Source organism: Benincasa hispida, chromosome 9, assembly GCF_027475165.1.
Source record: "Benincasa hispida cultivar pf3 chromosome 9, pf3_genome.v1.1, whole genome shotgun sequence".
In the NCBI taxonomy this organism is placed as follows: domain Eukaryota; kingdom Viridiplantae; phylum Streptophyta; class Magnoliopsida; order Cucurbitales; family Cucurbitaceae; genus Benincasa; species Benincasa hispida.
This window is the reverse complement of record NC_143486.1, coordinates 10,204,473-10,276,561: the sequence shown is the minus strand read 5'-3', so window position 1 is coordinate 10,276,561 and position 72,089 is coordinate 10,204,473. Positions and strand designations below refer to the sequence as shown.

The 72,089-nt window shown below is 32.8% G+C and overlaps 5 protein-coding genes, 1 long non-coding RNA gene and 1 other non-coding gene across 7 annotated transcripts; 4 read left to right on the top strand and 3 right to left on the bottom strand.

Moving 5' to 3' along the window:
- Positions 1–10,747: 10,747 nt before the first annotated feature.
- On the bottom strand, positions 10,748–12,785 carry LOC150033621 (uncharacterized). The gene is made up of 2 exons (XR_016532317.1): positions 12,289–12,785; positions 10,748–10,975 (listed from the first exon to the last, which is right to left on the bottom strand). It is a non-coding gene; the product is annotated as an uncharacterized LOC150033621 (long non-coding RNA).
- A 9,915-nt stretch (positions 12,786–22,700) lies between these two features.
- Positions 22,701–28,820, top strand: LOC120086425 (PX domain-containing protein EREX-like). The gene is made up of 9 exons (XM_039043068.2): positions 22,701–23,241; positions 24,259–24,369; positions 24,962–25,060; positions 25,230–25,316; positions 25,946–26,054; positions 26,239–26,534; positions 26,917–27,159; positions 27,943–28,164; positions 28,249–28,820. Exons 1-9 carry the CDS (start codon positions 22,978–22,980, stop codon positions 28,480–28,482), a joined length of 1,665 nt encoding a protein of 554 aa, XP_038898996.1. The 5' UTR covers positions 22,701–22,977; the 3' UTR covers positions 28,483–28,820.
- Positions 28,821–30,183: 1,363 nt separating this feature from the next.
- TRNAF-GAA (transfer RNA phenylalanine (anticodon GAA)) lies at positions 30,184–30,256 on the top strand. The gene has a single exon. It is a non-coding gene; the product is annotated as a tRNA-Phe (tRNA).
- Positions 30,257–30,418: 162 nt separating this feature from the next.
- LOC120085181 (pre-mRNA-processing-splicing factor 8A) lies at positions 30,419–42,685 on the top strand. The gene is made up of 26 exons (XM_039041070.2): positions 30,419–30,917; positions 32,022–32,145; positions 32,230–32,322; positions 32,486–32,876; positions 33,529–34,015; positions 34,099–34,889; positions 35,007–35,092; positions 35,181–35,363; positions 35,512–35,826; positions 35,925–36,229; positions 36,332–36,786; positions 36,971–37,097; positions 37,359–37,600; positions 37,725–37,848; positions 37,930–38,119; positions 38,214–38,321; positions 38,499–38,752; positions 39,000–39,616; positions 39,700–39,806; positions 40,007–40,261; positions 40,338–40,811; positions 40,965–41,126; positions 41,236–41,433; positions 41,571–41,849; positions 41,973–42,215; positions 42,312–42,685. The coding sequence occupies exons 1-26, from the start codon at positions 30,676–30,678 to the stop codon at positions 42,501–42,503; spliced, it is 7,044 nt and encodes a 2,347-aa protein (XP_038896998.1). The 5' UTR covers positions 30,419–30,675; the 3' UTR covers positions 42,504–42,685.
- A 271-nt stretch (positions 42,686–42,956) lies between these two features.
- On the bottom strand, positions 42,957–46,823 carry PIFI (post-illumination chlorophyll fluorescence increase). Its single transcript, XM_039041071.2, has 8 exons — positions 46,369–46,823; positions 44,774–44,900; positions 44,559–44,643; positions 44,381–44,459; positions 43,985–44,098; positions 43,786–43,898; positions 43,566–43,676; positions 42,957–43,459 (listed from the first exon to the last, which is right to left on the bottom strand). The coding sequence occupies exons 1-8, from the start codon at positions 46,472–46,474 to the stop codon at positions 43,340–43,342; spliced, it is 855 nt and encodes a 284-aa protein (XP_038896999.1). The 5' UTR covers positions 46,475–46,823; the 3' UTR covers positions 42,957–43,339.
- Positions 46,824–54,624: 7,801 nt separating this feature from the next.
- On the top strand, positions 54,625–56,379 carry LOC120085094 (protein LURP-one-related 12-like). Its single transcript, XM_039040950.2, has 2 exons — positions 54,625–55,177; positions 55,774–56,379. Exons 1-2 carry the CDS (start codon positions 54,950–54,952, stop codon positions 56,164–56,166), a joined length of 621 nt encoding a protein of 206 aa, XP_038896878.1. The 5' UTR covers positions 54,625–54,949; the 3' UTR covers positions 56,167–56,379.
- A 5,412-nt stretch (positions 56,380–61,791) lies between these two features.
- On the bottom strand, positions 61,792–63,691 carry LOC120084649 (cucumber peeling cupredoxin-like). Its single transcript, XM_039040458.2, has 2 exons — positions 63,448–63,691; positions 61,792–62,311 (listed from the first exon to the last, which is right to left on the bottom strand). The coding sequence occupies exons 1-2, from the start codon at positions 63,626–63,628 to the stop codon at positions 61,965–61,967; spliced, it is 528 nt and encodes a 175-aa protein (XP_038896386.1). The 5' UTR covers positions 63,629–63,691; the 3' UTR covers positions 61,792–61,964.
- Between the last annotated feature and the right edge of the window lie 8,398 nt (positions 63,692–72,089).

The window sequence follows — 72,089 nt, the reverse complement described above, 5'->3', positions numbered from 1 at the left end:
GTATGCAATGTTAGGTACTAGGCCTGACATTTTCTATGCAGTAGGGATTGTCGGTCGATACCAGTCCAATCCAGGATTAGATCACTAGACGACGGTCAAAACGATCCTCAAGTATCTTCAGAGAATGAGGGACTATATGCTCATGTATGGAGATAAGGATTTGATCCTTACAGGATACACAGACTCTGACTTTCAGACTGATCGGGATTCTAGGAAATCAATATCAAGGTCAGTGGTTACTCTAAATGGAGGAGCTATAGTATGGCGGAGCATCAAGCAAGGATGCATCACAAACTCTACTATAGAAGCTGGATACGTAGCTGCTAAAGAGGTTGTTTGGCTTAAGAAGTTCTTTACTGATTTGAAAGTTGTTCCAAATATGTCTTTGCCCATCACACTTTATTGTGATAATAGTGGTGCTGTGACAAATTCTAAGCAACCTAGGAGTCACCGAAGTGAAGGAGTTAGATAACATGCAATGGAAGAATTCAGAATCAATAAGCACTCTAACTTCTCTTAATTTGAGTTAAAAACATGTTACTCATAACAAGTTCACAAGAGGGTTTGAGTTACACATTACCTTTGAAGAAAACTCCACAAATTCAGCAAGAAATCCATAAATCTGAGCTTGAATTTTCAAGTAGACCACCACCAAAATCTTCTCTACTAATCTCGAGTGAGGATTGTGTGGTGGAAACACTCAAACTGAGCTAAATTTGGATGAACTTTAGAAAGAGAAGTGGGTCTTCACTGCAGCATAAATTTAATACAAAAACACAGGATGCATCCTCAATTCTCAGCATTGAGCTTCAATTTATAAGCTCGGATCATGCAAGAAGAGACAGTGTGCATGGAGGCCAGCTTCAGCTTCATCAATTTAATGAAACTCAAGTGGAATTTGGTGATTAAACACTTAATCACTATAGTGGATTTTTTCCAAAATTGGAAAAATCCACTAAACTCTTTTAATCATATTTTAATCAATTTGATTAAAATATGATTTTATATTTAAATAAACTATTTTATTTAAATATTTAGTTTTACAAAATTAATTTAGATTCATTAGTTTTAAATAAAACTAATTTTAGTTTTAATTAAAGTTTTTAATTAAATTATTAATTTAATAGCTTAATATTAAATTAATAAAACACCAATTCCACTAATATGATTCAATTTCATATTATTAATATTTAAATAATAATTTAAATATTAATTGATTCTCCAATTTCATTTAATTTCGATAAAATTAAACGTTTCAATTTTATCGTATACAATTAATTGAAACCCTAAATTGAGTTTAAGCGTTTCAAATTCATAACCTTAAATTCAAATTACATCCAATAATACTCAATTTATTAATCAATTTTACGAGCTAGTAGAGGAACATAATGGACCTACAGATCATGAACTCCATTGATTTGTAATTAATTAGTTAAATTCTTTAAACCGAATTAATTACTACTCGTTAACTATCAAGACATACCACTATAGCTCGATAGTTGCACTCTCCTCACTGTAGATGTATTTCTATCCATTTTAATCATAATCGGTAAGCTGATCATTCATAAGCTGTTCGTATTTACAACTGGGTCAAAATTACCATTTTACCCCTATAAACACATCTTGCTCCTTAAGCTCCCACTCACCCTCTATTGAACAAAACTGATTCATAATACCACTTATGAATCATGTCTCTTTCTACCAAGAGAGGGCGGGGCCCCGTTGTTCAAAACCAGGAATCAGCACTTAAGAGAACAACCTATCTGCTAACCCTAAGACGAGTAGGAGTGAACTTCATCTTGCAAGGCTATGTCCCCAGCTATCTATCCGATCTTATCCCCAAAATGGGAGGCTTATTAAGCAGTGTTGTTGGACTACTTTTATCTAAGCAGATCAAAGAATAATCCCAAAATAAATAGAAGTTCATAGTTAGCATAGGATTAAGATCGAGTTACTCTAGGTCATTTTAGTTTGAAATAGTCGGTTTTAACAATCATTATAAAGAAAAGTGACTATTTCGAGGTCATGTCTTATGCAAAATCATTGCATAGAAAGCCCCCACTCACATGTCTCTACATCAATGATCTGTGGATCACATCATTTATATCAGCATACAAAATAGGCCACATCCAATAGTATTACCAGGATGAGATACCCAATTTCATCCATATGCTTATAGACCATTTAGGCTATATACCATAACTTGATCCTATTTATGTCACCACATAAAGTTAAAGCATTCATACTATAGCCATGGATTTGTTTATTGGATTTTCATAATAGACTGCAATATAAAAAATTTTATTGAATAAAATACTCAATAATATTTTATTGATAAATAGAATGTTTAACACGAAATGTACGAACTGCGAGTTTTAGGACAGTCCCAACAATCTCCCACTTGGACTTAAACTCCAGTGAGAATAAATATATAAATATATACAATGTTTATAATGTTGAGAAATATAGGGGGAAAATACAATAAACTAGAGAATCTAAAATATCATAGACATTCTCCCACTTGCCCTAGATTATGCTGCTTGAAGTCCTAGTCCGACCAGGTGGCCCTCGAATACTTTAGCCGAAAGGGCCTTCGTAAATGGATCAGCAAGGTTGTCTTCTAAGTTTGTCTTCGTTACGATCACGTCTTCTCGGTGTACTATCTCCCTGATGAGATGATGCTTTCTTTCGATATGTTTTCCACGTTTGTGACTCCTTGGTTCTTTCAAGTTGGCAACTGCACCACTATTGTCGCAATATAGAGTGATGGGCAGGTGCATATCTGGAACCACTTCCAAATCTACCAAGAATTTGTGTAGCTATACTGCTTCTTTAGTTGCTTCACATGCAGCTACGTATTATGCTTCCATCGTGGAGTCAGCGATACAACTTTGTTTAATGCTTCTCTAAACTATATCTCCTCCATTAAGAGTGAAAATTGATCCTGAAATAGATTTCCTAGAATCTACGTCAATCTAAAAATCAGAATCAGTGTATCCGGTAAGGATCGAATCCTTAGGTCCATACACAAGCATATAGTCCCTCGTTCTCCTTAGATACTTGAGGATTTTTTTTTACAGTAGTCCAATGGCTGTGTCCTGAGTTGGATTGGAACCTGCTGACGATTCCAACTGCAAAGCATATGTCTGGATGTGTACACAACATTGTGTACATCAAATATAACTACAAATGCATATGGAATTCTCTTCATCTCCTCAACTTCTTGAGGCGTCTTAGGACACTGTTTCTTTGATAAATAAATTCCATGTCTAAAAGGCAACATACCCTTTTTGAAATTTTGCATATTATATCTTGACAACATCTTGTCAATATAAGATGCTTGAGATAGTACTAGGGTTCTGTTCTTTCGATTTCGAAAAAATTGAATCCCTAGGACATATTGAGCATCCCCCAAATCTTTCATTTGGAGTTGTGATGTTAACCATCTCTTACGTCAGCAAGGAAACTTGTCTCATTCCCAATGAGTGAGATATCGTCAACATAAAATACCAAGAATGCTATAGTTTTGTTGACTATTTTCATGTATACACAAGGTTCGTCAACATTCTGTTCAAAGCCATAAGATTTGATCGCAGTGTCAAATTGTATATTCCAGGAACTAGAAGCTTGTTTCAATCCATAAATGAATCGTTTAAGTTTACAGACTTTCTGTTTCTGACCCTATTCAATGAACCCTTCTGGTTGAGATATAAAAAAACTTTCATCAAGATGGCCATTCAGAAAAGTTGTCTTGACATCTATTTGCCATATTTCATAGTCATAATATGTGGCAATGGATAGAAGTATTCTTATAGATTTTATCATGGCAACAGGTGAAAAAGTTTCTTCATAATCAACCACTTCTCTTTGGATAAAACCTTTTGACACGAGTCTGGCTTTATAGGTTTGCATCTTGCCAGTTTGGTCTCATTTCCACTTGCAGATCCATTTACAACCTATAGGTTTAACCCTATGTGGTTGATCTATAAGTTCTCAGATAGAATTGAAGTATATTGACTCCATTTCTACATCCATGGCTTTTATTCATTATTCCCTATCAACATCTTCCATTGCCTATTTAAAGGTTAATGGATCCTCTAGTCCATCATCATGTATGATATCTTGAGTTTATGTTAAACCCCATATAGTGTTCAGGTTGATGAACAACCCTCCCATTACGTTAAGACATACTCAACTCTTGAGAAGGACGTGACGGGGACAACAACAATTGTTGATGGACCAGCTTGATCAACAACTTTTGTTGATTTTTCTGTAATATCTTTGGTCATTTCTTGTAATATTAGTTTACTGTGAAGCTGGTGATTTTTAATATGATCTTCTTCCAATAATGCAGCATTTGTCAATACAAGTACTTTATCTTCTTGTGGATCATAAAACAATCATCCTTTTGTTTCTTTACGGTATCTGACAAAGAGGCATAATTTTGAATGTGTTTCCAGTTTCTTAGGATTTTGTACCAACACGTGTGATGGACATTCCAGATCCGGAAATGATGCAAACTACTTTTATGACCTTTCCATAACTCGTGCGGTGTTTCTGAAACACTTTTTGAGGGAACCATGTTCAGAATATATACTGCAGCCTGTACTGCATACCACCAAAAGAATGGAAGTAACTGAGCGTAACTCATCATTGATCGAACCATGTCCAATAAGGTTCGATTTCTCCTTTCTGCAACACCATTTTGTTGTGGTGTTCCAGGTGCTGTGAGTTGGGATTGAATTCCATGAACTACTAAATAGTTTTGAAATTATAATTTTATATACTCACCACCTCGATCGGATCGAAGCGTTTTAATTCTTTTACCTAACAAGCTTTCTGTTTTAGTTTTAAATTCTTTGAACTTTCCAAGAGTTTCATATTTGTGACTCATTAAGTAAATATAGCCATATCTAGAATAGTCATCAATAAAATTGATAAAATACTGATATCCACCTCGAGCTTTTACATTCATCGGACCACAAAGGTCTGAATGTATAAGTTCAAGAGGTTCTTTGGCACAAAGACCTTTTTTAGAAAATGATCTTTTAGTCATTTTTCCCTCAAGACATGACTCACAAGGAGGTAAAAAACTATCTTCTAACTGACTTAGATGACCGTTTTTAACCAATCTCTCAATCCTGTTGAGATTAATGTGACCAAGTCTGAGGTGCCAAAGATAGGCGTTAAGAGAAATTTTTCGTCTTTTATTTTGAGTCTCAATCGTTTTAAACATCTCTATATTTAGAATGACTTTTGCTTCAGTTTGTTTTAATATGTACAAGTTATTTTCGAGTCTTGCAGAACAAATATGAACACCTCTTGAAAAAACAAACACTTCATTAATTTCAAAAGATATTTTGTACATATTTTCTAGCAGACAGGAAATGGAAATCAAGTTTCTTTTCATCTTAGGTACATAATATACATTCTTTAGTAAGATGAAAGATTCTCCAAAAAAAAAAATAGCTCGACATCTCCTACTGCTTCAATCAAAATGACTTCTCCTGTTCCCACCTTGAAAGTCATTTCATACTCAGAAAGTTATTTCCAAGAACTAGTTTCCTGTAGAAAAGTGCAAACATGATTATCGTGCCCCGAATCTAATATCCAGGTTAAGTAAGAATTTTCCACTAGACATTTTTCAACTACTAGTAAATCTAATTTACCTTGCTTTCCCTTTTCTTCTTTCTTCTCAGGTAAATACTTTGGGCAGTTATGCTTTCAGTGTCCATCCTCTCTGCAATGGAGATATTTTCCTTTGGGACATTTATTTTTTTTGCAGTGGGTTTTTATTCCCTTTTCCCTTTTTCTTCATTTGCACGAAGAAGAAGGAATAGACTTCTCTTTGTTAGCGGGTTTTGTTCTTGATAAAGAACCCTTGAGAAACTTTTTCAATCGTGAAATAACATTTACATCACTTTCTTTGAGTTTCATCATTGACTGGTAAGTCTGTAGTTCGTTCAACAATGTTGTCAAATTGTAACTAATCTTATTCATCATAACATTAGTACAGAAGGTCAGATAACTCTTCGGAAGAGATTCTAATATCATACTAACTTGACTGGTTTCCTCTATGGTCGCCCGTGAGCTTTAGCAATATTAAAATGGGCCATCATGTCGAGAACATGTTCTCTGACATTGGTACCATCTTTCATACGTGTATTATAAACATATTTAATGGCTTTGTATGGAACAGAAGATGACAGTTGCCCGAACAATCTTACGGGCAGTGGGCATGGCTTCATGTTTTTTTATTAAGTACATCAGATATACTTGCCAAGATATAAGCCCTGGCTTTTTCGTTAGCCCTAACCCACCGATAATAGGCATCCCAAACATTTCGCTTTGTTGTTGAACTGGGAATGAGAGGACATTCCTCTATTAACACAAACCTCAGATCATCCACAACTAATATTATGTTTATGTTGGACTTCTAATTTGAGTACCCTTCTCCATTAAACTTATCAGAAGCGAGCAGTTGTATAGTCGAATTGGACATTTCTGGAAAAATTAAACAAATTCTATTAAACCTATGCATTTAAATCCAAATTTAGTGAGAAGTAATAAAGTACACATACTTCTTTATTTATTTGCAATGATACTTTAATGATTTAGAACATTTGCTACTGAGAGTAGTAAAAAAATCCTTCACTAAACAAGACAATCCTAACTAAATACTATATCCAGAATAACTCTTATTCCTATAGTTCATTTGGTTACTGTTTTCGGTCAAGTTCTTTACTAACAATTTAGTAATTCTTGTATGTGTGACCCGCCATTTTCAAATCTTATAGAACGGTATGAATATGCCCTCGAGTTAGAAGACAATATCCAAGACGGAAACTATAAGACCCTATTCATTTATGAAGCTTGGATTGTTTCGAATCCTATGTTACAACCCTTCGTAGGGATCACCGTGGTTAACAACTAGCTAGTGCCGCCTAAAAACGATAGCAGGTGCAACATAGGAATCTCACAGTTCAAACTAATGGAGGAAACCGTAGGACAATGTTGACACATTTCCTTCCCTCACTTACTATGAACTACTTCCCTCGTTCACCTTGTTATTGACCCATGCAAACACTTTTCGAATGGAGTAGTTATGGTAAAAGCAACATGAAGCCGAACATGGATCTCACGGTGTAAACTCTTAAGGACATGAGAGCTAATAACTATATATCGAATATATTGTTAATCTCCCACTGAAGTATTCTAAATGCTTGGGTATTCATTTACTTAGGTTTATTACAACTAAATTTAAACAACTTATGTCTATGTGATTTTTATCCAAGTACAACGTTTGTATTTGGATTAACCTATGATGTCTAGGTGTTTAAACCAGTTTTAAACCTCACACCACTCATGCAAGCTCATAAAATCAGTTAACAACGCTCAACATTTCGTTCATAATCCTCAGAGAGGAGGTGTTACATAAACCGTCAACTTAAGTACCCCTAGCCTTATACAGGTTTATGAATCAATTTGAGTTTGTAACCAAATTTTATAAGGTAAGAATCTATTTTAACCGTTAAACAAGTTGTTAACCTAAGTGAGCATGTTGTTTATCTTTGTTATAGATTTTAAAGTCTAATTTCATTTTATAACAAACTTATAAAAAAAACATGCTTTAACAAACCATAATATGCTTCAAAGGCATTCAGAATTAATATAACATTTGCATCAATTTTAACAAACCCTAAAAAACATGTATACTATATATTATAACTAGTTATAACATACAATAATGCATGTAACATGTTTACCTATGGTGGGATTTTAAATCTAAATGACATAATATATGCACAAACATGTTTAACTAAAAAATAATACACATCACATGCATAAAATAATTAAATAATACTAATATGGTTCAACTTTGGCATTATAAACAAGCAAAATAACTAAATTATTACAAAATTGAATAAAAAATAAGCTTCAATTTGGGGAAGAATCGCTCAAACCGAACTGAATCGGACCCAATCCGCCTGAACCGAACCACCAAGGCTCCTTTAGGGGTTGAACCGGGTCGGTTTGAGGAAAAACCGGTCGAACCGGACTCTTCAACCTGCGAATCGGTCTAGCAGCGCACAAATTATTCTGATCTGGGATGAACAACATCGTAATGTTGCATCCCAGCATTACGTGCTATTCATCAGTGAGCCCATGGCGTTGCAACACTCGATGAACAGTGTCGGGACATTGCCTGGACAGAAACCTCAGCTCCGTTTTGCTGCTCGACCTTGCTTGCTTCAATCGCTAAATTACAGCCTAATTTTAACTCTAATGACTGCAAATAAATTACAGACTCTAGAGCACACATATAAGCTCATCAATCAAGAGCTAGTTATAAATTTAACAAAGGAATCAAAGAGAAATATAATGCCAAATTTGAATTTATACCATATCAGTTACAAACTCAAACATGCTTAGAAATTCACTCACCAAACTCAAATTAACGATAGTTGAGTGCTTAAATCATGCTCTCCTACCAATGAAAGAGTTAGATAACATGCAACGAAAGAATTCAGAATCAATAAGAATTCTAACTACTCTTAATTTGAGTTTAAAATATATTACTCATAACAAGTTCACAAGAGGGTTTAAGTTACACATTACCTTTGAAGAAAACTCCATGAATTCAGCAAGAAATCCATAAATTTGAGCTTGAATCTTCAAGTAGACCACCACCAAGATCTTCTCTACTAATCTCGAGTGAGGATTGTGTGGTGGAAACACTCAAACTGAACTAAATTTGGATGAACTTTAGAGAGGGAATTGGGTTTTCATTGCAGCATAAATTTAGAGCAAAAACACAACATGCATCCTCAATTCTCAGCATTGAGCTTCAATTTATAAGCTCAGATCATGCATGGAGAGGCAGTGTGCATGGAGGTCAGCTCCAACTTCAACAATCTATTGAAACTCAAGTGGAATTTGGTGATTAAACACTTAATCACCATAGGGGATTTTTCCAAAATTGGAAAAATCCACTAAACCCTTTTAATTATATTTTAATCAATTTGATTAAAATATGATTTTATATTTAAATAAACTATTTTATTTAAATATTTAGTTTTACAAAATTAATATAAATTAATTAATTTAAATAAACTAATTTTAATTTTAATTAAATTATAAATTTAATATCTTAATATTAAATTAATAAAATATCAATTCCACCAATATGATTCAATTTCATATAACTAAAATTTAAATAATAATTTAAATATTAATTGATTCTCCAATTTCGATAAAATTAAACGTTTCAATTGTATCGTATACAATTAATTGAAGCCCTAAATTAAATTTGAACGTTTCAAATTCATAACCTTAATTTCAAATTTCATCCAATAATACTCAATTTATTGATCAAATTTACGAACTAGTAGAGAGACCTAATGGACCTACAGATCATGAGCTCAAACGATTTGTAATTAATTGATTAAACTCTTTAAATCGAATTAATTACTATTCGTTAATTATCAAGACATACCATTATAACTCAATAGTTGCACTCTCCTCACTGTAGATGTATTTCTGTCCATTTTAACCATTGGTAAGTCGATCATTCACAAACCGTTCGTTTTTACAACTAGGTCAAAATTACCGTTTTACCCCTGTAAATACATCTTGCTCCTTAAGCTCCCACTGACCCTCTATTGAACAACTGATTCATAATACCACTTATGAATCATGTCCCTCTCTACCAAGACCAGGAATCAACACTTAGAGAACAACCTATCTGCTAACCCTAAGATGGGTAGGAGTGAATTTCATCTTGCAAGGCTATGTCCCTAACTATCTATCCGGTCTTATTCGCATAATGTGAGGCTTATTGAGCAAGTTGAACTACTCTCACCTATGCAAATCAAAGGATAATCCCGAAATAAATAGGAGTTCATAGTTAACTCCATATTAAGATCGAGTTACCCTAGGTCATTTTAGTTTGAAATAGTCAGTTTTAACAGTAAAATCGTTATAAAGAAAAGTGGCTATTTTGAGTTCCTGTCTTATGCAAATTCAATGCATAGGATGCCCCCACTCACATGTCTCTACATGAATGATCTGTGGATCACATCATTTGTATCAGCATACAAAATGGACCGCATCCAAAAGTGTTACCAGGACGAGATACCCAATTTCATCCATATACTTATAGACCATTTAGGCTATATACTATATCTTGATCCTATCTATGTCACCACATAAAGTTAAAATATTCATATTATAGCCATGGATTTGTTTATTGGATTTTCATAATAGAATGCAATATCAACAATTTTATTGAATAAAATACTCAATAATATTTTATTGATAAATAGAATATTTAACACGAAATTTATGAACTGCAAGTTTAGGACATTCCCAATAATCTTCCACTTGGACTAAAACTCCAGTGAGAATAAACATACACATATATACAATGTTTACAATGTTGAGTAACATAGGGGAAATACAATAAACTAGGGCTTCTAAAATACCATAGACATTCTCCTACTTGCCCTAGATTATGTTGCTTGTAGTCCTAGTCTGACTAGGTGGCCCTCGAACACTTTAGCTGAGAGGGTCTTCGTAAACGGATCAGTAAGGTTGTCTTCTAAGGCTATCTTCGTGACGATCACATCTCCTCGATGTACTATGTAACGACTCGACCTCCTAGGAGTCAAGCTAGGCCGTTACTAAATACATGCAAGCATGGAACTTAAAACGACATCTTTTTATGGTGAAATAAATGCTAAATAAATAAGGTAAGTTCAAAAGCCCTTCATTAAATTCAAATATTAAAAACAACAATAGGGTACCCATAAATCATAAATGTTAATAAATAAGTCTGAAAACAATTCTTAATAGTAAGTTTCAAACATCAAAACATAAAAAGAAATCCAAATCTCATGAGCGGAAGCATAAAACTGGTCCCAGTTGCTCGATCACGAATTCTGCTTGTCATTCACCAGTGCGTCCCTACTCTTACCTGAAACATAAACATGAGAAAGGATAAGTATAAATTACTCAGTAAGTAACCCCACTACTGGGGTCAGGCTAGACATCTATGTCCTCTAGATGCTTACCTCTAGTAGAACATATAAACTGCTCTAGTCCTCCTGGGATGCATACATACATGAAAAAAAAACTTGTTTCTATCCTACTGTAGTTAAGTATACCCACTACCTCTAGTAATTACCGTAGGACCCACAACCTTTGGTGAATCCCGAAGGAAATATAATCTCTAGTGAGTCCCGAAGAAAACACAATCTCTTACGTACATATGGTTATGCATACACCTCTTTCATATACACATAACCCACTTAATGTGTACCACTTTCGTACACATGGTTATGTATACACCTCTTTCGTATACACATAACCCACTGGATGTGTACTTCTTTCGTACACCTGGTTATGTATACACATCTTTCGTATACACATAATCCACTGAGTGTGTACCTCTTTTGTACACCTGGTTATTTATACACCTCTTTTGTATACACATAACTTACTGAGTGTGTACCTCTTTCGTACACCCCAGATCCTCTCTATGAATATAGGGATGCATACCTTTTTTGCACACATGATTATGTATACACCTCTTTCGTATACACATAACCCACTGAGCGTGCACCTCTTACGTACACCCCAATACCCTCTAGGTATGTATCACTTTGATACACACCAGCCCTAGTACTTCTCTTTCATGTACTAGCGCCCTTGGACATGCATCACTTTCATGCAGTCACATAGTTTGGAAAGGAAAAGAGATTACATCTAACTTCATAATACATATAACATTCACATAATCATGAGTTCTCTAAAATCTCCTCATCAAGATCATTTTAATTAACCTCAACGTACGTGTTTAATCTAGTTTTAATGGATCAACTCTAGTACATCACTTTCATGCACTCACACATGTAAACAATCAAACATCTGAAATTTCATAATACATCATATAGCTTACACACTTTCATAATAAATCACGTAAATACGCACATCAACAAATACTCCAACTTTCACCTAACTTTAAGACATTCTAGTAGTAGTGTCCCTTAACTCATAATTTAGGGTCATGCCTAATCTTACTTTTAATATGCCTCATGAAATTCTAAATCATGCTTATACATTAAAGTACTTCAGATATATTATCACATGCTCATATATCTTTTCTAAACAGTCCATTAAATCTTAAAACAATCAAAATTATCCTTTGTAACGAGTCTTAAAATTCTCAAAATAAATCTTAAATTTATCATCTGGCACACAAGCGATTTCAGCAATAAGATTACTTACTCAAGAAAAACCCCAAGCAAGCTTATATCCTCCTTGTCAAGCAAGACCCAACAAGCGGTTTACCCAAAACCACTTTGAAACTTCAAAATCAAACCAACTCCACTATCAATCCGCCAAAATCACCCTTTTAACTTAGCTAGACAGTAGCTTAGAACTTCCAAACTCGAATTCAAAATACCAATTCCGATGAGAAATCGGTGGTTGCTTGAATAGATCCGGCGAAGACCTCTTACAACGGAGACCAGCAACATGAGATGGTGGCAGAGCACCAGTGCGGACCAACAGCTAGCAGGGGGGCACGTTGCAGATGGCTGGGATGAATGACGCAGATGACTGGGCTCCTCGCCGAACGACCGGAAAGGGAGAGGCACGGAAAAACTTCAGGCGGCTAGTCGGCGATGGTCTCGACGAACGGCTGGGTGATGGGTGACGACGGCGGGAAGGGAAATTTTCGATTGGGGGGGGGGCAGACACGATGAAGAAGGAGAAGGGAAATTAGGTTTTTTTATTAAAAAAATAAAATAATAATAATAATAATAAAACTAAAAAGGAAATAAAATAAACTATATTTTATTATTTTCCTTATTCTACTTTATTTTATTAACTTTCTTTCTTTCCATACACAAATATATATATATATAACCCTTTCCTTTTCCTCTTAAAAATCCAATTTCAAAATTAAACCAATTTCCTTGATTTAAATTAAATTTTCGACATTAACTTAAATATCAAATCAATGCAACATAAAATCCAAATTTTCCTTTAAACAAAAATCAAATTTCAAAATTAACAAAATGTCCTCAAATTTTACGAAAATATTGAATTTGAATTATAAAAAAAAAAAAAAAAAAAAAAAAAAACTCGGGATGGTACATACTATCTCCCTGATGAGATGGTACTTTCTTTCGATATGTTTTCCATGTTTGTGACTCCTTGGTTCTTTCGACTTGGCAACTGCACCACTATTGTCACAATATAGAGTGATGGGTAGGTGCATATCTAGAACCACTTCCAAATCAACCAAGAATTTATGTAGCCATACTGCTTCTTTAGCCGCTTCACGTGCAGCTACATATTCTGCTTCCATCGTGGAGTTAGCGATACAACTCTGTTTAATGCTTTTCCAAACTATAGCTCCTTAATTAAGAGGGATCAATGGTACTTAAGGAGTAAGATGTAACTACAGGGGCAAAACGGTAAATTGGCCCAACTGTACTTATGAGCATCTGTGAAGGGTCATCGCACTGATGATTGGTTATATCCAATGGACATAGAAATATATCTATGGTAAGAAGAGTTCAGTTGTTGGTCTTTAATGAAATGCCTGGCAGTTAACGGATGGTGGATACCGTGGCTAAAGAGTTTAGTCAGTTATTCACGTACCGTTGGAGCTTCGAGCCATAGGTCCATAAGGTCCTCTTGGTAGCTTGAATAAAAGTTGAGAATAAGTTTTTGGGTCAGTTTGAAATGTTCAAATTGACAAGAAGGAGTTCGATTATATATGATATAATTGAACTAGTTAATTATATATGATATAGTTAATTTTATGTATGAGATACTTTAATTTGGAGGAAATTGGATATAAATATGATTTATATCTAGTGGAGGAAAAATACTATGGTTAATATATGATATTAATCCATAGGTTATGAATATAATGTGATTATATTTATTGTCTATTAATTGGACGGTTAAAGGATAATAGGTCGATGTCTCTTCTGTTTTCATAACGGATGAGTAAGATGAAGAATCACTTTGAGACGCTTAAATAGCTCACGGTGTGTTAAGCATTGGATGCGCGACATAGTGTTGAAGTGTGTCATCGCTTAGTAAAATCAAAGCCTATACGATAGTGCTAAACGATCGCTCAACGCTTACACCCGCGCGCGCTATTTACTAAACGATCATTTACCCTTTTCTAAGCAATCATTTAGTGCCCGATATTTACTAAACGATCGTATAGACGATCGCTTAGCTTTTCCTACACGATTGTATAGATGATCGCTTAGCTTTTCCTACACTCGTATACTTCACCTAAACGATCAAGCATTTTGTCTATACGATAGACATGCTTTACTCCCACTTGCTTGATCGTTGTATACGATCTCTCTTCTCCATCCCCTCTACCAAATCCGAACAAAGTCCACCCTTTGGATTCTCACTCCGAGAATACCGAGGGCTCTGAGTGATGGTGACGTCCCCATTTCCTTCTGTTCGTGTGGAGACTGTTCGAGGTAGATGATTGGGATTTGCTGAATGATATCTTGCCGTTCTAGTGATAGCGAGATTTGTTGTAAAGAAAAAGTCTTCAACTGGTATGATCTCTCGATCTTTTATTTATTGTTCCTTTGAGCATGCCAGTAATTTAGTGTTATGAATGCATATTAGTATGTTTGAATGTATATGTGGAAATTTTGTCACAATGAATTGGAAAGATCCGTTTCCGCTCACAGGTACTCTTGAATAAGAGTTCCTTCATATAGAATTCCTTTCATTTCCTCAACTTCTTGAGGTGTCTTAGGACGCTGCTCCTTCGACAAATGAATTCCATATCTAAAAGGTAATATACCCTTTTTGGAATTTTGCATATTATACCTTGACAACATTTTGTCAATATAAGATGTCTGAGATAGTGCTAAGGTTCTTTTCTTATTATTTCGAAAAATTTAAATTCCAAGAAAATATCGAGCATCTCCCAAATATTTAATTTGGAATTGTGCTGCTAACCATATTTTTACGTCAGCAAGAAAACTTGTTTCACTCTCAATGAGAAAGATATCATCAACATAAAGTACTAGGAAAGCTACAGTTTTGTTCACTATTTTCTTGTAAACACAAGGTTTGTCAACATTATGTTCAAAGCCATAAGACTTGATCGCAATGTCAAGTCTTATATTCCAGGATCTAGAAGCTTGATTTAACCCATAAATTGATCTTTTAAGCTTACAAACCTTTTATTCTTGACCCTGTTCAATGAACCCTTCTAGTTGAGACATGAAAATACTTTCGTTAAGATGGTCATTTAAGAAAGCTGTCTTGACATCCATTTACCATATTTCATAGTCATAATATACGGAAATGGATAAAAGTATTCTAATTGATTTTATCATGGCAACAGGAGAGAATGTTTTTTCATAGTCAATCCTCTCCCTTTGAGTAAAACCTTTTGCCTTAAGTCTGGCTTTATAGGTTTGCACCTTGCCAGTTTGGTATCGTTTTCTCTTGTAGATCCATTTACAACCTATAGGTTTAATCCCATGTGGTTGATCTACAAGTTCTCAGACAAAATTGAAGTACATTGACTTTATTTCCATGTCCATGGCTTTTATCCATCGTTCCATATCAACATCTTCCATTGCCTTTTTAAAGGTAAGTGGATCCTCTAGACCATCATCATGTATGATGTCCTGAGTTTCTATTAAACCCATGTAGCGTTAAGGTTATTAAATAACCCTCCCACTACGTCGAGACATTTTCAACTTTTGAGAAGGATGTGATCGAGCAACATCTATTGTTGATCGACCAGTTTGATTAACAACTTTTGTTGATTTGTCTGTAGTATCTTTGGTCATTTCTTTCAATGTCAGTTTACTGCGAGGTTGGTGATTCCTAATATGATATTCTTCCAAGAGTGTAGTATTTATCGATACAAATACTTTATCCTCTTGGATATCATAGTACAACCCACCTTTTGTTTCCTTAGGGTATCCTATAAATAGGCATAATTTTGAACGGTGTTCCAATTTCTTAGGATTTTGTACTAACGTGTGCTGGACATCCCCAGATTCGGAAGTAACGTAAACTATACATCCTCTCCATAACTCATACGATGTTTTTGAAATACGTTTTGAGGGAACCATGTTCAGAATATATACTACAGTCTGTACTGCATACCCCTAAAACGGTAGAGGTAACTGAGCATAACTCATCATCGAATGAATCATGTCTGACAAGGTTCGATTTCTCTTTTCTGTAACACCATTTTGCTATGGTGTTCCATGTGCTGTGAGTTGGGATTGAATTCCATGATCTACTAAATAGTTCTGGAATTGTAAATCCATATACTCACCACCTCGATCTGATCGAAGTGTTTTAATTTTTTTACCTAATAAGTTTTCAACTTTCGTCTTAAGTTTTCTGAACTTTTTGAGAGTTTCAGACTTGTGACTTATTAAGTAAATATGGTCATATCTTGAATAGTCATCAACGAAATTGACGAAATATTCATATTCTCTTCGAGCTTTTACATTCATCGAACCACAAAAGGTCTGAATGTATAAATTTTAGGGGTTCTTTGGCATGAAAACCTTTTTCCAGAAAAAGATCTTCTAGTCATTTTTCCTTCAAGACACGATTCATACGGAGGTAAAGAATTGTCTTCTAACTGATTTAAATGATCATATTTAACTAATCTCTCAATCCTGTTGAGATTTATGTGACCAAGTCTGAGATGCCAAAGATAGACGTTAGAAGAAAATTTTCGTCTTTTATTTTGAGTTTCTGTCGTTTTAAACATCTCTATATTTAAAATGGCTTTTGCTTCAGTTGGTTTTAATACATACAAGTTATTTTTAAGTCTAGCAGAACGTGAATACCTCTTGAAAAAAACGAACACTTCAATAATTTCAAAATATAATTTATACATATTTTCTAATAGAAAATATATGGAGATCAAGTTTCTTTTCATTTTGGGTACATAATATACATTTTTTTTAACAAAATAAAAGTTTCTCCAAAATATAACTTGATGTCTCCCACTACTTCAGTTGAAGTGACTTCTCTTGTTCCCACCTTGAAAGTCATTTCGTGTTCTGAGAGTTGAGTCCAAGAACTAGTTTTCTGGACAAACATGGTTAGCGGCGCCTGAATCTAATATCTAGGTTAAGTGAGAATTTTCCACTAAGCATATTTCAACTACAAGTAAATCTTATTTACCTTGTTTAGCCTTTTCAGCTCTCTTTTCAGCTAAATATTTCGCGCAATTTCGCTTTCAATGCTCGTCCTTTCCACAATGGAAACACTTTCCTTTAGGAGCTTTTGTTTTAGCAGTAGATTTCTTCTTCCTTTTCCCCTTTTTCTTCATCTGGATACTTTTATCTTTAAAAGATGAAAGGATAGACTTCTTTTTATCTGAAGGCTTCGTTTCCGAAGATGAACCCTTCAAAAAAAAAAAATCTGATGTGAAACAACATTTGCTTCACTTTCTTTTAATTTCATCATAGATTGGTAAGTCTGTAGTTCATTTAATAAAGTAGTCAGATTGTAATCAATCTTATTCATTACGGTATTATTTCAGAAGTTCAATAAGCACTTCGGAAGAGACTCTAAGATCATACTAACTTGATTAGTTTTGTCTATGGTAACCCTGTGAGCTTCTACAATGTTAAAGTGAACCATCATGTCTAGAACATGCTCCTTAACATTGGTTCCATCTTTCATATGTGAGTTATAAACATATTTTATAGTCTCATGTCGCACAGAAGATGACGGTTGTTGAACATTTCTTGCAATGAGGCCATAATCTCATGGGCAGTGGGCATGACTTCATGTTTCTTGTTGAACACATCAGATATGCTCGCCAAGATATAGACTTTCTCCTTCTCATTAGCCCTCACCCATCTATCATAAACTTCTCAAATATTTTGGTTAGTATTTGAATCGGGAAGAGGAGAACATTCCGCTGTTAAAACAAACCTCAGGTCATCAACCACTAATATTGTATTTATATTTGATTTTCAATTAGAGTAGCCTTCTCCGTTGAATTTGTTGAAAGCAAGAAGTTGTATAATTGAGTTTGATATTGCTGAAAAATAAACAAATTCTATTAAATTTATGCATTTAAACCCAATTTTAGCAAAAAGTAATAAAGTACCCATATTTGTTTATTTATTTACAATGATACTTTAGTGAGTTAGAATAGATGCTACCGAGGGGCAGTCAAATATTCTTTCACTAAGGCAAGACATTCTTGACCAAATACTATATCTAGAATAATTCTTAATCCTATAGTCTAGGAAACATAAATACTTCTAATTATGCAGAGAATCGGTATCAGATATGAATATGATACAGATATGTGATAGATACGTGTCTGATACGTGATTTGAAGTATCTGATTTTTTATTTTTATTTTTAATTGTCAGATACGCGTATCTGCTCCCAGATACGTGAAGGGGATACGTGAGTCGATTTTTTTTTTTTTAAATTTAAGCCCAACAATTTAAAAGGCCCAACCCACAACCCATTTTATTTTTTTGCATGTTTAGGAATGATTTTAAAATCATCAAATATCACTTTTTTCATTTTTAAAATCACTTGAAAAGACACATTTAATTACTCAAAATTAATTTAGTTTTTAATTTTACACTTTTAAATGCAATTTTCATAACATTAAAATTAGTTTTGAAGAATTAAACATGTTTCACGGCGATTTTGAAAATGACAAAAGTGATTTCAACCATTTTAAAATCACTTCCAAGCATAAAAGTCCACTTAAATTGAGCAATCCAAAACAAAATAAATTAAAAATGATAAAACATAAAAAAAATTTAAAAAATCCCGAAACGTAATTAAATCTTCATTCATCCCTTCTCTCTCACTATTAAAATAATGATTTACACCCCCTTCATCCTCAACTTCATTCTTCAACACGAATGGAGTAGTCGCAGTAAAAGCAACACGAAGCCGAGCATGGATCTCACAGTGTGAACTCTAAGGGATGTGAGAGCTAAACACGGTATATCAAATATATTGTTAATCTCTCACTGAATTGTTCTAAATATTTAGGTATTATTTTACTTGGGTATATTCCGGCTAAATTTTAAACAATCTAAGTCTATATGTTTTTATCCAAGTATAACATTTATATTTAGATTTTATCCTACAATGTCTAAGTGTTAAACCAATTTTAAACCTCACACCCCTCATGCAAGCTCATAAAACAGGTTAACAATGCTTAACATCTTGGTCATATTCCCGAGGTAGGAGGTATTACGTAAACTGTCAATTTAAATACCTTCAGCCTTAGACAGGATTATAAACCGATTGAGTTTGTAACCAAATTTTATAAGATAACGACTTATTTTGACTCTTTTAAACAAGTTGTTAACCTAAATGTGCATGCTGATAATTTTTGTTATGAATTTTAATGTCTAATCTAATTTTATAACAACTTATAAAATAATAGATATGCTTTCAAACCAAAATATATATCAAAGGCATTCAAAATTAACATAACACTTATATTAATTTTAAGAAACCCTAAACATGCATACTATATATTATAACTAACTTATAACATAATATTATGCATGTTACGTGCTTTCCTATGGTGGGATTTTAAATCTAAATGGCATACTATATGCACAAACATGTTTAATTCAAATATAATATACATTACGTGCATAAAATAATTAAACAACACCAATATGGTTCAACTTTGGCATCCTAAGCAAGGAAAATAACTAAATTGTTACAAAATAGCTACAAAAATATCTTCAAATTGATGAAGGACTGCTCGAACCGACCTGAACCAGACTCGAATCGCCTGAATCGGACCACCACAACTCCAATTAAGTCTGAACCAGACCATAAGTGGTTGAACCATACCAGATGAGGACTGAATCGGTCAAACTGGTCATCTTCCTGCGCGAACCGGCTCGTTGACGCGCACTATTCTTGATTGGGACGAACAACATCGTGACCCTACATCCCAACATTGCAATGCTATTCATCAAAATGCCCGTGGCGTTGCAACGCTCATAGTGTCGCGACGCTTGTAGGCAGAAGCTTCAACCCAAAAATCTGCTGCTCGTCCATGCTTGCTTTTCACTTGAATTACAACTTAATTTGGACCCTATTGACTCTAGTAAAATTAAAAACTCTACAGCACCCATATAAGCTCATCATTCAATAGCCAATTATAATTTAAATTCCATAATTAAAGAGAATTCTAATGTCAAAGTTGGATTTTGGATTTTGGATTTTTACCACATCAGTCACAGAAACATGCAATCTTAGAAATTCACCCATACAACTCAAATTAATGATAATTGAGTGCTTAAATCATGCTCTGATACCAATTGATAGAGTAAACTAACATGCAACGGAAAAAATCAGTATCAATAAGTACTCTAATTATATTTAATTTGAGTTTAAAACATGCTTTGAAACACGATTTTAGAAGAGGGTTTTCAGAACATAATACCTTTGTAGAATTTTTTTTTTTAATTCCAACTGAATTCCAAGAATTGATGCTTCAAGCTTTCACTAGACCACTAAGAGATGCTTCTCTACTAGTCTCTAATTTGGATTGTGTGGTGGAAACACTGAATTAAGAGCAATGGAACTAGGGAAGAATAAGGTTTTTAGGAAGAAACTTTAGTTTTTTATTTCAGCTTGCATGACTGAATTCTCAGCCTAAAACTTCAATTTATAAGTTCTTTCACCATGTAATCAGATTGCTTGCATGAAAGCAAACTCTTTCTTCATTAATTTGAATGAAATTTGTAGCGGAATGGTGATTAAGGTGCTAACCCTTAGTGGATTTTTCCAACTTTTGGAATTACCTTTAATTTTCAAATTTCATTTCAAAATTGATTTCAAGATATGTTTTAATAATTAATAAATAAAAGGTATTTTATTAATTTCATAAAATTAATTGATTATTAGATAAAATTAATAAATATTAATTAATTAAACTATCTAATTAATTTTAATAATTTAATATCAAATATTAAATTAATCAAACATCAATCTCACTACAATGAATTTTAATTCATGTAATTAATATTTGAATCACATTTTAAATATTAATCGACTCTATAATTTCGTAAATTATATTGAATATAATTAACCAAACTCTAAATTGAATTTGAACACTCCAAATTTAAAATTTCAATTTCGATTTGAATATTTTAAATTGGCTCAATTCACTGATCCAAGGTTTAATTTACGAGCTAATAGAGGGACCTTGTGGACCTACTAGCTCTAATGATTTGAGATTAACTGGTTAATCTCTTTAAACCGAATTAATCACTATTCATTAACTACCGAGACACACCACTATAGCTCGACAGTTGCATTCTCCTCACTGTAGATATATTTCCATCCACTATAAGCATAATTAGTAAGTCGATCATTCACAGGTCGTTTGTGTTTACAGATAGGTTAAATTTACCGTTTTATTCCTGTAAATACATCTTTATTCCTTAAGCTCTCACTGATCCTCCATTAAACAATTGGTTTATAGTTCGACTCACAAACCATAACCTTTTTTTTATCAAGAGAGGGCAGGGCCCCTTTGTTCAAGACCAAGATTCAGTGCTTAAGAAAACAACCTAACTACTAACCCTAAATCGGGTAGGAGTAAATTTCATCTTGCAGAGCTATGTCCCCAACTATTTATCCTGTCTTATCCCCAAAATGGGAGGCTTATTGAACCGTGTTGATGGACTACTCTCACCTATGTAGATCAAAAGATAATCCCGAATAAACAGGAGTTTATAATTAACTCAGGATTAAGATCGAGTTACCCTAGGTCATTGAATTTGAAATAGTCAGTTTTAACAGTAAATGGTCGTTACAAAGAAAAATGACTATTCGAGGTCCAGTCTTATGCAAACTCATTGCATAGGATGCTCTACTCACAAGTCTCCATATGAGTGATTATACACAAAATGAGTTGCATCCTACTCATCGACTATTTTGGCTATATACTAAAACTTGATCATCTTTTACGTCGTCACATAAAGTTAAAGTATTCATATTATAGCGTTTATTGAATTTTTATAACAGAATGCAATATCAATAACAATTTATTGAAAAATACTCCATAATACTTTTATTGATAAATAGAATATGTTAACAATATTTAGGAACTGCGAGTTTAGGACATTCCTAACACAAACCACATCGCATCAAATCAACATCAACATCAACACTAACTCAAGTTCAACTCCACAAAACAAGTTTATCCGGAAGTCTCATGCGAACACTAATCCTTCAAGAAAAGGTCATTAAGCCCAAATGCTGATCATCCAAGAAGATCAACAAGCCCAAAGGTCAATAATCCAAGAAAATCAACAACTCAAAAGTCGATCGTCAACAAGCCCAAAGACCTATCATCTAAGAAGATCAACCAGTTTAAATATTAAAGTTTATTTTAAACGCATCAAAAAATTACTATGTTAAATATTATACTCGCTATACTGCAATTGATACAAATACAAAGTTCAAATTTTACGAAACAAGTTTATCCGAAAACCTTCTACGAACATAGATTTTTCAATAATTTGAATGTGTGATGAAAAGAAAGAAATTTTTATTCGAATTATGGATCGACTCGACGGGAACAATGGAGAAAAACTATTGTAACTATTTGACCAAAAAGAATGATGTTATAGGTTACTTCTAACGATTTCCCTACATTTTTTATATTTCCATAAAGATCTCTGCCTTCTAAAATTTGATTGGGTTCATCAAACTCCGAAAACGGCCCAAAAACCACTTCAGGCAGTCAAAGACTATTCCCCGACTCCGAGCGTCGGAACGATTCCGGAGCCAGCCTTGTCTCGTGTTGCATGAAAAACTGGCGCGAATCGGTTCTCAGGCAATCCTTTTCGCCGGATTCCCAATTTTCTAGTTTTCCTCTGGCTGCCGACCGACGCTGTGACAACAAATTCATAGCAAATGAATCTCTACGCTCACGACCTGTCAGTGTTAGATTTTAATTTTGGCTTCTCCGAACCCTACGGCCAGTCCTTCTCTCGCCTTCGCGCTTCCTCCGCTATTTCTTCAACTTCCTTCCTCGATGAACACGACGACTTTTACCGTCCTGGCTGCGCCACAAGGAATAAGTGCGATATGCCTGGCGACAGCCCCCCTAATCGCCGGCATGACGGTTCGTCGCCTCTTCCACTCGGAATGGACTGGAGTCCCCCTCCTCAGAAATGGGTATTGGATCTTTTTTTCTTTTTTCTTTTTTCTTTTTTATTCTTTTCATTCCTTTGGGTGCTGAGTGTTCTTGTCATAGCTTCGGGGTTTGAATTATAAGTTTGTTCGCTAATGCTGCTACTCACATATTTCGTTTTGGGTTTAGCTTTTGTGACGATTTCATATTCCATTTGTAGCGTTGATGAAGTGAATTGCATTTTGGCTTCCTTGTTAAAATTCCGCTGTTGGTTGTGATTAGCTCGGTGGTAGTTTCAATATGATTGGAGTTGATTATCTTTTTCTTAGGCCATATATAACATTGTGGATGGAGTGATAGGGTATTTATGTAGTTGCTTTTGAATTTCATACTGGGGTTCTTGCAAAAGCCAAATATATTTGACATCCAACCACATGCTGCTCGCTATCTAGAATGATGTCATTAAGATGTTGATCTGAGTAAGGGGACTTGGGCTTTGTGCTGTGGGGAGTGGAACTTCCTAAAAGTGATATAAGTATTGTCCACGGTTTGTTATAATCAAGGCTTTGAGTTCGGTTTGATATGTCCAATTAAAGGGTTTTGGGTCAGCTCTTCAAATTTACGGTTACCTTTATACATTTTTCAGAGACGTAAGAAGTAGTTGTACTTGTAACCATGGAAGATGATGTTGGTTTGGCATTATGGGAATGTAACCAACCACATGAATGAATGGAGTATAGAGCTGTTTTTCTTCTCTCTCGCTCTCTCTCTAAATGTAGTTCTGTCAGACCTGGAAGGAAGAATTTCTTTACAGTTTTGAATTGAAATGGTAGTTTTCCTTGTTTTTGTTCTATGATACTATTGACTCGTTTTGGTTGGAAATAAACCTTAGAGTTTCCAAATTATGTTTGCGTTTATTGCCCTTTTGTATTTACTAATTGGAAATGATTATTCTGTGCTGTGAGCTCCTTCATTTTTAGGAGCATTTTCCTTATTATGTATTTTTTAGTGTATCATTGAGAAGTTTATTGTTTTCTTACATTAAAAAAAAAAAAAAAAAGGATGGACAGGGTACAGCGTGGCCTCATGATCCACCCACTGGATGGAGTTATTGTGTCACAGTTCCTTCTTGGACTACAATTCTCAAATCAAATGGTTCAGATCCCGTTGTGGTAATTTTCATGTTTCTGTTGTTTGTCCTTTGAGTGCAGAGATGATAATACTAATTGTTCATGCGTGTGCACTCGTGTGATTTGTGAGTGATTCTCCCTTTCCTCCCTATGGGGAAGTCTTGCTTTTACTTTGATTTGATTTTTGCAACCTCCATAACCATGTTATGCATCTTGTTCTTTTTTTTCTTCCCCCTTTACTATTGTTATTGTTATTATTAGTTTTTCATAAGATAGATATTTATACAAGTAAATTTCTTGGAGACATTTAGCCAATTTTCCTCCCAACATTTTCTTTATGAAAAAAGTCATGCTAACAATACTGAGGTATGCAACTTTTTATTTATATTACAATCCACAATTGAAGATTGTATTTAAAAATTTAAACCAATTGCTCACTACTTTCTCTTTATGGTTGGCATCTGATTTTCTTCCATGTTTTGTGGATTTTAACTTGAACATGGTGAAATCTGCATTCTTGTTATAATGAGATTATTCCTGGATGTATTCTTATTGTGTTTAACATGGCTGTAGTGCTCAATATTTTAAAAAGCTTTGTGATTTCTATCTTATGCTTTAACAATAAAAATTACAGTTTTACATGGTTCAAGTTGGATTGCAATCTCCAGAAGGTATCACTTCTACAAGAGGAATATCAAGAAGATTTAACGAGTTTCTAGAGCTGTTTTACGAGGTAAACAGTCATTATCTTATGTTTCTTAAACTTGTTAGAATTCCTCATTATGTACTATTTATATTAATTTTAGGTGTCTACTGTAATTTTTTGCGTATTTATAAACTAACAGATCCATCTTTAAGGATGCTGCTTTGAATTTATCTGTGCTCTTCATTATCTTTTGTAGCTCAAAAGAGCATTGCCTAAGAAACAATTGCCTCCAGCTCCACCAAAAAAGGTTTTGAGAATGAAAAACAGTGCATTTTACGATGAGGTATGTTGAACATTATGATTCACTCTTTATTTGTTTTTTTATTTTATATTTGAAGGCTAAGAAGTACAGATGGATACGAGGATACGACACGATACTGATACGATGACACGTCATTTTCTAAAAATTAACACGGATATGGCAAGGACACACTTATCAAAATGCACATTTTTTAAAATATATATCATTTTTAAACCAGAAGGAAATTCAAAGTCAATGATTGTATTCATTTCTATGCTTAAAAAATTAAAAAATTAGTTTGATGTATTTTGCTCTCAAATTTTATTATTTTTATCATATATGTGTTGACTTAGTATGTGCAAGAACTGATTTATGCATGTCTACTAAATGTTGGTCTTATTTTGAATTTGTACAACTAGTGTCTAACACATGGATTGCACTAACAAGTGTTTGATACGTGTCTAACAAGCGTCGGAGTGTCCAAGTGTCTGATATGGACACGCTAGCCAAACTAAAGTGTCTATACTTCTTAGTCTAAAGGTTAAAACTGTTGAATCAAGTATGATGGATGGACAGGGACAGGGTACAGCATGTCCTGTACATGATAAATATGATGTATCAAATTAAGGAACTGAAAATTATCTAAAATGCTTTTAATTATTTCATCGCAGCGGAAGTCTTCCTTGGAGGAATGGATGGAAAAGATGCTGTCAGATATTGATGTATCAAGAAGTGCTCCAGTTGCAAGTTTTCTTGAACTGGAAGCTGCTGTGAGATCTTGTAGGTTTCATATGGATGCACGTCGACGGGACTATAAAAAAATGAAAAAAAGAAAACAAGAAAGAAAAACTTGAGGAAGCAGATATGATATAAGTGAACATATTAGACATGTTTGGTCAATTATGATTGTCTATTAATGTTGTATATTAACCAACAAGTGATTCTTTGGATTTTAATTTTTCAGTTTTCAGTGATGTTAATCACCAGATATCGGAGAAGGCTTCTTCTGGTAACATCATGGTCCAACCAATTACGCTATCAAGCTCAACTGTGTCTATGGCTGCTTCTTCTGTTACCTCCAGTGCACGTGATGATACTTGTTATGGGGAACGTCAACTTGGAGCTCCAAGATATGGAGATGATGAGAGTGTAGAATTGGGAATGGATGAACCTGCACTGGAAAAAGCTGGAACAGACAGAGAAAATCTAATAGTAAGATCAAACCAAGAAATGTCTGAGAGACAATTCCTTGCACCAAAGGTGTGGGTGATTTTGATCGTGCACCATTTATTTGCTTCAGTTTTAGATATTCCATGATAAGTACGATCAGATGCTTCAAAAATATTATCTTTTCCCTTTTTCCATTCAGGAGATGTTCAATATTAGAAGTCTCATTTGGATTGTTGATACAGGAGATTAGCCCAATTCTTATCCCCTAGGTTTTGTTTCATTGCCTAAATTAAAGAATTTTCCAACTTTTAATATTGTATGCTTTCAGAGGTGTTTTATTTAGGTGGAGGATACTTCCATCCGCAAGGGGTTTTTCCTCCCTTTTTGCGAGCATACATCTTTTATTACACGTTTTCATCTCATTGTCACTTAGATTTCATACAGCTAACAGAAAGCCTTTATCTTTTTCCAGGATGAACAGGTGCTCACAGAATCAACAATAACGTCAATTTTAGAGGAGAACAAAATTTTGCTGCAAGAGTTGGATGCTTCAAGAGAACAGATCGAATACTTGCATAAACAATTTGAGGAGTTTGTGATGAAATCAAAAGCAGATGTTGATTTTCTTGTCAAAGAAATTAAATCTCTTCGAGAGACTCAGTCAGACTTGAAGCAGGAATACAGCCAAATGATGAAAGAGAAATCAGAATTAGAGGTAGATTTCTCCTTTTCCCTCTGTAGGTTTTAATGCAGGTTCCTAGTGGTGTGCCCTCTTCATTTTTTCAGATCATTTTTCAATTAGTTTTGTACTATTAGCTGGTTAAAATTTAACAACTACGTTCTCTTTTTGAGATTTGGAAACTTTTAGCCTTTATCTTTAGTTCTATTATTGGAATAACTTGTTGCTGGCATTATAAATTGTGGCTGATGTTCTTAATTCAATTTTTTTGGGAGGGCTCTCATGTTGTTCTTCGCATCTGTCTTATGACTCTTACCTACTTGCTAATTTTGTGATTCTCACGGCTTGAGGCAATTTTAAGTGAGATTATTTAAGTTATAAGCTTGGTTGCAAGTATAATGTAGAATAGGGAAAATCAAATGTAGATCAAGTTGACGAAAACATTTCTGATATTTACCAATTAATGAGAGGATATTGCGACATGAAATTTTCTAAGAGAAGGATTTAGTGATTTGTATTGCAAGAGAAGACTGGAAGACGGTTTCTTCATAGATTTTCAGCAGGAAAACAAACAATGAAACAGTAGACTTATTGGTTGCTTTTGGATGTCCAATGTCAACGAAAAGATGCAAATTGCGATGGTGATCTCAGGACGCTACACTGCATTTAAATGGATTTGCCATCTAATAATATTGTGGAATACGTCCTTTTTTATTCAATTTGTGCTTATTTTGGTGTAGTTTTTTTTTTATCTCTCTTTGTATGTAATGTTTATTTGCCCTATCCAATAACATGTAGTCTTTCTTCTGTTTTCTTTAGAGAGTGCTTCAAACTGAAAGACAAAGAATGGAGCAATCTGATATTGCTAATCAAAAGCTTCTGCATGATTGTGAAATTCTTCACTACCGCCTTCAAGACTCTAGTGTCGACTTTTTCATCGAGGAGGAAAATAAACTAATTTTGGAAACTGCTTCAACAGCTGACGACGCTATAGATCTATTGGAAACATCTGATAATCACATTAGCGTTGTTTTATCAGAGGTATATGCATTTTTTCCATTTAAATGTATTTGCATCTTGGACATCTTGATCCTGAATAGCACAAGTTTTGGTACATACAAACAGGCAAAGCTTCTCGCACATGATACCAACGATGCCGATGGCACTGCTGGATCAGCCAGTCCAAATGGAACTGATAAAGGGTCAGCTGACAAAGTATTAAGTTACATACTAGCAAACATGTTTGTCGAAAACGGCCGATTAAGGATGCGGATGAACTCTGTCATCCGTTGTGCTCTAAATGCAAATGGGACCCGTGAAAAAGAAGAAGATGAATCCGTCAAGGAAAAACTGTTCTAAGCAAGTTTTAGAGAGAGAGATTCCTGAATGCACATATATAATGACCTTACTCTATAGGGGCAAGAAATGGGAGAGCTGTAGATTTTAAATAAATGCAGCAGATGTTGCCCATTAATCTGCAAGTCCTAACAAAGTTGGTGGTGGGGGTAGAGAAATGATGTATCAATTTAATATTTAACAAAGTGCATACTTGCTTTGCTTAGCCAAGTTAATCTTGGGCATTTGAAGACTTTGCTCTTGGTAAGGTTATGAAAAACCAAGAGCTCAAACAGAGTTTGGCTGGCTAGATTTGTGTTGATCATAGATCATTAAATGGAATTACACTGATATTCATGATCTCTCCCCTTACTTCATCGATATTCTTCATGATCTGTCTCTACTTCATTGATATTCTCTTCTCAGTAGTGAAATATAATAAAATTAGCAAACAAATATTAATAGTGCACACTTAACATTAACAATAAGGAATTTATACTTGATTTATCCGTAAAATATTTATCTATTAGTTTAAATGTATTTTATGTTTTCTTTATACTTATAGTTTTTTCTTTAAATAAATATCTATGGACATCGACGTTCCAATAGAATTGAGACCTTTTTGTTAACACTTACCATAAGATTCAAAGTGTGTTATTTGAAGAATCAATTAAAGGAGACGACGCTTTTAATGTGGAATATAAATAAAATTATATATCCATATAAATAAAACAAAATAAAACATTTTATGTTTTAGTTGTTAAGGGGTGTTTGTGGCAATGAATTATTTATTATAGTTTTAGGTTATTATAGTTAGATTATAATAATTTACATTTGATGTGTAGATTATTTTAACTGGTATGTGTTTGAGGTGTAAACTATTTTAGTTGAGAAGAAAATAGTAAATATTGTAGCAAATAATAAAAAAATGATGAATGTAAAATAGTAAAAACTGTAACAAATAGTAAATATTGTAGTAAATAGAGATTTTGAAATAATATTGAGCTAATTGGAGATTTTGAAATAGTATTTACTGCGACAATAGGTGGTTGTTATAGTACTAAGATAGTCCTTGCCCCAAACACCCCTTAATGTTTCGATATTTGTGTTAAAAAAATTCGATGACCCGAAAATGTAGATCAACCCAACCGTATGGTTTGAGTTGGGTTGGATTCAAATAAATGAAAATTTTATGGATTTGGTTGGTTCATGAATTCATCCAAAATAACTTGAGTCAACCCACACTTATTATTAATATTAAAAAATATTTTTTACTTCCAATATATATATATATATATATATATATATATATATATATTAATTTTACTTGGTTTCATTTTTTAGAATATTTATTATCCACCAATTATTTAAAATAATTTTTTCTATACTATAGAAACAATTTTTTTCATAATATAATTAAAATTGATTTGCTAATCATTTCTATAAACGAAAATACCTAAACGAATTATTTTACACATTAACACGTTATTTTTCTTAAAAAACAAAAATTTAAATAATCATACGAATAACTCAAGAAACTCAACTCAAATAGAAGATTGAATTGAGTTTGAAAAATGTTCTAACCAAACTCAGCATATTAACACCCTAATATTAATTAGTTTTACAATTTAATCCATCACCGCCGGTAAATGTAAAAAGTTGTTGATAATAAGCTTGCCTTGCATATAATTTAGATATTAAATTAAGTAAATCTCAAGACAAATTGCGGGGATAGCTCAGTTGGGAGAGCGTCAGACTGAAGATCTGAAGGTCGCGTGTTCGATCCACGCTCACCGCAAATTTTTTTTCTTATTTTTCATTTTACTTCTAATGGGCTGGGCTTTTTATAGAACTGTGGAAGCCCAACAAGACTATAATCATCATTAAGGCCCATTTTAAAAGCCGACAAACTCAAGGGTCGGTTCGTAATTTAACGAATATAAAGGATTCAAGACCCGATTTGCTCCAGTTTAGTCTTTTTCTTTTAGTCACTCATCTTTCGTATTCCTCACCCGTTAGTCTCGCTTCCACTGAGCGGGCAAGGGAGCTTAACCCCCCAAAGCCCTAGAAACCGCCATTGAAGAAGCTTCAAAAGCTTCTTTCTCTTACCAGCGAACACATTTTCCTCTTGTATAGGCTTTTCATATCTGGACCCGATCGGACGTTTGGAGTTTCGAGGTCTCAATTATTAGATTAGATTTATCTTGGCGTCTCAATATGTGGAACAATGGACAGATTGCGCCGCCGGGTACTGGTGGGTCTTCTATTCCACCACCGCCTGCTGCACAGCCTTCGTACACGGTGTTGCCTTCTCCTGCGGAGGCCGAGGCCAAGCTCGAGGAGAAAGCTAGGAAATGGCAGCAGCTGAATTCGAAGCGGTACAGTGATAAAAGGAAGTTTGGGTTTGTTGAAACCCAGAAGGAGGATATGCCCCGTGAGCATGTTAGGAAGATCATTAGGTGAGTTATGAAAAACTGTTCTGAATATTTGAATTCTTTTCTTCTTTCTTCCAACGTGATAACTGGCGTATTTCCATTTTTTTTTTTCCTTTTTACGTTTTCTTGGGTGAGCTAATGAAATATTCAAATCAACTTAGCTTTGCTGAAAGTGTTCTGAATATTAATAAGGCGGTTTGTTAGTCTTTTAGTTTTGATAATTCTGAGTTGTTTCTTGGTGTTTCCACCATTCCAACGTATAATCTTTTGTTTATTGTTTGGTATTGTAATCTCACTTCATGGGCAAGATTTTTCACGTTTTCCACACAATAAGTAACTTGCTGGAAAGTCCATAGAACTTCAAATTTCTTGAAATTTAAAGAAATTAAAAAGAAATTTCGGCGTTGTTCGTTGTGCGTTAACTGCTTCGAGGGATGAACTCTTATGCCTCTTGATGTGGTACTTTCGTTTCTTTCTTTTTTTTTCCTTTTTTTTTTTTTTTTTTACTTCAAGAGTGAGGTTACGTTTACCATCTTATAAATGATGTTTTATTTATTTATTTATTTATTTATTTTGCCTAATGAAGTGCATATTACTAGCAACGAATCGATGTCTCAAATCCACCATTCTGCTTGTTAGATTAATTTGAAGAACTATTGAAGAATTCAGGCCTCATGCTGTCCAATCTCCATATGAGCATTATGAGTTATATATCATGATATATCTTCTTTGTTTTCGAAATGAAACTATTTGGTATATGGCATACAGTAATGTAATATTAGTTTCTTTAGGTTTCTGTTGTCGTCCTCCAAAGAGAAGAAAAACCTTATTTGGTGCGGTGGTAGTCTCAGGGAAATTTAGTTGTAAAGGAATCAAAGAACCTCTTATGCCTTGTGAGGTTGAATTTTCTCAGGGTGATTTATGGAATTCACTTATTTTTGCTGTTTCCTATTCGGTCTTGTAGGGGCTTAATTTTCTGCATTAATGAAACTCCTTTATTCTGTTTCACCAAAAATAAAATAAAATTAAAGGAGTTTCTGTTGTCATCATGAAACAATTATCTGTAAATATGGGTTGGAGTATGCTGAGTATTCATATTGTATCTAATTTTTATCTTCACTTTGGCAGAGATCATGGGGACATGTCCTCAAAAAAATATCGCCATGATAAACGTGTTTATCTTGGTGCCCTAAAGTTTGTTCCACATGCAGTTTACAAGCTGCTTGAAAACATGCCGATGCCCTGGGAGCAGGTATCCTTTGCCTTTATAATTCGTGATTGTTTGGAAACTATATTTCTTCTTATTCTCTTGATCCTTAATAGCTTGCATTTACAGGTTCGTGATGTGAAGGTTCTTTATCATATTACTGGAGCAATCACATTTGTAAATGAAATACCATGGGTGGTTGAGCCTATATATTTGGCTCAGGTACTTTTCTTTCTCCTTTTTTCCCAGATTATTGCTGCAGTGGCTAATGTTGTATATGAACTTTTTGGATCAAAACTAGGATGATTATTATCTATGTATTCATGCTTGTGCCAGTAGCAATACTATTCGTGATTGTCCTCTTGATCATTTATTTATTTGTCAGTGGGGAACCATGTGGATTATGATGAGAAGAGAGAAGAGAGATCGTCGACATTTCAAGAGAATGCGTTTTCCACCATTTGATGATGAGGAACCTCCACTAGATTATGCTGATAATTTGCTTGATGTTGATCCTTTGGAACCAATTCAGTTAGAGTTGGATGAAGAGGAGGATTCTGCAGTTTACACTTGGTTCTACGACCATAAGCCTCTTGTCAAAACAAAGCTTATCAATGGTCCAAGTTACCGGAAATGGCATCTTTCCCTTCCAATCATGGCAACTCTTCATCGGCTAGCTGGACAGTTACTCTCCGATTTAATTGATCGCAATTATTTCTACTTGTTTGATATGGAGTCTTTTTTTACAGCGAAAGCATTAAACATGTGCATACCAGGTACACCTTTTTGTTATCATTCTTTTTCTAATATTATGTTTATACAAATATAAAATTGCACTAACACCCACACTCTCTCACTTACACACACACACACAATGTTAATGAAGATGGTCTTGATCGCTTGAATGTATAAAGCTGTTAAACGAACTGCCGACTGTTTCATTGGATAGTATCACTTTATTCATTGAAGCTTTTTGTCAAATCAAAGCACACATGCAGCTGTGAATATGTAATGTTAAAGAAGTTTGTCTTGATCTCACTTGAAAGTTGAATGTTTGGAGCTGTTGGATGAACTGTCGTCTATTTTATTGGACAACATCACACTATTCATTGAACTTCCTGTGGAATCTATAGTTTTGGTTTATAGTCACCAAAATAGGATTCTGTTAGGCATTTACTTCCTTAGCTTGATGCTTTCTTTTTACAGCCGTTGCAAGTAGACATGATGTAGTAATTGCTTTAGAAAAGATATGAACCTTGATACATTCATTGTAATGTGTACCATGCAACGTCAAATTTATTTGTCTTGCTATCTTCTTGCGAGTTCAAAGCCATGCTAGTTTTAGGGGTTCTTGGAACTGCAGACATCTCTGTACTAAAATTTGTTGCTAAGTTTTCATAATTTATGTAATCTATGGTGCTTCTTTAGGTGGCCCGAAGTTTGAGCCATTGTATCGTGACATGGAGAAGGGGGATGAAGACTGGAATGAGTTCAATGACATTAACAAACTCATAATACGATCACCTCTTAGAACGGAGTATAGGATAGCATTTCCTCACCTTTACAACAACAGGCCAAGAAAAGTAAAGCTTGGTTTATATCACACTCCTATGGTCATGTATATAAAGACTGAAGATCCTGACTTACCAGCATTTTACTATGATCCTTTAATACATCCAATTACCAGCACCAATAAAGATCGCCGTGAAAAGAGAGCTTATGACGATGAAGATGATGATGATTTTGAGTTGCCAGAGGGTGTTGAACCTTTTTTGAAGGATACTCAACTTTATACAGACACCACAGCTGCTGGGATCTCTCTTTTGTTTGCTCCACGCCCTTTTAACATGAGATCTGGTAGAACGCGCCGGGCTGAAGATATTCCCCTGGTTTCAGAGTGGTACAAGGAACACTGGTATGGTGTATATTTTTGTAAATTTCATTAACTTGTTTTAGTCATTTCAAATTTCTGATTTCTTCTAATTACATTGTGTGCAGTCCTCCATCATATCCTGTTAAGGTTAGGGTTAGCTATCAGAAGTTGTTGAAATGCTTTGTGTTGAATGAGCTGCATCATAGGCCACCCAAAGCTCAGAAGAAGAAGCATTTATTCCGATCACTTCAAGCAACCAAATTTTTCCAGACGACCGAACTTGATTGGGTTGAAGCAGGTCTGCAAGTTTGTAAGCAGGGGTACAACATGCTAAACCTATTGATTCATAGAAAAAATTTGAACTATCTTCACCTTGATTATAACTTCAATCTGAAGCCAGTGAAGACCCTAACCACCAAAGAACGTAAAAAGTCACGGTTTGGAAATGCTTTTCACCTTTGTCGTGAAATATTGCGATTGACAAAGCTTGTTGTTGATGCTAATGTTCAGTTCCGTTTGGGCAATGTCGATGCATTTCAATTGGCTGATGGTCTACAGTATATATTTTCACATGTTGGGCAGCTCACTGGAATGTACAGGTACAAGTACAGACTTATGCGTCAAATTAGAATGTGTAAAGATTTGAAGCACTTGATATACTATCGCTTCAATACTGGTCCAGTGGGAAAAGGGCCTGGTTGTGGATTTTGGGCGCCAATGTGGAGAGTCTGGTTATTTTTCCTCCGTGGTATAGTCCCTCTCCTTGAACGGTGGCTAGGAAATTTGCTTGCTCGCCAATTTGAAGGAAGACATTCAAAAGGAGTGGCAAAGACTGTCACTAAACAGCGTGTTGAAAGTCATTTTGATTTGGAACTCCGAGCAGCAGTCATGCATGATGTTCTTGATGCTATGCCTGGTACAAAGTTCAGATTTATATTTTTGTCTCTTGAGCATGTGTTGCTTGCTTTATTAATTTCTCAGTGTTCAACTGCCGTTTTCTATCATTTACTAAATATGTATAATGTTTCTGCAGAGGGAATTAAGCAAAATAAAGCTCGCACTATCCTCCAGCACCTAAGTGAGGCATGGCGATGTTGGAAAGCAAATATTCCTTGGAAGGTACTCATCTGCTTTTGGACTTTGTCTTCCATTTCTTTCCCATGTTCCCTCCATCTAGATATTCATTACCCTTTGGGGTTTTCTTCAGGTTCCTGGTTTGCCAGTTCCTATTGAAAATATGATTCTTCGTTATGTCAAATCAAAAGCTGATTGGTGGACGAATGTTGCTCACTACAATCGTGAACGTATAAGAAGAGGTGCTACAGTTGATAAGACCGTTTGTAGGAAGAATCTTGGAAGACTTACACGTTTGTGGCTAAAGGCTGAGCAGGTTTGTTCTTTTCTTAATTGGCTTCATCTTGTTCTTGTTCTATTGGTTAGGGTAATATTTCTGCTGTGAATATTTTTCTTGGCCTTAGCTATGGTCTTCTAATATATTACGATTATAAGTGTTCTTAGTTTCCTTTCTCATCTTGCAGGAACGACAACATAATTATCTCAAAGATGGTCCATATGTCACACCTGAAGAAGCGGTTGCCATTTACTCAACGACTGTACATTGGTTGGAGTCAAGAAAGTTCTCTCCTATTCCTTTCCCTCCATTGTCTTACAAGCATGACACAAAATTACTGATCCTTGCCTTGGAGAGGTTAAAGGAATCCTACAGTGTGGCTGTGAGGTTAAATCAACTCCAGCGAGAGGAATTAGGTCTCATTGAACAAGCTTATGATAATCCACATGAAGCACTATCTCGTATTAAGCGTCACCTGCTCACACAACGTGCCTTCAAAGAGGTAAGCCTTCATTTCTTCTTTTATTTGCAGTAATGATTAACCAATTATGAATATCTGTCACCTGTCTATCGATGTGTACTGATATGATACTTTTGCAGGTTGGCATAGAGTTTATGGATCTATACAGTTATCTCATACCAGTTTATGAGATCGAGCCTCTAGAGAAGATTACGGATGCATATCTTGACCAGTATCTATGGTATGAAGGTGACAAGCGACATTTGTTTCCCAATTGGATAAAGCCTGCGGATTCAGAACCACCACCTCTTTTGGTCTATAAGTGGTGTCAGGGTATTAACAATCTACAAGGTATATGGGACACAAGTGACGGACAATGTGTTGTGATGCTTCAGACAAAGTTTGAAAAGTTCTTTGAGAAGATAGATTTAACGATGTTAAATAGGTGAGCGTCCTTTACGTTTCTGATTTGCTGACTGAATGAGTTCAAAGGAATTTCCATTTTTCTTGAACTATATACTCATCCTGTTTTCTTGAATATGTGCAGGCTTCTTCGTTTGGTTCTTGACCATAATATTGCTGATTATGTCACTGCAAAGAATAACGTTGTCCTGTCTTACAAAGACATGAGCCACACTAATTCATATGGTTTAATACGTGGTCTTCAGTTTGCTTCGTTTGTTGTTCAATATTATGGACTTGTGCTTGATCTGTTGCTTCTCGGATTGACCCGAGCCAGTGAAATTGCTGGCCCACCACAGATGCCAAATGAATTCATTACTTATTGGGACACAGAGGTGGAGACCCGGCATCCAATACGGTTATATTCTCGTTATATAGACAAAGTACATATCTTATTCCGCTTTTCTCATGAGGAGGCTCGAGACCTTATTCAGAGATATCTCACTGAACACCCCGATCCAAATAATGAAAATATGGTTGGATATAACAACAAGAAATGCTGGCCAAGAGATGCAAGAATGAGGCTCATGAAACATGATGGTACAATCCATGCCTTTAATTTACGATATCCTTGATCACTATGAATAAGAAACATTATCTTCCACCATCTCTCTCTCTCTCTCTCTCACACACACACACACACACACCCACCCACCCACACACACACGCCTGTATTTGTTTATTTATTTAGTTAGTTCGATGATGAATTTCCCCCTTTTTTCAGTCAACCTTGGAAGAAGTGTTTTTTGGGATATGAAGAATCGGCTTCCTCGCAGTATCACAACTTTAGAATGGGAGAACAGCTTTGTCTCTGTTTATAGCAAGGACAATCCGAACCTGCTTTTCAGCATGTAGGCATCTCTTGTTTTGTTCTTTTACCCCGCTTTGCATTTATATGTTTCCCTATTTTGTTAATTTATTCTTTGTGTTTCAACTTTTCCTTTTTTTCTGTTCCCTAATATTTTATCGAGTAATATACACCAAGATTAATAACTGGAAGCTTACAATTTTGCAGCATTTCAAATGTATTTGTGAAAATTTCAAATTGTATCTTGTCTCTGTTTGATTAATTAATGTCCTCTATTCATTGATACTTCGCTATATGACGTTAGGTGTGGGTTTGAAGTACGGATACTTCCCAAGATTAGAATGACTCAGGAAGCATTCAGCAACACAAAAGACGGAGTTTGGAATCTGCAGAATGAACAGACGAAAGAAAGAACAGCTGTAGCCTTCTTGAGGGTTGATGACGAACACATGAAGGTGTTTGAAAATCGTGTTAGGCAAATTCTTATGTCTTCAGGGTCCACAACATTTACAAAAATTGTCAACAAATGGAATACTGCTCTGATTGGTACAGCTTTGACCATCGTTTCTTTTTTGTTTTGGGGTTGGGAGGCAATGTTAACATTCTCGTTGATTCATCAACTCAGTGTAAATTGACTTCAATGTTCCTCTTTTATCCCTTTTTGTGATAGGTCTCATGACTTACTTCCGTGAGGCAACTGTTCACACACAAGAACTGCTAGATTTGCTGGTCAAATGTGAAAATAAAATTCAAACTCGTATTAAGATCGGGCTGAATTCGAAGATGCCCAGCAGGTAAAATAATTTCCTATTTGCAGTTTTGTTTTATATTGAAGACAAAAATGAACATTTTAATGAACTTTGTTATTGTTTCAGGTTTCCTCCAGTTATTTTCTATACTCCCAAGGAAATTGGAGGCCTTGGCATGTTATCTATGGGTCACATATTGATCCCACAAAGTGATCTTCGGTACAGTCAGCAAACAGATGTTGGTGTAACCCATTTTAGGAGTGGAATGAGCCACGAAGAGGATCAGCTTATTCCTAACCTTTACCGATATATACAGGTAATATTCATTTCCCATCCAGTGATATGCTGTGTATATAAAAATGTGCTTCATATTTTGCCTTCATTTGATGAACTTTTCAATTATTTTACAGCCTTGGGAAAGTGAGTTCATAGATTCACAACGGGTTTGGGCTGAATATGCTTTGAAGAGGCAAGAAGCTCAGGCACAAAATAGGCGATTGACACTTGAAGATTTGGAAGTAATTTCTATTTTCTTCTGTCTTCCATTATGTTCTTATTTTTGGGTTTATTCATTTTGGGGTATAGAAGTCCTTTAAGGGAGTCTTGCATTAGATTCTAACTGAATAAAAAGAATTCACATTATAGTTATGAAGGCCAATAAGCATTTTAAATTTTATGTTGATGGTGTTATATAGGATTCTTGGGACAGGGGAATACCACGAATCAATACTTTATTTCAAAAAGATCGCCACACTTTGGCTTATGACAAAGGATGGAGGGTCCGCACAGATTTTAAACAATACCAGGTCTTGAAACAAAATCCTTTCTGGTGGACGCACCAAAGACATGATGGGAAATTGTGGAACCTGAACAACTATAGAACAGATGTCATTCAAGCACTTGGAGGTGTTGAGGGGATTCTTGAGCACACATTATTCAAAGGAACATAGTAAGTTTTCTTCTTGATTTGGAGTAATTTATTGCTGTAAATGCTTTTTTTCCCCCTTCAGATTCCTTCAGTCTAGACCATAAATTTTCACCACACTGATATTTTTTTTATTAGACTTGGTGTAAAAGACTGATGAAAGAAAGTGATGGTTGATACATTTCATTTGAAAGGCTTAGTAATATATGAACAATTGTTAATTTCATCAATGGAGTGTATGTGGCTTAGTTTTCTTGTTTTCTGATTTCAGCTTCCCAACTTGGGAGGGTCTCTTCTGGGAGAAGGCATCTGGTTTTGAGGAATCCATGAAGTACAAAAAGCTGACCAATGCACAGAGATCGGGGCTTAACCAGATTCCTAACCGTAGGTTTACTCTTTGGTGGTCACCTACCATAAACAGGGCAAATGTTTATGTGGGATTTCAAGTGCAATTAGATCTAACTGGAATCTTCATGCATGGAAAGATCCCGACTTTGAAAATTTCCCTCATTCAGATTTTCCGAGCTCATTTGTGGCAGAAGATCCATGAGAGTGTTGTCATGGATCTCTGTCAGGTTCTGGACCAGGAGTTGGATGCTTTGGAAATTGAAACTGTTCAGAAAGAAACAATCCATCCGAGGAAAAGTTACAAAATGAACAGCTCTTGTGCTGATATTCTACTCTTTGCTGCCCATAGATGGCCAATGTCGAAGCCTAGTCTTGTGGCTGAGTCCAAGGACGTTTTCGATCAAAAACCAAGTAACAAGTACTGGATTGATGTGCAGCTTCGGTGGGGGGATTATGATTCTCACGATATTGAGCGTTACACGCGAGCCAAATTCATGGACTACACTACAGACAATATGTCTATATATCCATCTCCCACTGGTAAAATTTTGATTTTTGCTTCTTTCCTAGTGTATATGTTCGACTTTTGCTGTATAAATTAAGCAGCCATGGGTTATTTTCAGGTGTAATGATTGGGATCGATCTTGCATATAACTTACATTCTGCATTTGGAAACTGGTTTCCTGGATCAAAACCACTATTGGCTCAAGCAATGAACAAGATCATGAAGGTATGATATTATCTATTCATATGTAGGGTTCTTGGTCCGTGGGAGGGGTTTCGACAACCCTCTGCCCTTAGGCTGTCCTTTTTTGCTCTTTTGATGAACATACATCTCTGTTTCTTATATATATATAAAAAAAGAGTTCTTGGTCGTGAGTCTTGTTGACTTGTGAGAATGTTTGTCACGAATTACTTGGTCTTGTACAGTCAAATCCAGCCTTGTATGTTCTGAGGGAGCGTATACGCAAAGGTTTGCAGTTATACTCTTCTGAGCCTACAGAACCGTATTTATCATCACAAAACTATGGAGAGATCTTCAGCAATCAAATAATATGGTTTGTTGATGATACTAATGTGTATCGTGTTACAATTCACAAGACATTTGAAGGAAATCTTACCACCAAACCCATCAATGGTGCCATTTTTATTTTCAACCCAAGGACCGGGCAACTATTTTTGAAGGTTTGTTCTCTTTAGTGGGTACTTCTCTCTATTTGATTCCAGTTAGTTTTGTTAACTTATTACTTGGACTTTACAGGTTATCCATACTAGTGTGTGGGCTGGACAGAAGCGTCTTGGTCAGTTGGCCAAGTGGAAAACAGCAGAAGAAGTTGCTGCTCTTGTACGATCTTTACCAGTTGAAGAACAGCCAAAACAAATTATTGTGACTCGTAAAGGAATGCTTGATCCATTGGAGGTTCACTTGCTCGATTTCCCCAATATAGTTATCAAAGGAAGTGAGCTGCAACTCCCATTCCAGGCATGTTTGAAGATTGAGAAATTTGGTGACTTGATTTTGAAGGCTACTGAGCCCCAGATGGTTCTCTTCAATATTTATGATGATTGGTTGAAGAGTATTTCATCATATACAGCATTTTCTCGTCTAATTCTGATCTTGCGTGCTCTTCATGTGAATAATGAAAAAGCTAAAATGTTGCTAAAGCCAGACAAAACAATTATTACAGAACCCCACCACATCTGGCCTTCTCTCACAGATGACCAATGGATGAAGGTAATTTCATTTTTACATCCCTCATCTGTTATATTTATCTCTACCCATTTCATTCTTAATCTTTCAAATTATTTAATGAATGGGATCTTATGCTTTTACAATTATCAGATGTAGCTTGACCGCTTTTTTTTTTTTTTTTTGGCCAATGTATAGGTTGAGGTTGCGTTAAGAGATCTTATTTTGTCGGATTATGCTAAGAAGAACAATGTGAACACATCGGCCCTAACACAATCTGAGATTCGTGATATCATTCTTGGAGCTGAGATCACTCCACCCTCCCAACAAAGGCAACAGATAGCTGAGATTGAGAAACAGGTACTTTATTTACCATGTGATTGGTGGTTAAAATGATGTATTCTTTCTCTTGCAGTTTCTTTCTTTTTTATGTTCATTGTTGTGTTTCATCCAAATACTTTTCTTTCAGGCCAAAGAAGCAAGTCAACTAACAGCAGTCACGACAAGGACTACAAATGTGCATGGTGATGAGCTCATCGTCACAACGACAAGTCCATATGAACAGGCTGCATTTGGATCCAAAACTGATTGGCGTGTGAGAGCAATATCAGCCACTAATCTCTATCTTCGCGTGAATCATATTTACGTAAATTCAGAAGATATAAAGGTAAGAACTAACATTTTACCTCTCTTTCTATAACGAGATTGTAATGTTCACTTCTCTCTCTTTTTTTTTTTTTTTTTTTTTTTTTTTTTTTGGTGGTGGGGTGGGGGTCTGACTTTTGAATCACAATGGTTATACAGGAAACTGGATACACTTACATCATGCCAAAGAATATCTTGAAGAAATTCATCTGCATTGCAGATTTGCGGACTCAAATAGCTGGATATTTGTATGGAATAAGCCCCCCAGATAACCCTCAGGTTAAAGAAATCCGTTGTATTGTAATGCCACCCCAGTGGGGGACACACCAGCAAGTTAATCTTCCTACAGCACTTCCTGAGCACGACTTTTTGAATGATTTAGAGCCGTTGGGATGGATGCATACGCAGCCAAATGAGCTTCCTCAGTTGTCACCGCAGGTTCCATTTTCAACTTGTCATCTTTTATGTTAAATAGCCATCTTACGGTAGGGGTGCCAGATCATGATGGCATTATAAGTAAGCTTTGCTTATTAATTGGTGTTTTCGTTCCATTTCTTGCAGGATCTCACAAATCATGCTAAAGTCTTAGAGAACAACAAACAATGGGATGGTGAAAAATGTATCATTTTAACCTGTAGTTTTACTCCTGGTTCCTGCTCGCTAACTGCGTATAAGCTAACCCCATCGGGTTACGAGTGGGGACGTGTAAACAAGGACACTGGAAGCAATCCACATGGGTACCTCCCAACTCATTATGAGAAGGTGCAGATGCTCCTCAGCGATCGCTTCTTTGGTTTCTACATGGTAAAGTCTCTCTCCTAGAATATTTTGTATACCTACTTTTCCTTGTGTGGAGGAGTGGGCACTGATACTTGAATCTCGATTGCCTTCTGTTCTTAGATTCCTGATAATGGTCCCTGGAACTACAACTTCATGGGGGTGAAGCATACAGCAGGCATGAAGTATGGAGTAAAACTCGGAACGCCACGCGAGTACTATCACGAAGATCACCGTCCTACCCATTTTTTAGAGTTCAGTAACTTAGAGGAGGGTGAAACGGCGGAAGGAGATCGTGAGGATACTTTCACTTGAAGATTAAATAAATCCGTGTGTATGTGTCCTTACAGATTAAGGATGGGAACCTTGTACTAATACAACTCTGTAATAGATGTAATGTGTAGCCTAAGAAGAGGATATAAAATCCTAGAGGTTGTAAAATCTAGTTTTGTAAATTCTTATTGATTATTTTAGCTTTTGATAAGATGATTTCTTGATATTCCTTCCCTTCCGAACAGAAAAAAATGATTGTCCCACATGGTAAGCTCTTAAATGGCTCGTCGATTTTACGAGGCTTCTGTATTTGAATTAGAACAATGGAGAATCAAGTTAAGTAATCATTTTCTGTTCTTAACTCGTTAATATCTTTTGAAACAATAAACTAACACAAGAACTAAGAATTATTTAATCTATTTGTTTTGATAGAAACAAAATCGACAAGCAAAAATTTCAACAGTGAAGAATGACACAAATTGAAAGCATTCCCCAAGGCAAGAAAGGTAATTTTATTTATTTATTTACTTTTATAGTAAATTAGACTGATGGTGGGTGGTGTGGACAGTACAAACACAACTTCAAAAGCCACTAATAATTTGTAGCTGTACAGACTAACAGTAATAATAATCAATTTGAATTCATGTATTCATGAAGTTTTCTTTAAAACTATACATAATGGGATGGGTTCTTTTTCCATGTACCAGTAGAAGATACAAAATTGCTTCCTGCTTGGTGGAATGGACTACGATCAACTTGGCTAAAATGATGTCGAAACAGCTATCCAACGAGACTTCTTACATATGCAGAAAAGCCCTTGCAGTGCCTCATTTGACACGAATTTGGATGAGGTGCAAGAGAAATGAGCAGCAGGCGTATTAGTCCTCAGTATCTGTATCAATTGGACAAGATCCATCATCTACATTGGCAAGCGGGTTGAATAAATGCGAGCTAGGATCTGTGCAGCCTAGTACAAGATTGAGATCACAACGGTCACCCTGCAGTTGTTATTTATAGTTCAGTCTCATTAATTGCAGCCCGAGCTTCAAGAAATGCTGATTATAAACTAGACAGCGAAATTCCTAAAATAAAGATTTTCCTTACCCCTTCCACAGTAAGATTACCAATCATTGCACATCTCGTTATTACAATGTTTGTGTCTGGAAATATCGCTCTGTCGCAAGCTCCTTCTTTACTCAACTCTTCGGCTAGACCCTACGGTACGATGTGAGAATCGGATTCTTATTACATTATGCTGAACATAGCATGAAAATGTAGGTAGACATTGATTTATCATTTGAAATGTTTCCTACCATATTCTTACCTGATTGAAAAAGTCGATTGGTTTGTTTTGCCAAGGCTTGGGAACTTGAAACTGCAGTCTGTAAGGACCATCCCAATCGACACCGTTCGTAAATGAGAAGATCAAGTTTACAGCTGTGGAAGGTCAGGAAAGAAAATGAGTTAAGGGAAAATGAAATAGTGAAGATAAAGATACATAATGTTCTCGCAACGCAACCGACCATGCTTCGGAATACATATTTGGATGGTATAAATCGGTCCATCAGCTTTGCCTCGATCTTTCCTGAGCATTGCCCTTGGCTCCCCACCACACATTATTGGCTGATTAAACCCTCCTGCATCATCATGTTCAAATATTATGGAAGAATCAGCTCAAATTGCAGCTTCAAAGAAAAAGGAAGCTGATTCAAGTCCTTTTAGCCTGCTACTATATAACTCAAAAGCATAACAGACTTCAATCATGAAAGCCTGCATTTTATGAGGTAAAGCCTACAAAAAAGCTCATTTTGTTTCCTGGTGACATTTTACAACAATGAATCTGATGGTTTTACAACAGAAAATTGATCAAGGCATGGACTTTTAACTACCATAATATAAGACTGGATATCAGGTATTACCATTAAAAGCAATCCCAAAATCGTCGTTCGGAGCCAGGTTGGTCGCAGCTGGATTATAGAAAAGCTTGAGCTTCTCACCCTATCAAATTATGGGACCAATGTAGCATTCTAAGATTATAACCAACAAGAACCAACAAACATAAACACAATAAACCATATCATGTGCTATTATGCTTACTGAGGTAGGAGGTAGACCATTCACAGTTTTCCAGTACACCGGGGCCTTTCCGAGTTCAAACAAAGCCCAAGATGGAAGTTTGATCCTGATAAAGAGTTTTCAGAGAAACCACAACTTCAATTCATGGGTTCTTAGAAGCTTGCAATAAACAAAGGGGAAAATCTAGGCTACTAAAAACATCAACAGTGAAATGTTACAGATTTATTTAGTCATACTCTTTCATTTCCTCTGTTGGCGATGCTTCAACAGCCACAGCAGCATTCACCTTTCTCACAATCCTAAACCTGACATCTTTATTGTTCGGAAGGCATCTCGGCAACGACGAACCGGAGAAATTAGAACCTGCATCAGAAATAGTAAAGGATCTGATGTGAAATGATTGTACCATCAGTGGTTCCTTCTTTTTCTTATTCAAGGTTGACTAAAATCCTTCTTGTACTTGAAACACTACATTTCTTCATTATTCTATTCAAGTCTCAGTGAATTACAATGCAAAGAACAAAAATTTAAAACATCATCTGACGAGTAGTTAAGGATCATTTGATAATGAATTCATTTTTAATTTTTAGTTTTTGACATTTATTTCCTTACATTTCTTACTATGATTCTCTCCTTTCTTAAATAAACATCTAAAAATTCTTTAAAAAAATTACAAATTTTAAATAACTTGGTCCGTTTGATAACTATTTAATTTTTAGTTTTTGGTTTTCATCTTTCTTAAGTAAAGAAGTTGAATTCTTAGTCAAATCTAAAAACAAAAACAAGTTATTAAAAAATATCATTTTTAGTTTTCAAACTTGGCTTGATTTTTGAAGATACCAGTAGAAAGTAGATATAACAAAGCAAATAAATTTAGGTGTAAGGAATATTTATAGGCTTTTCAATAACAAAAAACTAAAAACCGAATGGTACTGAACTGACCTACTTTTTATAGTTTTCAATACTTTACTTGATTTTTGAAAATATTGATAAAAAGTAGGTAGAAGTAATGTTTATAAACTTCAATTTAAAAAATTGAAACTTCTTGCTCAAGTATGGATACAACTACCAGAGATCTACAATTAACTATGTCAAACATATACAAAAGATTATGCTCCATTTGATAACGATTTAGTTTTTTTTTTCGAAAATAAACCTTATAGAACTCTACTTCCACCCATTGACTTCTTTGTTTTGTTCTCTACCTTTTAAAGAGTGTTTTAAAAAACCAAGCAAAATTTGGAAAACTAAAAGAAAATAGTTTCTAAAAATTTACTTTTGTTTTTGGAATTTAATTGAAGAATGAAGTGCTTGGTTATGAATGGCGAAAACCATGAAATTGAAATTGTAAGAAAACAAACACAAATTTAAAGGGAAAAAAAGGCTTGTATCCATAAAACATCCCACGTAACATAGATAATAAATAAATGATATCTCAAATCATAAAGTTACCATTGTTCAAATAAGATGATCAAACGGGGCCTTAAGTATTGAAGTTTGGTTTTTAGATTCAATCATAGTTTAAAATGGTACCATATCAAGAGATTCCGTGTTCAAAACCACAAAATCGTCGAATGGCATTTCCTCTTCAATTAATATCGACAAGTTTCATTCCCTTTTACAATACCCCATTTCCTTTAAATCGCTTATTCGAAGTCTAAACATAGCATTGCATAATCCAGAGGAGTAGATAGAACACGAATCAGATTCCCCAATCTTGTATTATAAACCTAGAAAGTTGGGTTCTAATTCCCCATTTACTGAAGAATCCATGGAATGAAATGAAGCAAAAAGAAGAGGAAGTAGTAAATTTGGAATAAAGTTAAGTTACCTAGAGTTCGAGCAGATTGTGGACATGATTCTCCTATGCGTTGGGTTCTTATGGCGAGAGAAGTTTGAAAGGAAGATGCAAAGATGGGTGCGTTCGTTGCCGCCATTAATGAGAGCTTCAAAGCTCCGATTCAGAGAGAGAGAGAGAGCGAGAGAGAGAGATGAAGCTCAGTGAGTCGTTTGAGGCCAGAATTGAAGAGGATAAAAAGAGGATGAAGATTGAAGAGTTAGATTTTATTTTAATTTTTATTAAAAAAAAAGAAAAAGGGAATGATGAAGAACAATTGATTTAGAAACACATAAAAAGGAAAAGAAAAAAAGAAAAAAGAGTGAAATATATCTTCTAATTTCACTTTCGAATCCTTTGGCTTTTTCTATTAAAATGGAAACGATTTGCCGTCTAGTTTGAATTTTTAAATCACATTCTTCTACTTTCTTAGTAAAATATCTAGATTCATATCATTGTGTATGTGTGCGTGTAATCAACGTATAAAATATTGATGTCGAAACAAATGATGAAGTATCGATTAGCAAAATTGTTGAAGGAAATATCGATAAAATGTTGATGTTTAAATTAGTACATCAATATTTTGTACTTTGTTTAACAAGTTAAAATGTCTGTTATGTGTATGAGTTGATATTTTGTTGCTTATTTTATATCTAAAGTTGATTAATTTTTTAAAACTTAAAATATTTTAAGGATCTATTGTACCTGAAATTGAAAATTGGAAGACCTATTAGACATTTTAAAAATTGAGAGACATGGAAAGTTGAAAGACCTATTAAATACTTTTTAGATAGACTTTAAACACTTTTTAAATAGATTTATTAAACGCTTTTTAAATTTATATGGCCAAGCAGACACAAACGTGAAAATCTAGAAGCTAAACTTATTAACTTAAACAACCTTTTTGAGATGAGACAAAGTCATGGAATTGGATCCTTATCTCGACTCCCACCTCGAATGTATATATGAAACGGAAGTATACCCTGAACACTAAACCCTAATTAAGACTTCTTGATTGTTGAAGCCCGTTATGCAAGATTGATGGTAATCGATTAACTATACCTATAGAAGATGATCGGTTACTACTAGAAGGTAGATTGAATCCTAAAATGAGTCTAGCGGACGTCTTCCGCAAAAGTGAAAGAAAACGGTATTTTAAGCTCTCTGATGCATTAAATTATGCATATATCAAGGACCTACGCTTTTTCATGATTCTTTATATTATTTTTCTGTTCTATCTGTCTTTTTTTTTTTTTTTTTTTTTTTGTCGATGTGGGTTTAGCTGAATAACAATTGACATATACTTCTTCCTTTGAAGTCATTGAAGTCAAAGATTCAAACCTCCACAATCATTGTATTTAAAAGACAACATTTCTTCATAAACCTGGGAAATTCTTCCTTATTTGCTAAATGCTTTTCCATCCAACTTAATTAAAAAAAAAAAAAAGATCTTTAACAAAAAAAAAAAATAATAAAATGATATTTAAAAGTAAACTCTATACTATCTCAAGTAGCTTAGATCCTCCTACATAGACCATATCTTTCAAGTATAATAAAAAGCATTTTGTACTACCAATCTTTCACTCACTCACTCTCTCACTCTCAAGTAAGCTTAGTTCATTCATATGATGATTCTTCCACCAATGCTCATGAAGAGGCATTTCATATTCATATTTCAATTTAGATCTTGCACAAATTCTATCATAAGAGGCAACACCATAATATATATCTTTCATAGCTCCTTGTAAATTCTACATTTGATTTTGTCCTCTTTTTTGTTTTTTTCCCCATTAATTCTAACTCTACATTTCTATACTCATAATTAGCTAATAAAACTTCTTATTTCCAATCCTTTCGTAAATGATAAAATGTATAAAAATGTCAATTAAATATATCGATACGGTCAAATCTATTCGAGTCCTCTAAGAGTTCACAATCAGTACATATAAATATCTTTATTCTTTCCCTCGTATCAAAATAAACAAGTTTTAATTTCTCTAAAATCATCCCAAAACATGTCTTTAATTAATATTCAAATTTTATTTAACGTTTCATTTTACACTTTTAAATATGATTTTTGTTGATCCCAAAATCATAAAACACACAAGAATTTCATATGATAAAATCAATTTTTTTTTTTTTATATAATAGAGAAATTATAAATTAAAACAATTTATTCAACTTTCATGGAGAATGCTAACTTAATTAGTTTAGTGTTTTATACTTTTATTTCCCTCCCTAACATTAAATCTGTACCAAAAGTTATTTTATGGTGATTATATCCATTCCATTCCAAATCAATCCTAACCATTTTCATATAATTAAATTTGATTTTGAAAATTAAAAATATGTATCGGAGTAATTTAAAAATAAAAGAAATTTAAAATAATTTAAAAATCAACATGTACTAAACTAATTAAGTTAGCATTAGAGTTAGACAAATTCACATTATTTTTCTATTTTCCAAGTCAACAACTTTTTGGCTTCAAAGTCCACAAAGCTTTACTGTGATATTACCACCACAAATATGGAGCATACAACTTTCATGAGATCTTTTTTCTTATAAAGATGTTTGACCCAAAAAAAAAAAAAAATACTCGATGACAAAAATTAGTAAGATTAATTCTATATCTTAAAATATGGTTCTTCTTTTTTCGTAGATAAAATCTCTAACATCGAAGTCATTGTAAACTTTACGTCAGTTAAAATATGTTTATATTGAGAAATTAATATTAATCTATTAATAAATTAACATTGATAAATAAATAATTTATTTTAAAAAATAGTGCAATAATTTCACATCAATATAAGTCTCATTTTCACGTGAGAAGAAAACAAAAGAAAGTAATATGAATGTGTAATGTAATTAGTTGACCTAATTATACTTTGTTTGTTTGAAGTTAGAATCTTCTTTCTAGTGGGCCATAAGCTGTAATGCTTTTGGTAAATTTTGCTTTCAAATCTTCCAAAACGTTGCGTTTTGAGTTTGGTTGATTTTTTTTTTTTGTTTTTTTAGGTTGAAATGATACAATTTTAAATTCACGAAAAAAAAGAATGTATATCACCGAGAATCATGATTTATAAATAATACAAAATGAAAATTGGACAATGATATAACCGATATATGTCATAGTAGGTTTAGCTCAATTGTAATTGACATGACTTTTTCTTTGGAAATTGAAGTTTCGATTCTCACCCCATAATTATTATTAGGGGTGTTCATGGGTTGGGTCTAAAAAGTCTTTCAACCCATGAACCAACTCAATCCATAAATTTTTAGACCCAACCCAATCGTTCAGGTCGTAAATTTTTTCAACCAAAATAATCCTTATTAAAAAATGAACCCAGGGGTTAATCGGATCATTTATTTAAAATTTTATTCTAAAAAGAAGCAAAACGTAAATATGTACAAATCTAATTTAATTATTTTCATATATTAAATTAAGATTAACTATTCAACTTCAATTTATATAGTGCAAATTTTCTTTCTAGAGTGTAAAGAAACTACTTTTAAGAGTTGTTAAAGAATAAATTATTAAAAAGATATTGAAATTAAATAAAATTAAAATCAATATATATATAATAATTGTGTTATAAGTAACAAAAAAAAATATATTTTAAAATTAATAATAAATTCGGGTTGGTTTTGATTATATTAGGTGAACCCATGAACCAACCCAACCCATAAAATTTTCATTTATTTGAACTCAACCCAACCCAAATGAGTTGATAACCCAATCCAAACCGCATGGGTTGGGTTGGGTTGATCGTTTTTTTCGGGTCATCAGGTTTTTTGAACACCCCTAATTATTATATTAAATTTAATTCTCTTTAAGAAAAATAATAATTGACCTATGTTCTTTCTTTTATATTAGAAAAAAGTAATATAGAAAATGATTCTAAATTATAGCATGATTAATAAATTACAAATTTAATTATTTTGGTTAGAAAAATGTAGAAATGTAATCCTATGATTTAAAAATTAGAATTCAACTGATGATTCGACAAAATTCTCCTAAACAATATTCAAGAACAAATTTGTATTTAACCAAAACTTAAATGGTAATCTTTTTATTTTTTTCCTTAAACGAAAAAATACAAAAGGAATATATCGAGACAAGAACAACAAAAATCCATCTCAGAAAAGTGACGGATCAAAAGCGGGAAATCCTTCCACCAAATATGAGAACAAACCTCACTCATTGACCATTTAACCAAACGGTCTATGCATCTAATTCTTCGAACGCCTTATATGCCAGAATTGACACACAATTCTATTCTTATTCATCTCTAAAATCTCTTCCACCAAGAAACATACATTTATGAAATTGACATTCTAATCTGTTAATAACTGCATCACAGATAAACTATCAAACTCAATGATAATTAGGCATCGACCTCGGGAGGTAATAACTTTCAACCCTTTAACTCTAGCACAGATCTCCACCGTCAAATAACCAAATTCTCCACAAACATATCAACAACCCACACCATATTATGTCAGAAAGAAAATGCATTATTTATGTCCTTTTGTGATAACTCTATTTTCACACCATATTATGTAGTCATTTTTTATTTTAATACTAAATTCAAAAAATTTATTGTGACAGTTGGCCGAAATTTCCCTACGCAAAATATTTGGATAAAGAAGAGTAATTATTTTAGATAAATCTCACTATTTATTAGTGATAGACCACAATAACTATCTATTATAGATAGATAGTGTCATTTTACTATATTATAAATAAGTTAACTCGTTATCCTTTATTTGAAAACATTCCAATAAAGAATCATAAACCTGATTAACATTCCTATACTTTTCTAGTTTTCTTTCTTTTTTTTTTTGGAAATTAAATTTTTGCAAAATTGAAGTTGCAACCTTTATTGAATTAATGACATTTTTTTAATAGATCATGAACTTAACATTGCTTAACATAGGCATATTGACTACAAATTTACGACAATTTGTTCTACAACTAGGTAACAATCAATTTGGAAAATAAGAAAAAACAAACCGATGAAATTCGACAAATTGACATAAACTTTGACGAGCCAAAATATGAGTAGTTTTATTCAACTCACATACAATATGTATGAAGTTGACTTCTTAAAACTGAATCATTTGAAATAATATCAGCTAAAAAAGTAGAAACCTCCTCCAAAAGATCGTTAACTTTATTGATCATATGGATCAATATGATGATATGATTCTAAAACTTTGATAATTACTATAATAATTTATTTACTATCGATAATAACCTAGATATATAATGGTGTTTTATTTCTAATAATGAATAAGTTAGGTCCCTTTTAGTTATCTTTTGGTTTTATTTTTTTTATATTTTTGAAAATAGCCAAAAAATATATATAAACTTTATTATTTTTTTAATTTTTAAAATTTAACTAGAAATTCAAGGATATTTTTAACAAAAATGAAAATTATAATTAAAAATTTCAATGGAAACAATCATGAATTTCTAAAAATGAATCGTAGCATAATCAAACTTGTCCTCTACATATATAAAGAAAATCAAAGATATATTTTTTTTTATCAAAAAATTCAAAGATAATTTTTTTATCAATATGTTTAGATTGATTTTCTAAATATTTAAATAAATGTTTCTAAGTGAAAAAAAAAAGTTTATAAATACCTAAAATGTCAATCCAAACAAGCCTTAAATTTATTAATTTTCTTTTGAGATTTTATTTTTTAATTATAATTTTAAAAATATACTTATATCTTAGACTATATCTATCTTTATGCAACTTATTCAAATATCCAATCAAGAGTTGTAATGTGACAAACTTTTATGTTTTATAAAGAAACATACTTAGGTGCATCCCATATTGTACTTATCTTCATTCTATTAAATTGTCCGATTATAATTTGTATAATATATTTTTTTAAATATTTCAATTCATCTTTTATGTATGTGATGAGAGTGCAACGTATAAAACTTGGTGTATCTTCCACCGTCCTTAGGAAAAAAATATATTTCAAATACTTTTTTCCTATTATTATTATTATTCTTTTTGAGCTTGTAGTTTTCTGATTTTTTAAAATTAATAATTGAATTCGATAAACTAAAAACGTCATTTGCTTTTTATTTTCTTGTTATTAATATAGGGTATGTCATTCAAGCAATAATAATTTTATCTTACCACCAACTAGAAAAATAAATACTCGAAAATAAGGAATTTCTTTATAACATATAAGATCTATTTAGTTAGCAATTTGGATTATGTTTTATGTTTTCAAATTTATTGAGAATATGAATATACGTGTGGCAAACAACCCGAATTCTATTTCTGAAAATTGTTTTTGAATTCCGTGATCCAAACCGTGCAAATTTTGAAAACTAACATTTTTATATTTTCATTGTATCCAATTTTTGAATTTTAAAATTTAAAATGTAGAATTATATTAAATAAAGATAAAAACATTTAGCAATATAGAACATTTAGAAATATAGTATGTCATGTTATAAATTTAATTCAATTTTTTAAAATAAAATATGTATTACGTAATGTATTATAAATTGAATTAGGTTATATTGGGTTCCCATGGTTTGGATAAGATTAAAAGTTAGTCAATGTGGTATTAAAATTTAGAATTTCGTTCATATATTTTGATATAACTTTATATATAGTCCTTATGGTTTGTTAAATCCTCTCCAATAATCTCTACCATATGGACTATTTACGATGCTTTTATCAAACAATGGAGTAAATTCTAATTATAACCCATAAGACCTAAATTTAACTTCTTCCAATCATAGAGATCAAAATTTCAAATTTTCCTATAAATTATCTAATGTTACTAAATAATCATTATACAATTTTTTTTAACATAAAACATATTCATAAATAAATGTATAATAATTTATTGTCAACTAATATTTAGTTGGTATTACAACTAGTTTACAATTATTTAAATTAGAATCCAAATTCTGAATTTTGTTACCAAACAAATATCTGAAAACATGAAATACAACTTTATTTTCTTTTCAAATTTCCGTTTTTAGATTCTTTATCAAATAGACCCTAGATTTTGGAAATAAAACTCATCTTTATCGCATGACTTATCACCCTTTATTTAAATATTATTTTCATTGTTTAATAGATGGAGATTTGAATCTCCACATGCTAATTATTATTAAACTATTTTCTTTTATTATTATTATTGTTATGATATCAAATGGAGCATAAAAATAAGGTTTAATTTTTTGGTATCTAATAAGTCTTACGATTAATTAATATACATTTTTTAATAAAAAGTTGGAGTACCTTCAAGTAAAAATTAAAAAAAATAAATAAGTAGCTCAAGAAAATTTATTATATATTTTTAAAATTTTAATATCTATCGGATACAAGTCAGTAACATTATATTTGTGTCTAATAAATCAATGACATATTACTCTTTTTAAAATTAACTAATCTATTAAATATAAAATCAATTTTGATATCTAATAGATCCTTTTAACTTTAAATTTGTAGTTGGTAAATATTAAGAATGTTGAATAGTAATCTATTAAACACAAAATAAAAAAACTTAAAGATTTATGAACACTTTTTAAAGTTTTAGACTTATTATACAAATAATGAAAGTTCAAAGTACTGATTCCTTTAAAAAATTCATACAACTATTTTGACACAAATCTAAAATTTGAAAAGATTAAAGTTTTAACTTAAATCTTAATTTTTTAAAAAAAATTAAAAACCAAGAAATTATCATCTTATAAAGACTCCTAAGAAATCCATTGAATCAAAGAAAATGGCTGAAACTAACCTAAAAAGTAAAAACTATATAAAAAATTTATTTTACAAAAACATCATATACCATCAATTTGATTATTCCTATCATCATGATTATGTTTCTACTTTTCTTTTTTATATTTTAGAAGTCGAGATATTTTAACATTTTGTCCGACTTATAAGTTTAATCGAAAATAACACGAAAAAAACGTATGGAATGCATATATTTTGATGAAAAAGGAAGATTCTAAAATAAAAAATTCTTATAAATAGAAAATTTCTAAAATCATTTTCAATTTGTAGTAAAAGTTCTAAAAGTGATGACTTTTAAAAACTTTTATAAGCAATAAAATGTAAATATTTTTAAATATTTTTTATATTAAAAAAAGCCCTTCTCACTTTTTTAACCATCATCTTGAAATTTTACACATGAATTAAATTTTATGAGATTTCTTTCTTTTTTCTTTATTATTATTATTATTATTATTATTTAAAATATGAATTAAAAATTGACGCCCATTTTTAATCCATCATCTTCGAATTTCCGAAGAACAATATCTTACATTTCGGTGACACTTTTAATAAACAAAATATTAAAATTGTAAGAAAACAATATTATATTCTGTATTTTAAAATTATGATTTATTTATGGATTCCGTTTATATGAATCATCATGAGACTTGAGAACAAGAACTCACCGCCCAAGTTATAAATTCTTCCATTTTCGTCTCGTCGTTCTCACCGATCTTGCAGAGTCCACTAATTTCGTTCTCCATTACCAATCATCCTCACATTCTCTGTTGTTCATTTGCAGAAGAAGATGAATGAATTAGGCGTAATCGTGGAAGATACCTTTGTGTATAATGAAGAGAAACATCTCACTGTTATGAAAACCTCTCTCTTCTTTGCAGGCGATGGCTATACTGTCTATGATTGTAAAGGCGAGCTTGTGTTCAGAGTCGATTCCTACGGTCCGGATGCACGTGAGAAGGATGAAATCGTTCTCATGGACGCACAAGGCAAGTGTCTCCTCACTGTCCGCCGAAAGGTAATGCTAATAATGTCTCTCTCTTATATCTCCTTCATTCTCGTTTCTGTTTGGCCGATTCGATTTCGAAGTTTTTAGAACCGTTTGCTCTGTTGGTGTTGAGATTGATTGTTCTGGATCTGATTCCGGTTATTTTCTTGTCTTATTTGCTCCGATTTCACTCGGCGAGTCACTTCGTGTTTTTACTCGCTAGGTTTTCGAATTTGCTACTGAGTTTAGTGAAAATCGATTTGACTCGGAAATGAGATTCTGGATTTCTTTTTCTGCAATATAACAATGATCGAGTTCGATTCACTGAGTCGCGTCGATTCGAGTGATTTGGCTTGGTTAATCATCATGATTATTTAAAGCCATTAGTGAATCTGTGATTCAGTTTTTGTGGTTTGTTTTCGACGGCCATAGTTAAACTTAAACAGTACTTGAAAAATCGATGAATAACTGGAGAAAAAAAAATGACGAACAGAGGCTATGGGAAGGATTATTTAAATTTTAAAGCCATTTGTATTCAGTTTTTGCTGTTTATTTTCGACGCCATAGTTAAACTTAAGCAGTATTGCTTGAAAAAAATCGATGAATAACTGAAAAAAATGATGCAGAGGCCAAGTCTACATCACCGATGGGAAGGATTCTTAGGGGAGAGAACAGAAGGACAGAAGCCAATCTTCAACGTGAGGCGTTCATCAATAATCGGACGGTCAAGCATGACGGTGGAAGTATTCAATAATTCCGGCGACGAGTACCAGATCGAGGGGTGTTTCGGTAATCGCCAGTGCACGATCTTCAATGCGGCGAAGGAACCAATGGCTGAGATTAAACGCAAAGTAGATGCCTCCACTAACGTGGTGCTTGGGAAAGACGTTTTCTCTCTCATCATCAAGCCAGGTTTCGATGGTGCCTTCGCCATGGGGTTAGTGCTCGTTCTTGATCAGATCAACGGCGATAGTTTTGATGATGCCGGTAATGAAATGGATCCCACCGCAGGGGATTAGTCCTTTTTCTTTATTATTATTTTTTATCTTTTTTTTTTCTTTTTGGATTTTTCTCTTTTTAGAAATAATTTTGCCTGTTGATGGAAAAGCCCCCAGGGGCCAATGCATATCATATGGTTTTTTCTTTCCTTTTTCTTCTTAGTATATATTGTATCGTTATTATGGAGACGAACGGGTAATAATTAGTAAACTATCATGAATTATTTAGGTTAATTTATTAATTGGTGTCCATAGTTTGTTATAATTTCAATTTCATCCATACTATTAAGGTCTAGTAAATCATTTTTTTTTTTTTTTTTTTTTTTTTTTTTTTTTTTTTTTAATTTTTGGTTTTTAAAATTAAACTTATTTCTTTTCAATTTCTTATAATGATTAATTTTTTTTTAAAAGTATAATGGCTGAATTTTTAGCTAAATTTTTAAAAGCTACTCTTTTTTTTTTTATATAATTTTTAAATTTTAGCTTGTTTTTTTAAATCATTAAAAAAAATAAATAACAAAAGAAAAAATTTGGAGATGAAATTAATATTTATAGGTTTAATTTTTAAAAAAAATAAAAATTAAAAAACGAAATGGTTACTATACACAATCTAGAAGTTTCAATTTAATCTCTATAATTTAAGTTTAGTTTTAATTTGGTTAAAATATCATTTTAGTATTTTGACTGAAATTTTTTTAAATTTAGTTCTTTTACTTTTGATTGTTCAATTTTAGTACTGTGCTTTTAATAAATCTTAAATTTAGTCTCCAATGTTAGCTTATTATCGATTTTTTTAAAACCTTTTTGTTATATAATAGAATTTTTACTACAAATTTTGGAAATATCTACGCATATTATTTTCTCTGCATGAAAATTATTATTATTATATAATCAGTTTCGGTAAAAATTAATTTTAAGAGACTAAATTTAAGATATATTAAAAGCATATGGACTAAAATTGAATAATTGAAAGTATAGGAATAAAAAATGAACAAACTTTAAAGTATGGAGACCAAAATAATATTTTTACCATTTAATTTAGTCCATATGATTTTAAAAATTTTAATTTCATCTTTTGATTGTCACAAATTGTTTCCTTTATTATATATTGAGATATATGAACAAAATATTAAATTAACAAATAATATTTAAATGAGCAGCTAGACCGTTGATGAAAATTTAAAACTTTGTATTGAACTAAAAAATAATATTGGTGGTTATTATTAGCTAAGAGGGACTTAAAAATTTGAAACATTTCTAAAGTAAATTTTTTTATTATTTGACTTTGATATTGGCTTGAATATTATTTATTATTATTTAAAAAAGGATTTTGACTTTTGGTGCGGGTGGAAGAAATTAATAACAATCTAGAGTCGTTGATTTCCTTTATAAATTTCGTCATACTTGTGTACGTTAAATTTTCAATTATAATTGTTCTGTATTTCCTTGCTTTTAATTAAAGTTTGAAATTTACAAGTTTACTCCGTCACTTTTAGGGTTATGTTCCAACAAATTTTTAAACTTTAAAAAGTATTCACTGGATGATTGAATTTTTAATTTTATGTTTATGAGGTAATTTAAGGGTCAATCGAATTGATTAACTTTTAATTTCATAAATTATGTTATATCCTATTTAGTAATTATTTTATTATTTTATTTTTAAAAATTGAGCTTCTAAGTAACACATTATTTCTACTTATAAGTTTTTTTTTCCCACTTTCCTCTCATATTTTAAAAATTAATCCAAAATTTGAAAACTAAAAAGGATAGTTTTAAAAAATTTATTTATGATTTTAGAATTTGACTAAGAATTCAAGCAAGTATGAGAACTATGGTATAAAATTTATGAGAAAACAAACATAAATTAAAAAATAGAGAACTAGAAATAAAATCGACACTAAATGAGATTTTAAAAATTTAGAAACTAAACCTATTAAATAAAAATTTCAAAATTTAGAGACTAAGGACCTACTTGCTAGATAATTTGAAAAGGATTCAACGAAAACAAAATTGCATTTCAGGTTTTCAGATATGTGTTTGGTAGCAAATTAAAAAATTGGATTCTAATTTAAACATTTGTTTAAAATGTGTTTGCATTTATAAATCATAAAATTAATTATAGTTATCCACTAATATTTGGTTGACAATAAAATATTATTAATTTATTTATGAATCTGATTTATGTTTAAAATTTTTTTATAATTACTATTGTTTTAATATTATATGATGTATAATACATTATATAATACATTTTTCTAAACAATAATTTGAGTTTATAGCATGATATATTGTATTTCTAAATGTTTTTATTTTTACTTAATATAATTCTGCATTTTAAAATTTAAAATTCAAAATCTGGATACAATGAAAATTAGGGGTGGAAACGGTTCGGTTCGGTTTGTTGGTCAAACCGAACCGAACCAAATTTTCTAATATGTGAAACCGAATTGAACCAAACCAAACCAAACCGCATATATGCGGTTTGGTTCAATTTTAGTATTTTTAATAAATCTATGTTTTATTTTTTAATTAAAAAATGGTTTGGTTCAGTTCTGTTTTAAATTTAGTTTTACTCTTATATATATATATATATATATATATATATATTTATATATATATATATTAGTTAAAAACGGTTCGATTTGGTTTCAAATTCAGTTTTCGAAATTGAAATCAAACTAAACCGAATTAATTCGGTTTCAAAATTTCTTTAAACCGGACCAAACCGCATTTTCGATTTCACTAAGTTTTCAGTTCGGTTTTTGCGGTTTGAATGACTACCCCTAGTGAAAATATAAAAATGTTGTTTTCAGAATTTGCTTTATTTGGATCACAAAATTTGACAACAATTTTCAGAAGTAGAATTCGAGTTGCCTGCCAAATACATATTTGCTGAATTCAGTAAATTTGAAAATATAAAACAAAATTCAGATTCTCTATCAAACATATCCAAAATTAACGACAGTACTTTTTTTGGCAACTTGTATAATAGAAGGTCCGAATTATTATTTGATATATTAATCGAGGATATATACATATATTTTTTTTATTATTATTATATTGTAAAGAAATGATAATTATGATTGATTGAATTGCCGAACCTAATCCCATTACCTTTCACATTTGATTTAATTGTAACCAATTAAATAAAATTATGGGTGTTTTGTTTTCACCCATACGTATAATTAGATACCCACTTATTTTATGGGTCCACTCGTCTTTTTGAACATCACATATATATATGTATGGTGGTTGAGGCAGGAAAAAAAATATCTACTACAATGCCACTCATATATTATCTTTTTTTAATTTATTATATAAAATAAAATTTCACCTATATGAGTTTGTGACCACATCTTCTTAGATCAATTATTTTCTTTGAACCTTCACTTCTTATATAAATTGTAATATATATTATAAAAAATATAGATTAATAAGATAGTGATTATATCTAAGCTCCTCCATGGACTTGCTGAGGCTCCCCATATGGGCCATTTGAGGTCTTCCATAAGAGTTGCTGAGGTCCTTTGTGGGTCATCGAGGTTTAGATGAGTCTTTAAAGATTTTTCATGAGTTTTTTGAGATGTTTAGGCCAAGAAGTTGGAAAGTAAGAAGGTGTGAACTCCACTCTTTATTTGGTTCCAGGAGTTCGTGGATCACACGTCTGAAAAACATCAATTTCATTTCTTATTAACTTCTTATATTGTAGGTCGCAAGATTTCACAACTCCCTAAACTTCACAACTCTACCTCTTACCACTAACTTTGAGTTTGAGGTATTCCATGAGACGTGCCGAGTTCTTCCATGGGTTTTTCAGAGATCCTTAATGGGTCCTCTAAAGCATTTTATGGCTTATCTAAGTTTCTCTATGGTTTGTTTGAGATTTTTAAAGGGACTTGGTAAAGTGCAAAGGGTCCTCCTAGGATCTTGAATTGACCTCCTATAACCATGGTTGGCTCTAGTAAATCTACCCATTAACAAAAATTCATAGATCCGAAAAAGAAAAAAAAACCATACTTGGTTCTCTCTTCAATTGAATTTGTAAGTTTTTGAGGAATTACTTTCGAGTCGATTTTGTGCATTAGTCTAATTTAATTTTGTGCAAAGTTTGTTTAATATTAAGGTTCTATTTGGTAATCATGAAGGTCTCGTTCAGTAATTATTTTGTTTTTGAAAATTAAGCTTATGTATACTACTTCCACCACTAAATTTCTTTCTTCGTTATCTACTCTTCACCAATGATTTAAAAAAGTAAGCCAAATTTTGAGAACTAAAAAAAGTAGCTTTCAAAAAGTTGTTTTTATTTATGAAATTTGGTTAAGAATTCAATCATGGTACTTAATAAACATGCAAACTATTGTAAGAAATGTGGATGAAATAGACTTAATTTAAAAAAAAAAAATCCAAATGGTTACTAAATGGTACCAAATTGGACCTTAGTTTTTGGTTTATTGTTTTTGAAAATTAAGTCTACGAACACTACTCTTACCACTAAATTTCTCCCTTTGTCATCTACTTTCTACCAATGGTTTAAAACCAAGTCAAATTTTGAAGACTAAAAAAAGTAACTTTTAAAAACTTGATTTTGTTTTGGAATTCGGTCAAGAATTCCACTATTGTATTTAAAAAGATGCAAATTATTATAAAAAATGGAAAATAAATAAGTTTAATTTTCAAAATTTAAAAATAAAAAATGAAATGATTATTAAACTCATCTAAATTTGTGAGTTTCTTAGAGTTTTTTTTATTCCAATTTTTTGTCAGTATTAATGGGCAAGTTGGGTAGAAATTGAATAGACAGTAAAAATTGTAACGTGTCTAATTTAATGATAAAAATTGACTTCTATTTTTTTTTAATCTAATTAATTTTTCTTGTACCTTAAAATAATATTTTACCTTGTCAACTCAAACATACCCAAATTCTATCTATACATTTGTAGTCAAAGTTTTGATGATTTCCACGTCCAAGTATGTTGAACTCGAAACAATTGTTTTAGTTTCAAATTTCCATAAAAGAGTTACATATTTTAGTTATTTTTATTAACTTTTTTCTTAACAAAGTTATTTAACAAAATTTGGAGGTAGGTAAATCTTTTTTGTTTATCCACTTATTGGTTGTTATATTAATATTTATATGACAAGTCTTACGAAGCTACAAGCAAAAAGTTATTTGTTGAATGGTTGGTTATATTAGGTTTCAAAATATTAAAATTATATTTTAATTTTGATTTCAATTTAGTATTCAAGTTTTAAAATGTGATAATTTTATCTTTGAAGTTTGAGTTTTAATTTGTTTCAATTTTGTCTTTAAATTTTAAGATTTACATTATTAACATCAATTATTCACCGAATGAATAATCACTCTCAATTTTTAATCTTAAGGATTATTATTTAATTTATAATAAATAAAAGAGTTACTATTAGTTAAATTTTACTATTTTTTTCATCACTATTAAAATTAACTTTAAAATCTCACTTCATAACTACTTTAAATTAATTAATAAACAAAGATTGAAGTTAGTATTAAGTTAAAAATCAAAGTATAAATGTGTACCTTATCTTGAAACCTAAGAATCAAAATTTTAAAGATAAAATTATTAAATACATTGAAATTCAGCACAGTTGGGAAATGTAATAAACCTATAATTCAACGTTAAAAAAAGTAAATATAAAAGTTTATTGGAGACAAAAACTATGAAACAAAAATATAGGAAGACACAAATGAAATACAATCACTAAATACTATATCTCTCAACTCTCAACAAAATTAAACCTCACATGTAATTATGAAAAATCAAGACACACAACATAATATATGTCTAAAAGAAGGTCATAAGAATGGCAGAGAAACTGAGATAAAGGGTTGCCGAAAGTGAATTGGAGGAGGAAGGAGACGGCGGTGGCAGGACTGTGGAAGGTGGTGCCGGCGAAGATGGCGATATCGGACCACCGGCAGCGGCGGAGACGACATTGATGGATAACTTTTGGCCTAACGAACAATGTGGGCCGACGGTACAAACAAAGTAATGCATTTCTGTGTCGTTGAGTGTCACCGTCGCCGGACCTGCCCTTATGATATCGTCATCGGTAGGGTTGAAAGTACAACTGTCGAACGATTCTTTTGAGACTTCAAATACATCGTGGTTGTTGGTTTGGAAGTTAAATCCTGACCAAAAACAAAAGTAAATGTATATTCTAAATACTTAAAAAAATTATTATTATAATTAAAAGTAGAGGTGATAGTCGGTTTGGTTTTTATTTTTTTATATTTTGAGGATAATCAAGAACTAAAAAATTGATTGGTTTTATAAAATAGTGAATCAAATCAATGTTCAATAAAGAACGAAATCAATAGTTTAGATTTTGATTGGATTGATTCCACGTTGGTTCGGCTTGGTTTTCGATTTTGGGTTTTATTGGCCATTTTTTTTAAAATTTTAATCGTCTTTCAATTTTATTTCAATTTTTATCTATATGCAATCTCAATTAGTTTCTATGGTTTTTTTTTTGACAAATAAAGTTATTGTATCATAAAAGTATTACTATTTTTTTAACAATTAATTTACGAACAAAAACTCACACACGGCCGTTAGTAGTGTGTATATATAAAAGGTTAAAATATCATTTTCTTTTTGTAATTTGAGATTTGTTATAATTTTAATCCTTATACTTTTAATAGAACTTAAATTTAGACTCTAAAATTTTATTTTTTCTTATTGAAATTAGTTAAATAATAATAAATAATTTTCCAACAAGAAAATAATAATAATTTTAATATTTTCAAAATTAAAGTGAAAAGATGCTAAATAACATTTTTTTTTAAAAAAAAACAATAAACAAATAGTAGGGACTAAATTCAAGATTTCTTGAAAGTACATGGACTAAAATTAGACATTAAAATGTATATAAACTAAAATTAAACAAATTTTAAATTAAAGAGACCAAAATGACATTTTACCTTATATTTTATGTGACACACGTTAGTATGTTTTTGAGTATTATAATTTTTTTTTTATTTATACTATAGATTTATCTTTATACGTATTAACAGACCTCATACTCTATTTTTAAATTAAAAGCAATTTTTTTTCATGTTTTATGTGGCACATAAAAAACTCTTTAATAAACATGTAGATATTTTAGGAAATTATTGGAAGAAGCGACCATAATGTGTCCAATAATATTGTATAATTGAAAGTATAATTTTTTCAATATCGAATTTATATTAATAATTATTGAAGAACTTCTGAATTAAATCTAAGTAGAGGAAGTAGGAAAAAAATAAAAAATAAAAAATCTTACTGAGGGAATCGCCAACGCGGAAGATCTTATTAGCAGCCCAGTCGGAATAGAAAGCGGGGCCGCCGCTCGGAGGAACCGTCCAACCGGTGGTGCCACCGACATCATGAACCGTCTGAGCGGTGGCATGGTGAAGAAAAACCAGCGCAACTAAACCCAGAACAAACCCAACTCCAGCGGCCATCTATATATTTCAAAATAATTATTAACGGAAGGTAGGGGAAAGTGAGAATTTAATAAATAAGTTGAGGGAAGTTTGTGTTTGTTAAATGCAAATTTATAGAGAATTAAATGTGGAAAAGTATAAGAGAAGAGAAAAGAAGTAAGAGGGTATTAATGGAAGGTGGAAAATTGGGAATATGAAAGGTGTTGGGTAGTCAAAGGAAATTGCGTAGAAGTTGGGGGGTTTTGGAATAAAATCAAATTAGGAAGAGGACCAATGCCCCAATTAGTTGTTTGTTCCTACTCTCTTTTAAACTTTTCAAAGTCTCCTCTCATTTTTCCTTTTTCTTCTCTTCCCATTTGTAATAACGACGTAGAGAAAACTCCATTGGGGTATCCTCCATCGCGGGGCATATCCTAGAAATTCATGTGAAGGAGGCAAAATGTATATATGATCAACTTACAAATTTTCTAAACTTTAAAAAATGTTATAATAGATTCCTAAATTTTCGTTTTTTTTTTTAATTTTATAGATTCCTAAATATATCAAATTTGCATATGATACATTTCTTACATATGTGAAAATGTTACAAATTTAAATGTTATATTAGACAGTAAATTTAGCGCATCACACTCCTTATCTTTTAATTTGATCAATAAACGCCCCCTAGTTTACCAAGTGTTGTAATCAAACCCTTTAGTTGGTTAATATTAAATTAGGGACGGTCAAATCTGTTCATTCACAAATATTCAACAGAAAAAAAAAATTATGCTAAAAATTAGAAGGGTTCGATGACAGTCTTGGATTGCTCAAGGACGGTGGTAACATCGAGCACTTGGAGAAGCTTCAGGTTCCTGATGGGTTTGGCTGGAAAAATCATTAAAAAATGAATAAAAATTAGGAAGATCGATAAGTTAAAGCACCCATCATTGAGATAAAGAGACGAAACTACAAAAATCCAAAATAGACGAACAAAATGGGAAGAGAAGTGAGAAAGAGTCTAGAATCTTAAATAATTTAATTTTTAAATATTTTTAAAAAACAAAATAGGGTTTTTAAAATGGATTTCTTGACATTGATTGCCAAATCTCGCAAGTGAACAACATCGCATGACCTTCATCACCATCTCCTTAGGAAAAAAGGAATCAAAAGAGATGGAAAGAAAAAGGTGGATGGAGAGAGAGAGATTGGTACAACAAAATTCAAAGAAGGGAAGGGTCACAAAATGATGGTTAACAAAGTGGCGTGGGTGAACACTAGAAGGCGACGTTGAGTTGTTGCAGCTGTTGACTATTGAAAGAGAAGAGAGAACGGGGAAGAGGAGCTTACCAACATTGAAAGATAGTTGGATGAAAGATGGCCGAACAACAGCGCGAATCGACGAAAGTTGGCTGACGACTGGTTGATGCTAGTTGTGGTGTGAGCTGCGTTACAGAGATGATGAACGAGAGAGAGGGCATGAGTGGCCTGCATTGTGGCTTCATCTAGCTTTGCTACCGGCACTTACAGGTCTTTTGTTGCTTCTTTTCAGGTAATTTTCTTTTTGTTTTTCCTTGTATAGATATGTAAATCGACAACTTTGTCCTTAATTTAATTTCAAGTTATCAACTAACATAAGGGTTTGATTACAATTGTTAGTAAACTCGAGGGAGTTTGATTGATCAAATTAAAAGTTAAGGAGTGTGATTGTAACAAACCTTATAGTTCATGAGAGGTTTGTGCAATTTTTCCGAAAGTTAATGTATCTATTAGCTCCAAAATATAAAATTTAATGTATAAAACTATTTTTTTTTTTTGTCTCAAGAAGTTAGTTTTTCTTTTTTTTAAAATATTTTTAAAATTTTTAATATCTATTAGATACAAAATTGAAATAGTTTCTATATTTATTAGACATTTTTAAGGAGACTAAAATCAAAATTGAAAGTTGAGATTTTATTAATAACAATTTTTAAAAATTTAGGGACTAAACTTATAATTTAATATCGATATAAATATAATTTTAAATGTACTCATATATATATATATATGAAGTAATACAAATTACAAAATTATTATTAGCCTTTTATAGAATTATTCACCTAGATACATGTGGAAAAAAAAAATCATTAAATCAATTTTTATAAATTTTTTTTCTAAAGTTCCAACCCTGGTCTCCTACCAATTGCTGGGTCGACCAAGCCACCAAAGCAACAAGCTCAAAATACAATATATTTAAAAATGTACTACTAATTTTCTTTTAAAAAATTATGGTAAATCTGCTAAAAATATTATAAAAAATAACAAAATTTGTAATCAATCAATGTCAATAATAGACACTGATATCATTTATAGATTTTAAAATGATGCTATATTTTGGTTCATTTTTCTATTTTTGAAAAAAAATCTTTTTTTTTTTTTTTATATATTTAATAAAAAATAATATACAACAATATAGAATGTCACTACATGAGGGGCACATGGTCTCCTTAAATAGATCTGTCCTTGCTCAACTCCACATTTTGCAGCTCATTCACTAGTCCAACTACAATTTATATATATATATATATATATATATATATATTATAATTTGAAAAATATATTCAATACTACATTTTCTTTTTTAAACAAATTTTATAAAAACTATTTAGAAATAAAAAAAACTCATATGTTTAGTTACATTTTTCTCCCAAGTGTTTTTATATGCAAATTTGTTTAGTTTACTCCCTACTCAAAATGCTTTTAGAAATGTCAAATTACCATAAGAGACGATAACTGAACACAATGAACTAATAACCAATGTGAAATATATACTTAAAACGCTATGGTCGATGGTTAGCAAAGTGGCATTGACAGTGAGCTGGCAATGGGCATAGAATTTGTGGGTCAACGGTGGTAGTATTAGGTAGTCACTAGCAGTTAGTAGCGATGGTCACTGATTGTTGTTCATAGTGACTAATAAAAACTAGGAAGCACAGATACTTCTAATTGTGCAGAGAATCGATATCAGATATGGATACAATACGGATATGTCCAGATACGTGACAGATACGTGTCTAATACCTGATTTGAAGTATCTGATTTTTTATTTTTATTTTTAACTTTCAGATATGCATATCTGCTTCCAGATACGTGAAGGGGATATGTGGGTCAATTTTTTGTTTCAAATTTAAGCCTAACCATTTAAAAAACCCAACCTATTACCCATTTTATTTTAGTGCATGTTTAAGATTGATTTTAAAATCATCAAAAATCACTTTTTTCATTTTTAAAATCACTCGAAAACACAATTTTAATACTCAAAATTAATTTAATTTTCAATTTTACACTTTTAAATGCAATTTTCATATCATCAAAATTAGTTTTGAAGAATTAAACATGTTTCACGATGATTTTGAAAATGACAAAAGTGATTTCAACCATTTTAAAATTACTTCCAAACATAAAAGTCCACTTAAATTGTGCAATCCAAAACAAAATAAATTAAAAATGATAAAACATAAAAATTTTTAAAAAAACCCTGAAACGTAATTAAATCTTCATTCTTCTCTTCTCTCTCACTATTTAAATCATGATTCACATCTCCTTCATCCTCAACTTCATTATTCAATCTTCATCTTCTACTTCTTTCCTATCGTCTACTCTAGTCACTCAATAATCACTCGATGTTACTGGATTTTTTTTTTTAAAATTTTCACTCTCTTCTTGAATCTATTATAATCTAACTTAAAATATGTATTATAGCAATTAATTAGACATTATATCTATCTATATATATGATATGTATCTTCAACGTATCCGTATCTTAGTTTTTTAGAAATTAACGTATCGCCATATCGTATCGTATCTGTATCATATATCCATATCTGTGTCTGTGCTTCTTAGAATAAAAGTGAAGATTGTGTGAGGGCATTTTAGTTATTTTCATATATCAAGAAAATTTAGAAGTAATTTCTTATTAGACACTAAACCTTTATTTCTCAAACCAATTTTTTTAAAAGTAATTTTTAGTAGTTGCCTAACTAGGGTTGACAAAAAAATCTGCAGGGTTGAGTCCCCGCAGAATCTTGACTTGATTAAATCGAAGAATCCCCGGTTTGATCGAGAATAGGGTCAAACTGAGGATGGGGAGGGTATCCCCGCCTTGACTCCTATCCCGATTTTTTTTTATATATTTTTAAATATATAAATGCATATATATATAAAATATTTTAAAAAATTAAATAATTTTATAATAAAAAGTACTAAATAATTTGATTCCAAGCCCAAAGCCCAACTAAACAATTTGACTCCAAGCCCAAATCTTACTAAGTTTGGAAACTCTCAAATTCTCATCCCTTCTTCTTTTCGTTTTCACCATCCATTTTCATTTTTCACGTTTTTCACATTTCACGATCGAAGAACTTGCACACACTGCCAACTCTCTGCCTCTCACATTCGTATCTCCGAACCGCTACCGTCGTCGAAGTCATGGTCTATCGTCTACGTCAAACATGCTAAAGCCAAAGTCTCTGCCGTTTGTCGTCGAGCACATTTCACTTTAAATTAGATTTGTACTATCGAGACTGCCGTCGTTAACTTTTCATCTAAACACAAGTGGGTCTTCTTCTTAACTCACCTTTAACAATCCCTTTACTCATAATTCTGTGTTAGAATATGTACCAACAAGGACAAGTCAAAAGAGACACATCACACAAAGACCACCACGTCACAAAGGGAAGTTACCATAGAAGATGAAAAAATGGATTGAATCTGTTACGATTCCCCTCAAAAGATTTATTCCTTCATTATTACCTTTCACGCTGATTGGGCCACTTGTAATTTACTGCCTTAAAAATTTCATTCATTCAATTATTCCTCGAAACCCTAATTTGAGAAATTCTATATAAATGTGGGCTTGGTTGCCTTTCATGAATCAAGAAAAGGAAATATAAGAAGAATTCTTCTGAAATTAGTCTTTCTTTCATTTTCAAACTTGGTATCAAAGCACCTCATGGCAAACGCCAACGTTGTAGGGACCGTGTTCACTGATTCAACAGAACTCGACACTCTTCCACTCAATCAGTTACTTAATCAAATAACTAGTACAAAATTGGAGAGGGAAAACTTCATGTTATGGAAGACTCTTGCGCTTCCAATCCTTTGAGGGTACAAACTTGAAGGGCACCTATCTGGAGCTAAGATCTGCCCATCGATGTATATTACTCATAACATTGGAGGGATTACTGATTCCAACGCAAATCCATCAATCTCAGAAGCGTCAGGAGGAGCATCGAGTTTTACAGGTGAAAGAACTCTAAATCCTTTATATGAAGCCTGGATTACAGCTGATCAACTTCTACTTGGTTGGCTGTATAACTCAATGACACCTGAAGTGGCAGTCCAGCTGATGGGACATAAAAATGCCAAAGGTCTGTGGGATGCCGTTCATGCTCTGTTTGGAGTGTAGTCAAGAGCAGAAGAGGACTACTTGCAACAAGTCTTTCAACAAACATGTTAAGGTAACACTACAATGTCTGAATACTTGAAACTGATGAAACTTCATTTTGATAATCTGGCATAGGCTGGTAGTCCAGTATCCACTCAAAACCTTGTGTCTCAAGTCCTACTTGGGTTAGATGAAGAATACAATCCCGTAGTGGTTGTAATTCAAAGAAAACCAGAAATTTCGTGGCTCGATATGCAATATAAGCTATTCTTTTTTGAAAAACGGTTAGAGCATCAAAATTCCTTAAAAGCTTCAACCACGTTTGGACACAATGCATCTGCAAATGTCGCATTCAGTCATAACCCCTCTGCTCCAAAAACATCTGGTCAAGGAAACAACCAAGGAGGAAATAAACAATAGTTTAATGGATAAAGAGGGAACAATAACTTTAATGGGGGAGGGAACAGAGGCAGAGGCCGTGGGAGAGGAAATCGGCCAACATGTCAGGTATGCTCTAGGTATGGACATGCAGCAGATGTGTGTTACCAAAGATATAATAGAGATTTTGTGCCAAATCAGAATCATGGGAAAGGAAACACAAATAGTCACACTAACACTGGAACAAATCCATTTGCCTTTGTGACTACACAAAACTTAAACTCATTCCAAGCAGAACCAATAGGTGACTTCAACTAATATGCAGATAGTGGGGCAACTAACAGATCTCAACAATGTCGCCAACCCCTCTGAATATACAGGTACTGAACTTGTTATGGTTGGAAATGGTCAACAGTTAGATATATCTGCTACTAGTAATTCTTGTTAATCCTCACATTACTGCAAACTCAATCTAAAGAATGTGCTATGTGTACCTAATATTGCTAAAAATCTTGTTAGCATATCAAAACTAGTTTAAGAAAATGAAGTTTTTGTTGTATTTCATGATAATTATTCTGCTGTTAAGGACAAACATACAGGGCAAACGCTGGTGAAAAGAGTACTTAAAGATGGGCTATATCAGCTGAATGAAGCAAAGGTGGTTCCTGTTGATCTTTCTAAAAGTAATGTAGTGGATCTACACAGTCTTATGAACAAAAATAAAGGCTCGACTGCACTTGTTCTACCAAAACTTAGTATAAACATTGTGAAGTCTAAGAAACTGTGGCACAGGAGGTTGGGTCATCCCTCTTCAAGAGTTTTGGATTTAATTCTAAAAGTTTGTAATCGGTCTACTAAAACGAACGAAGATACTATAGTTTGTGAATCCTGTCTTCTTGGAAAAGCACATTACCTCCTCTTTTCAAACTCAACAATGCAAACGAAGAACAAATTTGATCTCTTCCACACTGATGTGTGGGGACCGATATCTGTAATCTCAACAGAAGGGTATCAGTATTATATATCTTTCATTGATGATTACAATAGATATCTATGGCTATACCCTCTCAAACAAAAATCTGACACACTGGCAGCATTTAAGCATCTTCTTCAAGTAATTAAAACTCAGTTTAACTCCACTATAAAAGCCTTCGAATTAGACAATGGTACCGAATACATTAAGATCCATCAGTTGTGTAACCACTTAGGAATAACCTCTCGATACTCATGCCCATATACTTCAACACAAAATGAATGTGCTGAAAGGAAACATAGACATATTGTGGAGATGAGGCTTACGTTGCTAGCACAAGCATCCATGCCTTGACGTTCTACTGGGATGCCTTTATCTCAGCTACATTCCTCATAAATAGCTTACCCACACCAGTCTTAAATAACAAGTTACCCCTTCAACTGATGTATAACAAAACTCTGGATATTACAAAAATTCGAGTGTTTGGATGTGCGTGCTGAAGGAATTCGTATTTGAAGAGATCCTTGAGTAAAAGCGGATCTTCCAAATTCCATTAATCATTAAAAACATAATTTATAGTAAACATACAAGATATGCATTCAAAATAAATTACAACATGCTTAATAGAAGAAAAAAGGTTTAAGATACATTACCCTTGAAGAACCTTTCTCTTCACGTATCCTTCGAAAAATCATGAGCCTTGAACTCAACAACTTCTTGAAGACCTTCTTCAAGAACTTCTCAAACCAGAACAAAGAGGACACTACCACAATGAGCCTTTGGTATTATCAGGGTGAGAACCCAAGAGTGGTGGGCTTTGACTATTTTAGTTAGGAGGGATAGTTTGGATGTGGAGAAAGAAGATTGAGAGAATGTTGGGTTTTATGTCTTAAAACTCATGGCTTCTAGATAATAAACTTATTCTGAAAATTCAATAAAGTTGTTATTGAATATATGAATTGCTTATTTCGTTTTAGAAATAAATCCAATAAACCAAAAGATCCATGACTATTACATGAGTACTTGAAGTTTATGTGGAGACATAAGAGTGGATCAGGTTCGAGTAAATAGTCAAAATGGTCTATAGTATATGAACAAGGTTGGTTGTTGGGGATGATGCCCTAAAATCTTTTGTCTTGTAGTTTGTAAACACAAATTTGTATGAACGCTTGTGATGTATATATGATATGTTATTCACTACTTGTCTTTGGACATTAGATGTTTTATTTGCTTTACCACAAACCAATAAACTAAGATCCCTAGTTGTCATTATGTAACTTAAGCATGTATGTGGTGACATACAAGTAGATCATGTCTTAAGTGATATCTAAAATGGTCTGTAGTATATGGATATAGGAGGAAAACCTTATCTTGGTAACGGTATGGATGCGGCCCACTTTATAGAATAGTTACAAGTGTTGTGACTTGCTACAAATGGTCTGATCCTGTTCATTCATGTGGGGACATGCGAGCGAGGGCGTCCTATATAAAGAGTTTGTATAAGACCTGACCACGAAGTGTTAAGGTATCATTATATAAAGAGTTCATGACAGAGACTTCACTTCACTAGGATGACCATAGGTAACATGATCTCAATCCTGAGTGAGTTGGGAACTCCTGCCTTTGAGGGCGGTCCTTTGATTTGCATGGGTGCGAGTGGCCTGATCGCCGACTCAAACCTACCACTTTGGGAATTCGTCTGATTTGGGAGCTAGGAACTCAACTAC

Bases quoted from the DNA above. Each gene is read 5' to 3' on its own strand.
- LOC120086425 (XM_039043068.2), top strand. From the start codon at position 22,978: ATGAATCTCTACGCTCACGACCTGTCAGTGTTAGATTTTAATTTTGGC. The intron at 24,370-24,961 runs GTAATTTTCATG...TAAAAATTACAG, and splicing joins ATGGTTCAGATCCCGTTGTG to TTTTACATGGTTCAAGTTGG. The intron at 27,160-27,942 runs GTAGATTTCTCC...TGTTTTCTTTAG, and splicing joins AAGAGAAATCAGAATTAGAG to AGAGTGCTTCAAACTGAAAG.
- LOC120085181 (XM_039041070.2), top strand. From the start codon at position 30,676: ATGTGGAACAATGGACAGATTGCGCCGCCGGGTACTGGTGGGTCTTCT. The intron at 32,323-32,485 runs GTACTTTTCTTT...TTTATTTGTCAG, and splicing joins AGCCTATATATTTGGCTCAG to TGGGGAACCATGTGGATTAT. The intron at 37,098-37,358 runs GTAGGCATCTCT...ATATGACGTTAG, and splicing joins CCGAACCTGCTTTTCAGCAT to GTGTGGGTTTGAAGTACGGA.
- PIFI (XM_039041071.2), bottom strand. From the start codon at position 46,474: ATGGCGGCAACGAACGCACCCATCTTTGCATCTTCCTTTCAAACTTCT. The intron at 44,901-46,368 runs GTAACTTAACTT...TTTCTGATGCAG, and splicing joins ACAATCTGCTCGAACTCTAG to GTTCTAATTTCTCCGGTTCG. The intron at 44,460-44,558 runs GTAAGCATAATA...ATAATTTGATAG, and splicing joins ATGGTCTACCTCCTACCTCA to GGTGAGAAGCTCAAGCTTTT.
- LOC120085094 (XM_039040950.2), top strand. From the start codon at position 54,950: ATGAATGAATTAGGCGTAATCGTGGAAGATACCTTTGTGTATAATGAA. The intron at 55,178-55,773 runs GTAATGCTAATA...AAAATGATGCAG, and splicing joins TCCTCACTGTCCGCCGAAAG to AGGCCAAGTCTACATCACCG.
- LOC120084649 (XM_039040458.2), bottom strand. From the start codon at position 63,628: ATGGCCGCTGGAGTTGGGTTTGTTCTGGGTTTAGTTGCGCTGGTTTTT. The intron at 62,312-63,447 runs GTAAGATTTTTT...GTTTTTGGTCAG, and splicing joins CCGCGTTGGCGATTCCCTCA to GATTTAACTTCCAAACCAAC.